General features: G+C 33.8%; 4 protein-coding genes across 4 annotated transcripts; 2 read left to right on the top strand and 2 right to left on the bottom strand.

Annotated features, from left to right (window-relative positions):
- Positions 1 to 10,744: 10,744 nt before the first annotated feature.
- On the bottom strand, positions 10,745 to 13,362 carry LOC123923308 (zinc finger protein ZAT4-like). The gene has a single exon (XM_045975994.1). The coding sequence runs from the start codon at positions 13,303 to 13,305 to the stop codon at positions 12,736 to 12,738; it is 570 nt and encodes a 189-aa protein (XP_045831950.1). The 5' UTR covers positions 13,306 to 13,362; the 3' UTR covers positions 10,745 to 12,735.
- A 3,387-nt stretch (positions 13,363 to 16,749) lies between these two features.
- Positions 16,750 to 41,601, top strand: LOC123921088 (structural maintenance of chromosomes protein 6A). The gene is made up of 28 exons (XM_045973483.1): positions 16,750 to 17,224; positions 17,659 to 17,764; positions 18,028 to 18,161; positions 20,303 to 20,358; positions 20,729 to 20,815; positions 20,885 to 21,205; positions 27,194 to 27,307; positions 27,981 to 28,115; positions 29,498 to 29,574; positions 29,665 to 29,740; positions 31,186 to 31,260; positions 31,388 to 31,492; positions 32,456 to 32,625; positions 32,747 to 32,849; positions 33,780 to 33,892; positions 34,890 to 35,094; positions 35,989 to 36,120; positions 36,794 to 36,908; positions 37,019 to 37,104; positions 37,192 to 37,287; positions 37,886 to 38,022; positions 38,210 to 38,312; positions 39,506 to 39,585; positions 39,695 to 39,773; positions 39,927 to 39,984; positions 40,418 to 40,515; positions 40,717 to 40,811; positions 41,338 to 41,601. Exons 1-28 carry the CDS (start codon positions 17,062 to 17,064, stop codon positions 41,393 to 41,395), a joined length of 3,177 nt encoding a protein of 1,058 aa, XP_045829439.1. The 5' UTR covers positions 16,750 to 17,061; the 3' UTR covers positions 41,396 to 41,601.
- Positions 24,646 to 26,162, bottom strand: LOC123921089. The gene is made up of 2 exons (XM_045973484.1): positions 25,463 to 26,162; positions 24,646 to 25,142 (listed from the first exon to the last, which is right to left on the bottom strand). The coding sequence occupies exons 1-2, from the start codon at positions 26,046 to 26,048 to the stop codon at positions 25,108 to 25,110; spliced, it is 621 nt and encodes a 206-aa protein (XP_045829440.1). The 5' UTR covers positions 26,049 to 26,162; the 3' UTR covers positions 24,646 to 25,107.
- Positions 41,602 to 44,484: 2,883 nt separating the features above from the next.
- On the top strand, positions 44,485 to 47,258 carry LOC123881759 (F-box protein At5g07670). The gene is made up of 2 exons (XM_045930494.1): positions 44,485 to 45,785; positions 46,510 to 47,258. The coding sequence occupies exons 1-2, from the start codon at positions 44,557 to 44,559 to the stop codon at positions 46,775 to 46,777; spliced, it is 1,497 nt and encodes a 498-aa protein (XP_045786450.1). The 5' UTR covers positions 44,485 to 44,556; the 3' UTR covers positions 46,778 to 47,258.
- Positions 47,259 to 54,001: the final 6,743 nt, after the last annotated feature.

Consider the following 54,001-nt stretch of genomic DNA (forward strand, 5'->3'; position numbering starts at 1 on the left):
GACTGAGCTATTTGAATTCATGTAGCAATTTCTCCGCTTTATGTATTTGAATTATTAATGGTTCTGGTGTTACCATGTAAATTCAGACGAATTACTCTTGTAATTTTAATGTATCCAAATTAAATTATGTATGTCTCTGTTGATATTCTAGACAATCGATTTGGGGTATTATAGCCGTGGCAGTCACTCGCAGAGAAGGGTGAGAGAGGCGGCGTCACAGTCGTTTGCAATAGAGGTTTCGTTTTGGCTGAGTCTGAACATAGAACATGTGAGAAATATGGAAGGTGTTGTTTCTATTGCTATTTGAAATTGAAACCTGTTTTTTTCTTCCAAAACTCCACTCGAACTGCTTCAATTTTTTAAAAATAATTTATTGGCTAAAAACTTGCCCAAATTAAGAAAAAAATCACAGACAACTAACTCGCAATACAACTACGATTTTTTTCGCTATCCCGCCACGTCCGATCCCAAAGGCATTGTAGCATGCTAAGTAGTTCTTGAATCACAGGATCATGTGATACCATGCTCCAACTCGTGATCCCACTGACTTCCGGGTGAATCATGATATGAGAAGAGTTGCAAATAAATTTATGACGGGTTATTGAAACTTCAAAGTTGTTTACTTCTACATAACACTATTATTACTATTTGTTAATCATTTCTTTCTTCTCTTTTGTACAGGTTTGTTGATTTACTTGGAATTCAAGAGTTCCTCATTCACCGGTAAGATTTTATGCATTCTAATTATGTTTTATATTGTCTGAGTAAATATACACACAAAGCTGATTTTTTATTTTTTTGTTTTTGTTTTCAGAATTACTTGTAGATCAAAATGTTGTAACTGAGGTCTCTATTTCAGTTATTGCTATTGCATATCAAAGTAAGTCCACACTATTCCAACCCTAGGGTAGAAGACTGATGAGATTGTTGTATATTTGTTTTCGATTTCTTATTGATTGCTTGGTAGTAATTGACATGTTGCTAACTTATATGTATTAATTATCGTGTTGTTGATGGCGTGATGGGGAGCCAAAATTCCGCCATACCAGCCGCCATTTGGCGCCATCATATTAGGGTATGGCGTAAAATCCCGCAATATCGGCCAATATTGGCCATGGTGGAGAGCCCAAAAACCGTCGTTGATATCTGCCATGGCTGATATTTGATAACACTGGTTAATTATAATTAAAATGGAAGTTTGTGACCATCATAAATGGATGGATAAAAGGGTGAATCAATATTGTGAAAACTGAGATTCTACCAAGATCGGGAGGGTTTGAAATATTCTGATCGTTGCATGGATAGTAAGATTCTACCATTAGGGAAAAAGTATACTTACATACGCATAATAATGATCGTAGATGAAGGAAATAACCTCTAAATCACAATATTAAATTAAGTTCATAACAATAAGTTAACAAATAACAACCACACGCAAGAAACTGAGAATCGAAGGGAATAGGGAGGAGGCGGCGTCACAGTCGTTTGCAATAGAGGTTTTGTTTTGGCCGAGTCTGAATAGAGAACATGTGAGGAATATGGAAGGTGTTGTTTCTACTTTCTATTGCTATTTGAAATTTGAAACCTGTTTTTTTTTTTTCCAAAACTCGACCCGAACTGCATCAATTTATTTTTAAAAAATAATAATTTATATGGCTAAAAACTGGCCCAAATTAAGAAACAAATCACACGCAAATAACTTGCCATACCCACTCGATCCATGCGTTTTTTCGCTATCCCGCCACGTCCGATCCGTGCGGTTTTTTTCGCTATCCTGCCACGTCCGATCCCAAAGGCTTAGTAGCATGCTAAGTAGTTTCTTGAATCGCTGGTTGAGTTTTCCAGACTACCAGTTTTCTGTTGTTCACAATTCTATGGTTTTTCTTTGTACTTACATATGTGAATTTTCTTATTTGACATCTGAACATAACAATAAGGGTACCCTAACAATAAACAGAAGCACACGAGTTCCGTTAAAAAATATAGCACACATGAATTGAGCTACGGACAATTCATCGAAGCAAATTAAACCATCTATTGATAGTAATTTCTTGATCTCGATCCATCTAACTCATTAAAAAAAATTCGACATACTTCTACAAAATACTTTATTAGTAATATATATAACCAACGTGATAGAAGAACAACTAAAACATACACAGTGATCGCAAAGAAAAACTAAAACAAGAACGTCATTTATTTTATAGCAAAAAAACACGAGTGATATACAACAAATAAAAGAGAATAGTTAGCCCTCCCTCCCCTCCAAAACCCTCCATCAAAACACCTCCATCAGTCAAATTGGTCTTTAGGTTGAGAAACTTGAGTTAATACTCATGGATATGTGCTCAAAAACCAATTATCAATGAAAGTTGGTTTAATAATATGTTTATAAGATTTAAATGGGTTTTCTTTTTCTTTCTTTTTTTTTTTTCAATTTTTTTCAATTTTTTTTCTTCTTATTGTGGGTGATTGGTATAGGAGAGAAAGTGATTTTCTATTTCTACTTTCAATAGAATTTCACGTGTTATTTTTCCTTGTTTGTTAAGGGTCTGTTTGGTAAAAATAAGCTATAAGCTAGCTGATAGCTGAAAAGCTAGCTTATAGCTGATAGTTGAAAAGCTAGCTTATTGAAATTAAAGTGTTTGGTAAAATTAGCTTTTAAAGTGGTTATTAAATATAAAAGAGGAGTGCTAGCAACACACTCCAATAATAAACACACTCTAATACACTCTCTTCTATTGGTTAAAATTTATATGTGTCCCATAAAAATTATATGGGTCCACATTTTTTTATGGGACCCATGTGAATTTCAACCAATAAAAGAGAGTGTGTTGGAGTGTGTTTGTTAAAGAGTGTGTTGCTAGCATTATTCAATATAAAATTACATAATTGATAGTGGGTAGTTTTTTTTTAGAGTGGGTAGTTATTAAATTAAAGGGTAAAAATGGAATAAAGTGTAAAAAGCTATAAGCTATAAGCTCAAACGCTACTTGAAATAGCATCTGAAAAAAAGCTATAAGCTAGTATAAAAAGCTTGTTACCAAACACTTCTAATTTTTTTAAACAAGCTTATAAGCTCATATAAGCTATAAGCTAGCTTATTTGTGTTACCAAACACACCCTAAGACTCTTGTTTGTCTGTGTTTATATTATATATATTAAGAAGTGTGCCGTAAAATTGTGAACATAAAAAGTATGAAAGGATAACCAACTAGTAAATATTTCTTTTTGCAATATGAGAGAAAAAAACGTCCTAATAAAAGACACCTTTATCGTATTGCTAATAATGCTAGATGGAATTTTGTATTCTATTTATATTTCCAGCAACAGAAGGACAGGAAGTGTGGTAAAAAGGATTATTATATATGGTATAATATCAGTTGACCTATAGTAATTGGAGCAACTATAATGTAATCTTAGGTAGCATGATAGAATCATAGCATTTGCTAAATAATTTAGAGCATGACAGACTGAATTCGTAAAAAAGTAAAACAAGTACAACACATTGAGTTCACTGAAAAAAGGTGGAACTCAAGAGAACAAAGCAAATACACAGTTCAATTTCGTATGCCATGTTCCTCTAGTGTCTATATTCATCAATTTAGGTAGTATGCTTAAGAACCAATAGGTAATGCGTGCGCAGTTCCTATGTGGCTCCGTTCATCTTTCTCAACCGCTTGGGTTTTGCTTTTTTCACTGTTTTATTGTTCGAACTAGTTTCCATCTGTACAACAAGTTGTATATGTATATGTGTTGCTCCATTATATAAAGTATGCGAGTCCATTAAGCTAAGCCATAGTGTGGGGTGTCGATGGCTGAAGGCCAAAAATTCACCATTATAAACACATTGTTGAGGCCTATGGCGCTGCCTATGGCTTTAAATTGCAGTTGCGATCTTGGATACGGCAACGGTTGTGGTTGTTGCGATTGCGGTTGCTGCAACACGCAACATGGTTGTTGCGGTGTGAAATTATTTTGAAATTTCTCAAACTATATAAAATGACACCAAATGCCACTACGCTATTTACTCATAATTAGAGAGTTTGAGTTTACTCCATAAGCACTGATTCAAATGTCGTTAAAATACACGGTTGAGAGATTGTTTAAAGTAAGATTTTTCATTAAATTTGAACGAACATGGCCGAAATCGTTTGATGTGGCTTTTCTGATGGGGTTATGATGCGGTCGTACACGCGAATGACAATCACACTGCAATTGCAGTGCGATACAGAGGCTACCGCATAGCAATACTGCCGCCGCAATTGCAGACGTGGAATGTAATTTAAAACCATGTTGCCATGGTGGGCATCCCTTCACAAATTGTTTATGGTTGTTGTCAAAAAATCTGCCACACAGTTCGATATGGCTGTGCTATGGCTTCCATTTAATAACATTGTTAATAACATCATGATTCATAAGTACAACCTATTAAAAAAATAAATCATAAGTACAAAGAAAGTTCTATTGTCCCCTTAGAGAAGCCATATTGTTATTGTTCTACGATACGCTAGTTAGTATAAAATGTTGTAAAATAATGATTATTGTAGCGCTATAACATTGTTGCATAATGAAATTTAACCAAACCGTTGTTTTTTGAAATTGATAACACTAAACAACATGAATTAACAAGGCAAAGAAGATAGAAACTACTAACAAGAACACTTAAATGATAGTCAAAACGAAGGTCTCTCTTACATAAAGATAAACCCACGATGTGAAATGTTTAAAACTTAATTTCATAAAATGATTGAAATCATCTATAGTTTATGACATTTAGAGTTGAACACAGTTAATAACTATGCAGAATCACAAATTTAGTCTTTAAATTCCGATCTCTCCAGAGTATCCACCGTGTCGGCCAATAGATCTGGATCAATTTTTCTATGTTTTGCTTTGTGCCCACCAAGAGCTTGATAAGATCTGAACATTTTTCCGCACTTATCACAATTGAACCTGGCTTGAGAGTTAACTTGAGCAAGTGAGTCACCTTTCACTGTCTCTTTGGACATCATAATCAGAGTCCTAGCAGCATTTTCTGGACTAAGACAATCCAATGGCGAAGCACGTTGATTTGGATGATGAATTGGATTGTCCATTGCTTGATTGTTTGCTTCAAACTTTGGAGGAATCGGCAATAGGACCAAATGTGATCTCATGTGGCCTCCAATGGATTTCGCACTGGGGAACCACTTGCCACAAATCCCACAAGCTTTACCGTTGTTCTTCTCCATAGTTACAGAAAACCCTATAATACAAATGCTTTCTCTCTCCTTTGTTGTGGATGACTATTTGTTAAATTCGGGATTTTATAGAGGGGTTGATTTCAATCGTTATTTATAGGGAAGGGAGAATGTACTTTTTGTGACCAACAAATTCCTCATGTTAGTAGATGTTAAATGATGGTCAATACGTTATACTTTTTAATTATAACATGTTTATAAAAAAGTCTCTTTTATACCAAAGGAATAAAATCATGAATGCGTAATAATGTAGGAAGTGTTAAAGTTTTATTTAATTAATTGAATAACAAATGTATTTAGGCCTAGATTCATTGAATATTTAATGTATTTAGTCATAGATTCATTAAATACTTAATGTATTTAGCCTATATTATGGATTAAATACACTAATTATTCAATGAATCTAGAAAGGTGAAGTATCTCTTATAAAAAGAACCGGGCGTAGCATTAAAGTATTATTCTCTATTTCTTTACTTTTTAACCATAATAATAAATCTTTCCGTTTCTTTTTTGTTCTTTTAAGAAAGGAAAATAATTATATTTGGTCAAAAAAGGTCATAATAATGATACTTTGCATTTTTTTTTTAATTTATTACAAGTAAACAATATTAAATAAATATATTAACAAATTTAAAGCTCATTGAATTTTTTTTTTATGATATTGATGAAATAAAACTTTAACACTTCCTATATTTATTACACATTTATTATTTTATTCCTTTGGTATAAGAAAGACCTTTTTTATAAACGTGCTATAATTAAAAAGTATAATGTATAGACCACCGTTTAAGATCGACTAATATGAAGAATTTGTTGGCACAAAAAGTACATTCTCCCTTCCCTATAAATAACGTTGGAAACCAATCCTTCTATAAAATCCTCAATTTAACAAATACTCATCCACCACAAAGGATTGAGAAATTATTTGTATTATAGGGTTTTCTGTAAACTATGGAGAAGAACAATGACAAAGCTTGTGGGATTTGTGGCAAGTGGTTCCCCAGTGCGAAATCCATTTGAGGCCACATGAGATCACACCTGGGTCCTATTGTCGATTTCTCTAAAGTTTGAAGCAAACAATCAAGCAATAAACAATCCAACACATCATCCAAATCAATGTGATTTGCCACTGGATTGTGTTAGTCCAGAAAAAGCTGCTAAAACTCTGATTATGATGTCCAAAGAGACAGTGAAAGATGACTCACTTGCTCAAGCTGACTCTCAAGCCATGTTCAATTGTGATAAGTGCGTGTAATAATGTTCAAATCTTATCAAACTCTTGGTGGGCACAAAGTAAAACATAAAAAAATTGATCTAGATCTATTGGCCGACACGGTGGATACTCTAGGAAGATCGGAATCTAAAGACTACATTTGTGATTCTGTACAGTTATTAACTGTGTTCAACTCTAAATGTCATAAACTATAGATGATTTCAATTATTTTATGACTTAAGTTTTAAACATTTCACATCATGGGTTTATATTTATGCAAGAGGAGAGATCTTTGTTTTGACTATCATTTAAGTGTTCTTTGTTAGTAGTTTCTATCTTCTTTGCCTTGTTAATATTTGTTTTTTAAAAATATAAAATATGATGCTTATGACCTTTTTGACCAAATAATATGACTATTTTGACTGGATATTATTTTGCTGTAATTTTGACTGGATATTATTGAAACAAAGAAAAAGTGCTTTCATAATCATAACCACTATTTCCTGTAAACACTCAATTTTTTCTTTTGACAATGGCTTATCTACTTAACTTGGTGTTAAATATGTGAAGCTAAGTTTGGTCTATTGGTAAGGGGTTTCGGTAGTATGTTAGGGGTTCTGGATTCAATCCTATAAACAAAAAAAAAATATCATTTACCATTGTGCATGTTCCGAGTGTCTTATATTTTTTGGATAAAATATGTTTTTCTTACCTATAAAAATCAGTGAATTTTATTTTTCGTCACTATAACAAAACCACATGTTTTCATTCCCACAATTTTGTTTTTTTTTGTCCCTAATCACTAAGTTTTGGTATTAGATGTCATGTCACCATGCAACATCACAAATACTTGATAATCATTGCATGAATTACATTTCAATCTTAATTCCAAATCTGAATCAAACCCTATTTAATCTTTTAGCTAAAAATCTTGATCCTTTGTTGTTAATTGTTATTGGGATACTCTCTTTGTTCATGCATTAAAGTGTTATTTTGTTTAATAAAAATACTTTAAACAATGATACGGAGAGAACAATTAGTCCCATGATGTTTCAGATGCTGCAAACAAAAGATCTTCATTTACATCGCAAATAGTTTGTTGAAGTTGCAAGCAACTTCAAGATTCTTGGAGTTCCAGCTGATGCCTTTACATTGAGAACGTTTCCTTACTCTTTAAGGAACATAACCAAAACTTGGTTGAATTCTTTGAAGCCCAACTCAGTGAACAATTGGCAAAGAGTTATCAAAGAAATTGTTGGTTAAGTGTTTTCACCATGTTTAGAAAGTGTCATCATCATGGAATACTAGTTTGCATCCAAATGGAAACTTTTTATAAAAGTCTGAACTTGGAACCATAAAAAATGCTCAGTCTTTATATGTTTCATTAGGAGAATCATTGCTGCACAAGTCTTATACTGAATACCTTAACATTGTGGAAATTATATATGCTAATAGTTACCAATACCCCACTACAATAATGATTACTGCAAAGAAGGTAGCATGAGTGTTAGATCTCAATGAAGGAGCTGCTCTAGCTGCTCAAATATCGATAGTGACCCATATGTTGATGTGTGTGTCACATGCACCCATTCGTGCAGCAAATGAAGCATTGACAGTGTTGCCTGCTACTGCAAATGCTATATCATGTGTTTAATGTGGAGAAGGGCATGTCTATGAAGAATGCCCTAGAATGTCATGATTATCGAGGCCTAACTCATCCTTACAAAACCGGCTTGTAAGGTGAGGATTGCTCCTCTTTATAAACTCTTCTCAGGATTCCTATCCATCCGATGTGGGACTAAATTCCACTGAGTGTTGGCCGCTAACAACCCCATTTCAGTTAGGGGTCAAATAAGTTTTTCGCCCCAAAACTTGCTAAATACATTATTATTCAAAGAATCTAAAAAGGTGAAATGTCTCTTATCAATAAAAGTGACTGAAGAGTAGCTTATTTGATAAGCGCTAGGCTCGTTTGAATCTAAAAAGGTGAATTGTCTCTTATAAAAGTGACTGAAGAGTAGCTTATCAATTTGGATTGACTTATTTTTAGCTTATGTAAAACAACTTATGCAAATAAATAAGCTTTTATGTACTATTCATAAACTTGTCAATGTAGCTTATGAAAAACAACTTATGAAGATACAATTTTCGTTAGTGAAAACTTTATAAATTAACATAAAAACTTATTTATTTATTAGCATAAACTATAAACTCATCCGTTATAAACAAACCTTTTATTTATTTTAAGATTAAACTCAAGTGTAGGGAGTATACTTAACAGTTAACACATTTAAAAAACATAAGGATGAGATTCTAGTTGCAAGGATTACACCCATCTGCCGCTGACGCTTTGCCACTTCGGTCGTCATATGGGATTTCAGCGTGATTTGCAGCTGCCATAGCCACCCCTGCAAATGGCGTCCCACCAGAGCAGAGCAAATTGCGCAACATAGTTATTGATTCTTCAAAGCTGTTTATTTCTACATAAATTTCTATTAATATTTATTTCTATAAATCTCATTTTGTTAATCATTTCTTTCTTCAATTTTGTACAGGATTGTTGATTTACTTGGAATTCAAGAGTTCCTCATTCATTGGTAAAATTCTCTCTCTCTCTCTCTCTCTCTCTCTCTCTCTCTCTCTCTTATTGTTTCGATTTTAGTTTTTTGGTTTCTGACCGATTCGTTTCAATTTTGTTTTAAACCTATCATACATATGCTTTACAAATATGTTTCTACATATGAAAAATTACCATTTAACTAGATATTTACTTAATTTCTATCGATTCCAGTGTTGTTTAATAGCGGCGCTATAGCGTAGTAGAATTTCACCCCTTAAGATGAATGGGGAATCCTGGGTTCACACCCCGACCCTACATATTGCAATGATGTCCCTACCAACTGAGCTTTGCTGAGGGCTCAGGGGGGCACTACAATGATTTATTCTAATAATGTTTTATGTTTTATAAGTGAATATAGATACATTTACTATATTAAGCTGAACTTATTTTGTTTTTACAATTAATTGCAGATCAAAATTTTGCAACTGAGGTCTCTATTTCATTTATTTCGATGGCATATCATAGTCATTCCAGAGTCTAGACCTTTCCAAAAGGTGAGTATTTGTTTGATTCATGTCTTCTATCTTTATTTTATCTGCTATAAGCGTGTTTAATCTATATCTATTAACTTGGTCATGCTTTGATTGTATAAAGTGACTAGTTGTATATATGCTGCATATATATTATCCTACGTGTTTAACCTTAGGGTAGAAAACTTACGGGCTTGTTATCCTACGTTTTAACCCTAGGGTAGAAGACTTATGGGATTGTTCTGGATTTCTTATTTCTTGCTTGCTTGATAATTGACATGTTGCTAACTTATGTATTAGTTTGAAATAAAATTGATTTCTGGAGCTTCATAAATGGATTGATAAAAGGGTGAATAATGATATGCGAAGAGTTAATTGCAAATGAATTTATGACGGGCTATTGAGTTTGTGGAGTCTTCTTGTGTCCAAGATTGGTATAAAAGAATAGGAAAGTACTATTTATAGACAATTTTATCCACATGCCTAATAGTGCGGCAATGTTAGAGAATAATATTAATAATCATTTTGGTCCCTGAAAGATAAAAATCACTCAAGTGGTTTGTAAAAGATGACTCCATCAGTCAAAGCGGTCTTTAGGTTAAGAAGCTTGAGTTAATAATTGTGGAGATGCGCATGTGGTGGTGCCGTAAGAATCATTTAGGATTCACAAGTGGCAAGAGTTTACTCATCTTTGCCATGTAAGGCGTTGTTTCTCCTAAAACTAAAACATCTCATACCTTCTCTCCCCATTTACTTATCTAAGTTATCTTCAATATCAAAATTCCCTTTCTATCTCATTTCCTTCTTTAATCAAAGAACGAAACTGTAACTACTAAAAGTTGAGTTAGGCATGAACAGAAATTGATAGATGACACCTCATGGAGGTGAATGTTTTTGTCATACCTCCTGCAGCTTTGATCTAGCCTTTTGTATTCTATTTTTATATTTTTTATTATATATAAAAGCAAAGCAACAGAAGCACATGCGGGTAGTAAATAGGATTATTATACATGATATGGCATCATTTAACCTATAGTAATTAGAGCAACTAGCTAACTATAATGTAACCTTAGGTAGCATTGGATAAATAAGTTAGGAGAAAACAAAATGAATTGGACATAAGTTAAAAGAAGAAATGCATTTTGATTTCACTAAAAAAGGTGGAATCAAAGAGAACAGAACAAAATATGCAGTTCCATTCTGCTCTGTCCGTATGCCATATGCTTCTAAGGCCTGCTTGCCATCCAAACCAGAATAAATAAAGTTTTCCGAAGTATGCAGTGTTGTCAAATAGCAGCAGCCATTAGGGATGGAACAAGGTATAGTTAAAATGGGGTTGTCGCTCCCCTCATACCATTTGTATAATGTATATACTCAGCCCCTATGTATAAAATAAATATTTGCCACAAAATTGAACAGAACTGTTGCAATTCCTCCTCTTTTTTATTTTTCTTTTGAATTTATATTCCCCAACCTTTTGATTTTTGTTTGAATAATCCCATCCTTTTGTTTTGAAACACGCTTCCCTACTTTTTATAAGTTGCATTATCACAATTTTTAGTTTACCCAAATTCGCTTTCATATAACCATCGGTCTGTGATTGACAACACTAGTAGTATGTTTAAGAACCAATAGCACATGCACAATATATGACTCCATTAAGCCTTCTCAACCGCTTGGGTTTTGCTTTTTTTTCCCCGTTTTATTATTCGAACTAGTTGCTATTTGTATTGTTTTGTACGCTTCCTTTTTCAGTTACCTTGGGCCCATTAGAGGGTGCCACACTTTTGCACAATCCTGGATCCCTGTTTTGTTAATTTTAGAATCATAGTGGTGTATCTAAAACTTTTGGTGATAGATTTGATACCTCTTTTGTCTGATCATGATTTCTGAGGTATTTCTCTTACATCTAGCCTTTTGGCCAGCAATGGCTTTAAAGAAACCATCAGAATAACTCACAGGAGCCATCATATTTTAAAAAAGGGATAATTAATGAAGGCTTAATTTTTCTCCTAGGAAGCCATAGCAATCTGCATAGCAGCTTGGCACTGAACCTTTCCTATGGTTCAACCCAAGATTAAACAAAACTTTTCTTCGGCGTCGATTCAAAGAAATTTGATGTTTTTGTATCAAAATAATAAGCATAAACAACACTTGTAATTATGTCGAAGCTTCTTGAAGTATATAATAACAAAGATATTTATTTACTTTTGTTGTTCACAGTTATATATGATGTGTGTTACTCCAATTATATAAAATATGAGTCGGTTAGTCTAAACCATTGTGCAGGGAATAATATTTCATTAGCACTGCTGTTGTTGGCGGAATGCCATAAAGCCGTCATGTAAACACACCATTGTGGCCTATGGCACTGCAATGATGTTGGGTATCCCTTCACATATTGCCTATCATGGTTGTCAAAAAACCACTATGTCGGTGCCATGGCTTCTAATTTAACAACACTGCTCATAAGCACAAGCCTTGTTAAAATTAGAGAGTTCTGATGTTAGTCATTAGAGAAGCTAATCGTTCTAGGCTTTGTACAATTTTATCATCTTTCAAAAACGACGTAGTTTAATCTAAAATCATACATGTGCAAACAAAAGAAAATATGATCATTTTGGCCTTTATGGAGATATGGAGAAAGAGTTAAGCTAAACCACACCAGTGTAGTTAAATACCAGCTATAGTTGCACTGTAACGCAGCTGAATCTGACCAAATAGCTATTGTTCTACGATACGCTATTTAGTAAAAAAAAATTCCAAATAGTGATTGTATCGGTGCTATAGCACCGTTGCATAACGAAATTTGAACAAACTGTTTTTTTTTTCTTTGCAATCTGCAATTGATAACACTGAACAATATGAATCAACAAACAAAAAAGATATAAACTACTAGCAAGAACACTTAAATGATAATCAAAACCTAGTTCCCTCTTACATAAATAAATAAATATAAACCCAAAATGTCTAATTATTAAAACCTCAAATGATTGAAAGCAAATATTGTTCTTAACATTCAGAACTAAACACAGTTAAAAACTGTGACAAAATCACAAATTAAGTCTGTAAATTCCCATCTCCACAATTGCTTAGTGAGACTTAAAAGATCATCATCACTGGTGACTTGAAAATTCAATACGGGTGTGGCTATCTTGTTCATTTAAGAGCTGGAAAATTGAGATCTATTCACACACCTCGAAATTCATTAGCACTGGAAAAGTGTACCCTCTTGTGTCCACCGAGTGCTTGAGCAGACTTGAACACTCTGTCGCAGTATTGGCACTGAAAAGGTTTCTGATCCATACAATCACTATTGTTGTCACTTTTGCAATATACTTTGTGCCCACCAAGAGCTTGATAAGATCGGAATACTTTTCCGCACCTCCCACACTTGGAACTGGCTCGCAAGTGAGCTTGAACAAGTGAGTCATCACTACTGCCTTCATCGTCTTTTGCCTTCATTTTGTAGTTTTCCTTTATTTTTTGTGTCTTGACTGCTTCCCTTTTATGTGCGTCTTTGTAAAACCCCCACACCACCCAAGCACCTTCAATAGTTTCATTTTCGCATATTGAAACACCTTCGGGAGTTTCAGTTTCACATATTGAACTTGTTTGATCTGGAAGAACTTTTGTATCGACCGCTGCATTATGTTTGTGGTGGCATTTGGATCGTTTGATGGCTGGGTTTGTCAGCTTGGACTCAGATTCGTTTTCTCTGTTTGTGTTTAGAGATAAGGCAGAGAAGCTGCGTTTCATTGATTGAAAATTCTGTATTTGTTCTTTTTTGGGATGACAAGTGAGTAAGGAAGCAGATTGAATTGAATGCTGGGTTAAATTGGCTGAATTTTGTAATGCTTGATTATTAATTTCAAGCTTTGGATGAACCGGCAATTTGACCATGTGAGATCTCATGTGGCCTCCAATGGCTTTCCCACTGGAGAACCACTTACCACAAATCCCACATGTTTTGCCATTGTTCTTCTCCATAGTTGCAGAAAATTGTAAAATCCAAATACTTCCTCACACCTTTGTTGTAGATGAGTGTTTGTTGAATTGAGAAATTTATAGAGGGGTAGGTAAGGTTACAAGTATTCCTTATAGGCAGAGAAGAATCCACATTGTGTGCGTGTGAGCCCAACAGGTTCTGGATAGAGGTTAAAAAAGCTTCCCTTATACAAAAGGAAGAAAGTATGAAAAGGCCATAATAAATGATAGCCGGCTAGCGTTTGCGTGAATTATTAACTGAATGAGGTTATACAAGGAAAATACTATTAAATTATATAAGATTCCAATTTTGCATTTGCTTTTTTCTTTCTTTCTGAAAGTATAGAATGAATAAAATACGTAGAGTTAAATAGCGATACTGCAATCTTTTTATTGAAGATTGGCCTTTGGCAGGTTACTAAAAAAAGCAGCAAATTGGCCATTTCATTTCAATATATTTAGTCTACTTTTTTTACTCTATTTTCTTCTGCTTAAATTGATCAGAATCTGTGTTTGTATTTGCAGGCATATGCACTAAAACATTAAGTTTAATGATAAGGAGCTTCATATATCAAGGACAAATTGAAAGATAAACAGTATTTGGTACATAGTAAAACAGAAATTTGTTGTATTTCTAAAATAGGTATAGTTTTGGCAAACTAATCTGATGAGAAACTCCTTGATCATGTGGCCTCCATTTTCATCATTCCATATTGTATGCATTGTGTCTTTGATCTAGTCTTATTAGTGAGTCATGTGTATTTGTATATTGCATGTCACTCCCATACTTTTTGTGTCCCCTTATTATGTTCAATTTCATGTGTCAACAAATATCTCAAGTTAGTATCTTGAATACCATTTTGATGTTTGTATTTTGCTTTGAATAAATTGTTTGACAACCTACGGGGCAAGGATTGAATGACTTTGGCATGGGAAAGTTGCATAATTTTCAACAAATCTGTGCCTCCACCGGTCGTCGACTGTTGTGCTACCTCCATCGGCCTCCCTCCATTGATTCAGTTCTTTCATACTGTTTTATGAGGGTGAGGATTGCAAGTTTGCTAAATTATTATTCAAAATCGGTGGCTCCAAATCAATGTCTCATAAAAAGAAAAGTGCACTGTTTCTAACTCCAAATCAATCTAAAATCAGTCTTACAATACTTGCATCAAATGCATTAAAAAATTCAAAGAATTCAATTGGCAAGACAACAAAAGAGGTAGGTAGGACGTTGGAGGTAGGACGGTGGTCGACGACAGGTGGAAGCACGATTAACACATTACTTACTAAGTTAGGTAAATTTCTTTTATGTATGTTTTTTTATGAAAGGTAAATTTCTTTTATGTATGTTTTTGATGAATAAGGTTTTATTTTTTTTTAACCTTTTTTGTGAATTTTTTTTTATACTAGGGTGAAAACTTTTAGACTTTATTTTTTAGACTTTATTTGTGAGTTGGTTTTTGGAAGAAAAGTGAGAAGATTTATTTATTTTCATAAAACTAGTTTAAAGACTCGTGCATTCGTCGGTCAAAGGAGTGTCAAAGTAAAGAAAAAATTGAATTTCTTTGGACACCGGTTTAAGCTATTCGACACGTGTCGGACACCACGATACGCTTAATCCTAGAGGTGTCCGTATTTCATAGTTCACTTCTATATTATAAAATATTAATTTAATAGAATTAAAGTTTAATTGCAGTTTTGGTCCCTTTATTTTCATCATTTTGCATATTTGGTCCTATTATTTTAAAATTCAACAATTTTGGTTCCACTATCATAATTTTTAACTATAAATTGGCGATGTAATATGTATTAAACGATGTTACATATGATATGATGATAGTAAAATATCAACGTCGGTGAAATTATAAGAAAAACTCTTCATTAAGTTAATTTAAAAAATATCTGCTGGGGGGATCAAAATTGTTCAATTTTTAAAATACTCAGACCAATTTTATAAAATGGTGAAAATAAGGGAATCAAAACTGTAATTAAGCCTAAAATTAAAGAAAACTAGTGTATTCATAGGAAAAAAAACATGTATAGCATGCAAATAAAGTTGATACACATACATATTATTTAACAATACTGGCGGGCCAGCGCGGAAGTGTATAACTTATGCAAAAAAAATATATGTCTTATGTTATGGTAAATTTGTTAATAAAAGATTTTTGCTGTTAAAAAAGAATGTGTCTTATGTTATGGTGAGTTTGTTAATAAAAGATTTTTGTTGCTACTAAAAAAATCAAGGGTAGTGTCTGTATTATGAAAGGTCCACACCAAAACTCATGTATTATCTTTATAGTATAGAAGATATATATATAATATTTATTATGTCAAAAAAAAAACAATATAACATTTATATTTTAAAAAAAAGACAATCGTAAGAATGTATCAATTTTTTAGTTAAAAGAAAAAGTTTTTTTTTTATTGTTACAAAGTGTCGCTGACTTTAAGGACAATAGTTTAAAGATCCGTGCATACGAGTCTATAGACTTTTATCGATATTCGAGTTTGTCACTATATTAATGTAAAAAATTTATTTAAAATTAAATATTTAAAAATTTGTTATATAATATTATTAAAATATAGGTGAAACTACTTTGTTAATTAGCATTTCTTGTAAACTTATTTATTCAATTTTTTATGTTTCAGTGACAAATAATGATCTCGTGTATATTTTTAATAAAAAATTAGAAATTTTATTAGAAATATTTAGGGTAATTTGGTAAGTCTATTCGATACCAATTAACTTTGTTATATTATTATTAAGAGGAGAGATCTGTTGACTCCAGGAGTAAGTCTCTATTAACTTAATCCACTTAATAACAGATTATTTTTCACATAATTTAACCGTTCAATTACGAGATTAGGACATCGCACAAAAAAGTACCCCAGGCTTTGCCAACTTTATTTGCCCCTACCCCTTGAAATTCAGCTTTATACATCCCCTAACATGGTTAATTACCTTTTTACCTTAATTACCTGCTTAAGTAGCGGACGTTATAAAAATGTGAAATTTGATAAAAAAAATACCCGACATGAAAATTCAATATTTTTACCAGTTCTCTAAGTAGCGGATGTTATAAAAATGTGAAATTTGAGAAAAAAAACACCCCCTAATATGAAAATTTCTCATTTTTATACATCCACCATTTAAGTAGCAGATTTTTGAGAAAAAAAACATCCTCCTACCATGAAATTTTTAAGATTTTAAACGTAAAATCCATTACTTAAGCAGCGGACGAGGGTATTTTGATAATTTTGTAAAGTGCGCGATGATAGGTAAACAAAAGTAAATCGCTAATCACAAACCCAAAGCCAACTTAGCCCAAGATTTGTGACGAGTTTTCCCGCCATTGACACACTTTACAAGGTTTTTTTTTTTTTTTTTTTTTCGTAGCCACACCAAAAAAAATCATTCACTCCTCTTCTCAAAATTTTGGGTTTTTTTCTTTCTCTTTTCATCATTCCAAATTTCCAATTCATCGCTATTTCATCTCTCTGTAATCGTGAAGAGAACGTTCCAGAATGAAGCGTGCGAGATGCACAGGGGATTCTAGTTCTTCTAGGGTTTCACCATCTCTTGAAGCAGGAATCATCAAAAAGCTTCGGTTAGAAAATTTCATGTGTCATTCAAATCACGAAACTGAGTTCGGAAATCACGTTAATCTCATCACTGGACAAAATGGAAGTATGTTATTTTCTTCTTCCATAGTTGCATTCAATTTACCGTTCTATTTGTTTATTTTTCCGTTTGAAATTGTGATTTTTTTTTTTTTTTTTTTTTTTGTAATTTGTTGAAATTTATGATTTTTCTGTTGCATGTGCTAATGTAATGTTGATTTATTGAGTTTTGGTAAGTTTATGAATCTAGCAATTGTAATGGGATTCTTAAGAGAGTTTTGGTAAGTGTATAGAGTGAGTTGATTAAAACGATTAGCCATAGTGGGACCCACTGAAGCAAACAACACTTGTAATAAGTTTCTACATTGGGGTTGTGTTTGATTTGTTGCGAGATGTGATCTTTTTAATTTCAATCTAGAGATTGTGTTTAGGACAAATGATTCATAGTAAAAATTGTTTTCTAAGGAATCCATGTTGTCTGTTTGGCTTTGACATTTTTAGGTGGTAAAAGTGCAATCCTTACTGCGTTGTGTGTCGCATTTGGTTGTCGAGCTAAAGGGACTCAAAGAGCATCTACTTTGAAAGATTTCATCAAAACTGGTGCTAGGTAAATGCCATTTGCTCTCTCTCTCTCTCTCTCTCTCTCTCTCTCTCTCTCTCATTGCGAAGATTATAAAAATTTCAAAGTGATTAATATTATGAGCAAACTTGGATGCCTTGTTTTCTTCAAATGTCCTATGCCAAAACTACTTATTACTGTTGTTTTAAATTGTAAGAAAGAAGAAAACACACAATTTCTGGTAGAATTGATAATCTAAACGACCAACATAATGTTTTTACATGGTTCTTTATTCTATTGTCTTTCTGTAGTAATGCTGTCATCCATGTTGAAATTCAAAATGAAGGAGAGGATGCTTTCAAGCCTGAAATATATGGTGATGTCATCATTGTAGAACGTAGGATATCGGAATCCACAAGCTCTATTACATTGAAAGATCACCAAGGTGTGTATACAACAAACTAATTTTCATGAGATATATGTCATTTGTTGGCCTATTGAAACAATGGAAAGTTACAATGGTATTTCTCTAGATTTAACATTTCATAAGTGTGATATATAAAATCCATCACCGTGTCTTCATTTGAAGCTTTTGGGATAGTTGGTTGGATCAGGACATCTTATCAGAGCCTTTATACTGAAACGGCCTAGAGTTTGATACTTGCTTCCTTTATTCTTCTATGAAAAGGTTGATTCAGCACAAAGTAGGTTGTTTGTGCATTATATACACTTCATGCCTAAATGGATCTCGTGTGAGGGAATGTGTGGGCAATTGGAAGAGCTATTCTGAAGCGTATTTTGAGCATATTTTTTGACTTAATCACTTTAGATGTGTTTGATTAAGCTCTTAAAAGTATTTTTTGACATAAAAGTAGCTATATGTTCGTATGGGTTTATTTCCTTAAAGCCTCTAAGAATAGCTTATGGAAATCAATTTAGTTGAGCTTATCTTTACTAAGATGGAGGGAATCAGTGGAGAGAAGGAGGGGAAGGTATTAGAAGACGACCTCACAAGTGAAGCAAGGCAGACTGGCTGTGAAGTGGGGTTGGGGACTGAGGAGTGAGAGTCATTCTCATCTCAGTAGGGATATTCTCACACTGAGAATATCATTTATTTTCTGTTAGTTTCCATTGTTGCAAGGCAATACTAACTCCATCCATCGTTTCTTAAATTCCAGTCACTGTAAGAGGTTTAATCCTCAATACTCAGTCATAAATTCAATCTTCGATCCCATTGTTCTTATTTCATACCTTTGAGCCTATTGCATGGCAAGGGGTAATAACCTAGTGTTAATTACTTAATTTTAGTTTGAACCTTAGAGTTATTACCATGGGGTTACAGGGTGTTTCCTTTTGTAATACATTTATTTTCAATCAATAAAGCAGTTTCTACCCTTCTTTAAATTTTGGTTCCTATCAATTTCACACAGGGTAAGGGCTTAGCACCTGAAACTTGGAACCATTTCCCTCACTTTCTTCTGAAGTAATGGTAATCGGCCCCTGCGTTGTGCTACCCTGCCTCTAACCACAAGTTTCTGGTGACCAGTGACTGGTTTCTGCTCATTTTTCGTTGACCCTGATTTCTCCCCTGTTTTCTACACTTTTTTATGTTCATCTTAGGTGAAAAATCCTGTTTTTTTGTTTTGTTTTTGGGAATCCCCCAATTGTCTTCTGTAATATACTGTCTAAAATAATTCAGAATATCAACCATCATTCAATTTGCTATTACCAAAATCTCAATTTCGGGGTCGGCTGCTGCATGCCACTATTTAAGATTGACAACTTAGGTTGGAAGTTTGCAATGATTTGTCAATTCATCCATCACTTTTTATCTTGAATTTTTTCATGAATTGCCTAATTAGGATTAGAATCTTGTATGGGATATATAGGGGTTGGTGTTCAGTATTAAGTTATTATTATGTTCTCCATTTTTTTTATCTAAACTCCCACAACTCCAACAATATAAAAATTATTTTATAATGTTGGCCATTCTGCAATCCGTAATCCCACGATTCCAGTTTTGGGGATGGCCGCCCCACTCTGCAACACGGGATGGACAGGACAACATTAACATAGCTTCGGTTACATGACAAAAGTTTGAGATTTAATTGTGTAAACAAAGATTTGAACTCTGGATCCCAAGTTGAATAAATTTAAAGGAGTTCCAAACAGATATTTGCAACTCCTTGTAATTGCAGTTTAACATGTTGAAATTAACACTGTTGGTGGATTTTCTTGTACTCATATATTCCATCTTAAGTTAATTGTTTGAATCTGTTGTGGTTTGAATTAGAGAATTTGAAATTCAAAATGGTTTATCTGTCTGATCCCTACGCAGTGTCTCTCTTCTTTTTCTCTAATAATTTTCTTTATCAATCTCTATTATTCTTTAATGATAAAAAGTCTATATTGATTGTAAAAAATAGAAGTCTTTCTTGATATTTTTTTTGACAGAGATGTCTGATATGTTCAATATATTTGGTATTTCAAAATTAAATATTACCGTAATTTAACAACACTCAAAATAAGTTCTGGCAATGATTGTCGAGGATGTTTTACACACTTACATTCTGAGTTTGATGGCAGGAAAGAAAGTTTTCAGTCGGAAAGCAGATCTTCTGGAAATCATTGAACATTTCAATGTATGCTTTCTCTCAGCTATGTCATTGTTTTTTTAATTCTGAAATTGTTGTTCTGCTTTGCTTCTTGGTAACTTCTGTAACGTAGTACTTGCATGCATGGTTTCTAACACTTCTTTATAAAGATGGATGACTTGAAGAACTAACGAGCTCTTGCCTAGTTCACGATTAATAATGTTGTTCCATAAAAAAAGTGATCAACAATTATTTTGAGAAGTTGGGAAGGTCTCTGATGTGTATATATGATTAAAATGCAAAGTTTTCTATCTCTTTGTTCACATTATAAGCAATAAATCTTTGGCAATGCCTTTTATTTCTTTTCAAGTGATTTTCTTCATTCTTGCACCTATTGTTTAGTCTTTTTATTTTGCAGATTGATGTGGAGAATCCATGTGTGATTATGAGTCAAGACAAAAGCAGAGAATTCCTGCACTCTGGGAATAACAAAGATAAATTTAAGGTGATTACTTCATGTTCATTTTTTTTGATAAAGCTTCTTCAGAAGCTCTGCTAACACTTGATTAAACAGTTCTTTTACAAGGCGACACTTCTTCAGCAAGTCAATGATCTTCTGGAAAGCATTTCCAGTGAAATAAATACTGCACTTGGAGTAGTTGAAGAATTAGAGGCCGCTATAAGACCTGTAGAGAAGGAGCTTAAGGAGCTGCAGGTTAAAATTAAAACGATGGAACACGTCGAACAAATTTCCATACAGGTTCAGCAGTTAAAAAAGAAACTTGCATGGTCATGGGTTTATGATGTGGACAAGAAACTTGAGGCACAAAATGTAACGATTGAAAAGTTGAAGAGTCGGGTTCCTACCTGCCAAGCTATGATAGATAAACAACTGGTATGTTTACTTACATTATCTTCTCAAAGTGAAGTTTTCATAAGTCTTCACAATGTGAAGTTCTCTGCGTGGTTTGAGAATATCATTCCTTACTGTGATCTTATGTTAGGACCCCAAATATCTCTTATAAACCTCCTATCTTTCATGTATACTCTAGAAAGCCTGAGATAGAGATTGAATATAGAGAGTGTAATTGAGTTTTTGTTATTATTTCCAACACAGGGAATGTCCCCTTCATAACTGCCAAGCAGTTCAAAATTCAAATAACAACAAACTCAATTACATCTCTCTCTGTCTCTCTCTCTGTCTCTCTCTCTGTCTCTCTCTCTCTCTCTCTCTCTCTCTCTCTCTCTCTCCCCCTCCATCTCTCTCTTCACGTTAGGTCTACAATGAAAGTTGTGAATTTGATCAGGTGTCTGTTTATAGTGCCCATTTTGACAACAACTCCCAGTATTGTCAACTTTAATAATTTAATTGCTTATTTTTTATGATGTATCATCTTCATTATTACCACAAGGATTGTGGATGGAGAAGTTTCACGCCCAACCTGCATTGCTTTTGGTTTATGTAGAAAAGCATATGGGTGATAAGTGATAACTGACTGTAATAATTTATTATGAAGGGAAGAGCTCCTTTTATAGGAGAGAAAATACAAATTCAGCTCCTTTATTTTAGGAGTAATATAATGACTCTTAAATAAGTATAATGACTCTTAAATAAGAAAATAAATAGTACTAAATAGGAAATATTTCAACACCCCCCCTCAAGTTGGTGCATAGATGTCAATCATGCCTAACTTGCTGATCAAGTATTCAAATGTTGTTCTTCCCAAGCTTTTGGTCAATATATCAGCAGTCTGTTGATTGGAAGGGATAAATGGCAAGCAGAGAGTACCAGAGTCTATCTTTTCTTTGATGAAATGACGGTCGATCTCGATATGTTTTGTACGATCATGTTGAACCGGATTATGAGCAATGCTTATAGCTGCCTTGTTGTCACAGTACAATTTCAATGGGAGTTCTACCTCTATCTTCAGTTCTTTTAGGACTCTGAGAATCCACATACCTTCACAAATTCCTTGGGCCATTGCTCTAAACTCAGCTTCAGCACTACTTCTTGCAACTACTCCTTGTTTTTTGCTTCTCCAAGTCACTAGATTCCCCCACACATATGTGCAATAACCTGAAGTTGATTTTCTATCAATAATGGACCCTGCCCAATCTGCATCAGTGAATATTGCCACATTTTTATCATTGGTCTTCTTGAAGAATAACCCTTTTCCAGGAGTTGCTTTTAAGTATCTCAAGATTCTATGCACTGCTTCAAGGTGTTCTTCATATGGTGCATGCATGAATTGACTCACAACACTAACAGAGAAAGCAATGTCAGGACGAGTATGAGCCAAATATATTAATTTTCCAACCAACCTCTGATATCTTCCAGTGTCAACTGGTGTGTCCCCTTTCTCCCAAAGTTTGACACTTTGGTCCATCGGTGTGTCAGCAGGCTTACAACCACTCATACCTGTCTCTTGTAGGAGATCAAGAACATATTTTCTCTGAGAAACAACAATTCCTTTCTTTGACCTTGCTACTTCCATGCCAAGGAAATACTTGAGGGGACCCAAGTCTTTGATTTCAAAATCTGCTGCTAAGTTTCTTTTTAATCTCTCCATTTCTATCTCATCATTACCTGTAAGAATAATATCATCAACATAGACTATCAAAACAGTTATCATTCCATTTTGACCTGACTTTATGAATAAAGTATGATCTGCTTGTCCTTGAGTATATTCCTGTTTCTTCACAGACTGAGTAAACTTTTCAAACCAAGCTCTCGGAGATTGTTTCAACCCGTACAAGGACTTCTTTAGTTTACACACCTGTGACCCAAAGGTTTCTTCAAAACCTGGAGGACAATCCATATATACTTCTTCTAAATCACCATTTAGAAAAGCATTTTTGACATCTAGCTGATGGAGAGGCCAGTCTAAGTTAGCAGCAAGGGATAAGAGTATTCTGATTGTGTTAAGTTTTGCAACAGGGGCAAAGGTCTCTGAGTAATCTATGCCATAGGTCTGAGTGAATCCTTTTGCAACCAATCGAGCTTTGTACCTTCCGATTGATCCATCAGAATTGTATTTTATTGTGAACACCCACTTACATCCCACAGTTCTTTTACCTGCCGGCAGAGTTGTGGCACTCCAAGTTTTATTCTTTTCAAGAGCTTTCATCTCCTCAAAAACAGCTTCCTTCCACTTTGGAATTTCTAGAGCCTCCTGTACATTCTTAGGAATTTTGACACTAGATAGATTAGAAGTAAATGCAGCAAAAGAGGGAGACAAGTTTGAATATGATACAAAGTTAGACAAGGGGTGCCTAGTACATGGTCTACCTGGCTTCCTATGGGCTATGGGAACATTAAGATCAGTATATTGTTTCCTAAGTTCTATGGGGACATCAAGATCAGTATATAAAGAATTAGGATCAAGGAGAGATTTACCTGTCTGAGTCGGTTGACTTTCACTCGGTTCAGATTCTTGGCTGAGTTGAGGAACAAGGTCTTCTACTACTTGATCATTGTTTCTTCTGACATAAAATTTGCCTTTCCAAATTGGATTTCCTTCCTCAAATCTTTTTTCTGTTTCATTATAAGGATCTTTATTTGGTGCATTTTGATTAATTTCAGAAAAAACATTTGTTTGATCTTTGTTTTGATTTGTTGCCTCGGATTCTGATCGATCCTTACTCATGGAAGGAGTAGGTTCATCTAATTTTTCCAAGGCATTTTCTTTAGGTGCAGATGTACATGGAACAGAATTATGTGATATATACACATCTTCTGAGATAATTAAGTTTTCAAACAATTCAGGAGAATCTTCATTTGTTTTCCCCCCTTGAAGATGATCATTACCAAAAAAAGGTTTGTTTTCAAAAAAAGTAACGTCCATTGTTACAAATATTTTCTTTGTATTAGGATCAAAACATTTATAACCTTTTTGAGAAGATGAATAACCAATAAAAACACATTTGATTGCACGAGGTTCAAGTTTACCAAGATGCTTGTGTTCGTGAACAAAAGCCGTGCATCCAAATATTTTAAGTGGTAAATCAGATAGAACTGAAGCAATTGGAAAATATTTCAAGAAACTTTGCAAAGGAGTTTGAAATTTCAAAACACGGGATGGCATACGGTTTATTAAATGTGCAGCTGTCAAGACAGCTTCACCCCATAAATATTTAGGGACATTGGTAGAGAATAGTAGTGCTCGTGCAACTTCAAGAAGGTGCCGGTTTTTCCTTTCTGCAATCCCATTTTGTTGGGGTGAGTTAACACATGAACTTTGATGCACAATTCCATTTTCAAGAAAAAAATTTCCAACAATTTTATTAAAAAATTCAGTACCATTGTCAATTCTAAACACTTGTATTTGGGTGTTAAACTGCGTCTGCACCAATTTACAAAAGTTTTTAATTATTTGACCTACCTCAGATTTTTCTTTCAACAAGTATACCCAACAAAGTCTAGTATGATCATCTGTGAAAGTGATAAACCATTTTTTGTTGGATAAAGTACTTGTTCGATTAGGCCCCCAAACATCACTATGAATCATTGAAAAGGGTTTTGAAGGTTTATAAGATTGAATTGGAAAAACACTTCGATGATGTTTAGCAAACTCACAAACCTCACATTGAAGTGACGAAATGTCTTGTTCAACAAAAAGTTTAGGAAACAATGAACTTAAATACTTAAAACTAGGGTGGCCTAATCTTAAATGCCACAACATAATGTCATCCTTATTATTTGAAACAAAAAAAGATTTAACAGGAGAAAAACTTATTGGTCCAAATTGATGTCTGGTTTTTTGTTCATCTTCCAAGTAGTAGAGTCCACCACTTTCCTCAGCAGTGCCAATCATCCTCCCCGAGATCAAATCCTGAAAAACACAATGAGTATCAAAGAAATGAGCTTGACAGTTTTTATTTGCGGTTAGCTTACTGACAGACAATAAGTTGCAAGACAAATTTGGGACATGTAACACATCTTGGATGGTTAGTAAGGGAGACAAAACAATAGAACCTTTTCCTGCAACGGCTGAAAGAGAACCATCTGCTATTTTAATTTTGAAATTTCCTGCACATGGTTTATATGAAGAAAATAAACTGGATTCACCGGTCATATGATCGGTGGCTCCAGAATCAACGATCCATGTACGATTAGGAATGACACTAAGATGGGCTGATTTTGGAAAGTTACCTTTCTGGGCTATGGAGCACGAAGGTGTTTGAGACTCTAGGAGTTTGTACATTTGGTCTAGTTGTTCCTTAGTGAATGGAAATGCATTTACGGAAGACTGCGGCTCTTGATCAGAAGTTGCTTGAAGTGCACGACCCTCACCCTTCTTTTTCCAATTAGGAGGCTTTCCATGAAGTTCCCAACAAGTCTCTTGTGTGTGATAGCACCAGAATTTACAGTGATCACACCAGAGTTTACCATTTTTCTTACCATATTTCTTGCTGTCTTTATTGAAGTTGTTTATGACAAGGGCAGAACCATCAGTTGCTGAGTTTGGCTTTCCCATCATCACTTTTTGTCTAGCCTCCTCCCTTCTGATTTCTGAAAAAGTTTCTCGGATGGTTGGCAGCGGATTATTTCCAAGAATTCTACCTCTTACTTCATCAAGTTCCTTGTTGAGACCAGCAAGAAAAATAAAGACACGGTCATTCTCCTGCGTCTTAATAAACTGAACACTGTCTTCAGTACACCTCCAGTTATAATCATAGCACTGATCCAACTCTTGCCAAAGGGCCATCAATTCATTATAGTAGGTAGTGACATCCATGTCATTCTGCTTTAAATTCCATAACTTTGATTTTAGATCATAAATTTGAGAGAAACTTTTAATATCAGAGTAAGACAGTTTTACAGCATCCCAAACATCTTTTGCTATAGGCAGATACATGTATGTTTTTCTCATACCTATCTCCATATTATTAATAAGCCAGGCAATAATAGAAGAGTTTTCAGATTTCCAGAACCTGTAATTAGGATGTGTTGTTGCAGGCATCGGAATATCACCTGTAAGAAAACCCAACTTGCCTTTGCCCTCTAGAATAAGTCGAACAGTTTGGGACCATTCAGGGTAGTTTGAGCCATCCAGTTTCTGAACATTAACCTGAAGAGAGTTATTTTGACCTCCACCTCCTGAGTTACTGTAACCACCATCAAATGGGTAGCCATAACCAAACCCAAAAAAGTTGTTGTTGGGATCTCCTCTGCCATAACCAATCCCACCGTTAAAATTGTTGTTTGCCATGAAACTGGGCATTTCTGGAATGACAAATCCACTTCCTCTGCCGGAATTGTTGTTGGAGCTGCCGGAATTGATGTTGGTGCCGCCGCCGCCGCCTCCACGACCTCCGGGAGGAGGTGGTGTTTGTGTAGGATCCACCATAGTTTGGATCGGTCGGGTCGGATTAAGAACGGGTCGTCAGTGTTTTTTTTTTTTTTTTTTTTTTTTTTTTCAGTATCACCCTAGCCCTAACAGAGCTCATGATACCATGTAGAAAAGCATATGGGTGATAAGTGATAACTGACTGTAATAATTTATTATGAAGGGAAGAGCTCCTTTTATAGGAGAGAAAATACAAATTCAGCTCCTTTATTTTAGGAGTAATATAATGACTCTTAAATAAGTATAATGACTCTTAAATAAGAAAATAAATAGTACTAAATAGGAAATATTTCAACAGTTTATCTAATATAGAATATTATTCTGTGTTACTATACCACAGTGCTATAGAGGTTGCTGCTTATATTGTTATTATGTGTGCTTGGCTTGAAGATGCTGTCATTCTTCATTTCTGCAATAGATCGCCTATTATATGTAGACTCTAACATATTTATCTGCCATTGCTATCTTCACTCTTTCTTTTCAGCCTATATTTTATTCTTTAAGAGTTAAATGGGACTCTTATTTCGTTGCAGCATCAGCTTGAAAAATTAAGTAAAAACTATTCTACGAAGAAAGCTGAAATTGCAAGTATGACGACATCAAAAGTTAAGGAAACGAAGGAAATATTAAGCCGCTCTATGTCATCGGTATGTTGGAGGTGGGAGGTTTTACTCCTACTCCCCTTTTGAAAAATGCTTTTTAACAATATCTAGATGACTTAGTTTATTAAAAAAAAAAAATCTAGATGAAAATTTCATATTTCAATTCTTCTTTACCAGTTTTTATTATGCTTGTTTACTCTTGTAACTTCCACCTTATACACGTCATTTTATTTAATCTATGTCAGATTTATTTTCTTTTGTAATACGACTATTTTATGTTGCAGTACAGTACTCCAAGAGAGAGAAAAGATAATCTTATGGAGAAATCTGTTTTATGTTAGAATATAAAAAAGTATCTTGAAATATCTTAATATTATGTTAGATTATTGTACTTTATCCTGTAAGATTAGTTCTAATCTTAGATTATCTCATAACTCATAAGATTAGTGTCCATATTACTTATATCTTATCATTATGTTTAAAATATTTTTAACCTTTAAATTAAATTTTATACAGACGGATGTTAAACCAAATAGGGACAACAAGTAAATACAATTTATTTATGGACTGAACTTGGAAAGTCATGATTTTATAGGGACTAAAAACATATTTAATCCTTTTTGTTATTGTGCTTTTATTTTTTATTATGGATATTAAATATTTTGGTAGCTAATGCACCCCCCCCCCCCCCCCCCCCCCCCAAAAAAAAAAAATGAAGGCAAAAAAAGAAGCATATGAACTTCAGCGAGAGTGCAAATGCAAAACTAGTAACATACAGAAGTTGGTACAACAGCTCAAACAGCTTGAACAACAAATGCAGGATATTCATGAGCAACATGTGAAAAATACCCAGGTTATACAAGTCCCTATTATAGATACATTTAGTTATGCTTCTTTTGCCTTTCTCCATGTATCTGCCACTATATTATCTTTATGGTGATTTTGCTTGGTTTTATAATTTTCTTTGTTTCTGTTCCTCTCCTTTTGTTTTGTTTTCTTCTTGTTTGAGGATTTCTTATCATCCAACCACCTGAATTGCTTGAGAAAACCCCGAACTCAATTCTATATAGATAAACTTTTCCCAATTTAAACTAAACAGATATACCTAAATCCTTAAGTGTATGGATATATGCGTGTGAGAAAAATAGGAAGGAAGAATTTTTCTGAATGTGCTTGAGTTGCTCAGCATTCATGCCATAGTAGTTAATCCCGGACCGCGGAGTGGAGCGGCCAACCCCAAAATTGGGATAGCGGCATCCCAGGGAGCGGGAGGGCCGGGATGCCGCTATTTCATTTTTTTTATAAATTACATAAATATTACTATAAACATATAATTAATGTAAAATTAAACAAACATCTCAAAATCCATAAAACATTCATAAGTAAAAAATTCTAAACACAAATCTCAAGTCTTCAACACCTTCATCATAAAGTAACTAAAAATTACCAACAAAAGTCAAGCAAAATAAATAAGCAAAAGTCAAGTCTCCAACACTTAGATTAATAAAGTAAAAAAAGAACAAAAATAGCTTGGAGAAATAAAGAGAGATTGGAACAAAAAAAAAAGAAAAAGAAACAGAGCTTGGAGAAAATAGAAACAGAGTAAACAGAAAATAGAAAGCAGAGGTTGAAGTAGAAACAGAGAAGCAAAAGCAGAGGTTGAAGAAACATAGAGAAACAAAAAAAATCAGAACAAAGCAGATGAAGATCGAAGAGATGAGAAGCTTGAATGCGTGAGAAGCTTTGGATCGTGAGAGTGAGAAAAGGCGCATAGAACGATACGTGAGAGAAAGGATGAAGTTGCGGCTAGGGTTAAAGGGTTAGTAACAATTTTAAAGGTAAAAAACCAATTTTGGTTCAATGAAAAACCATGCCGTATATTACTATTTTTTGTTCACATAGTATTGAAAAAACTGTGATGGATGGCTTATAATACAATATAGTAATATATTTGTTAAGAGTCCCACATTGGATGAGAGATGGCCTGAAGATATGTTTAAAGTGGGGGCAATCCTCATCTTAAATGCCGGTTTCGTATGGTTGAGTTAGGCCCAACACAAGATTCTTAGAATAATATATATACCATTTTCAACTTAAACAACCCATTTGTTATACCGTTTCACTTGCTTTCTTTCTTTTCACAGCCATGACATAAAATGTCTAATATATGATGACAGCTCCATTATTTTTTTTAAGGTAAAAGATTTTATGCTTATTATTTTCACAACAATGCAGGCTGAAGAATCTGACATGGAGGAAAAACTCAAGGGGCTTCGAGATGAGGTTCACGATGCTAAGGCCGAATTGGATAGGTTTTGATTCTATTTATGTGGCTTTTCATATCAGTGTTTAACTTGAATTTGAAGAAGTCCCACTTCCTAACGTTACTTTTTTTGTTCTAGATTGAGAGAAGAAGAGACTACATTAATGAACAACAAAATTAGGCTAAAGGACGAAACCAAAATGATTGATGATAAGGTGCGATAACACTTCTGTTGTGTCATTGGTTTTTGTTGATTATTTCTCCATTTATTAGCGTCAATATAGTTTCTTTTATTTTCTACTTTTCCATTCTTGAGAGATTCTCACCTGTATATATATTTGCACAATCTCATTGTGAAATACAAGTTGATCATTCTAAACTATTCAACTTGGTATCCAGGGCAAGGTTTGAAATCCTACCTTTTTTATCGTTGGGTTCAGCTGCCGTCAAGGCCAACCCTAGTTTATTTTTCAGTTTGGTTATTGGGTGTCCAAGAGACACCTCTGTTTCTTCTACTGCCATCATCCCTGTTTATATATTTTTATTAATTGGATTAATCGAATAATTTATTTTTCATTTATTGCATAACAAATTAATGTCATTTAAGTGTTTTAATTAATTAAAACATGATTGTGAATAATAAATAAGATAAAACTAATAGTAATTGCTAATTCTCTTGCCACTCGGATGCAACCATGTAGATTAAAATGTCCACCTGGCAAGACCCAGTCAGCATTCCGTCATCCTCCTCCCAGCATATTTTTAACAGCAAGGATTATTCACAAACATCTAAAATATAGAGGACTAAAGCTCATTAAATTTTAATAGGGTCCAACTCAGAAGGACCCAATTTTATAGGGAGCAACAACATATTTAACCCAAAATTATTGCATTCGACCCCTTACATTGATAAGCATAAAATGACACCATATCCTGCGTAAACTATAAAGCCTTGTGTCTTTTGTCTTCTTATACCTCACAAGTCTTGAATTGTGCAAGGAATTGCTCTAAACTCTGAACAAATCCACATATGCACCAATAGTATTAAAGTCTACAACAATACAACATAAATAAATACCAGTGCAGCAACCTAAAAGTAAGCTGTTTCCTGTTTCAGAATCTGAGAATATATGCGTGGTCTCCAAAACGGCCACAAATATTTCAAATTATGTTTTTGAAAAATATGTATTTTTCTTTTAAAATGACAAATGGTAGTTGTTAGTTTGTTTGTCAGGGTGTTGAACCCACGGCTTCCTTATCACTTTCAACCCCTATGTCAGTGTCAGTCCCCCAAACATCCAAACCACCTTACCACTCCCAAAAATTATTAAATGTTTTGGAGAAGTATCTTACTATCTAGGGTTTTAATAATGTACACCATTATACTTTGAGGCTCATTCAAAAACTTTAGTTGGCACTTTTGTATTTTGTGTGAAGTTGAGGAAATTCACCTATGCAACATAACCAGTGTTAATTTAATGTGCTGCATTATTGCTTGACTTTAAATTTTTTAACTTTGTGAATAATAGTCTGATGATGCACAAGATACTTTTGATATAAAGTTTTTTTTTTGCATAGTTTAATTACAATATCCTTTTGAAAGCTCTTCTAGTCTTTATAGTTTGTTTATTACTTAATATAATTTATTTGCTTTTACTAGATCCGAGATCATGAAAAGAAGTATAATGAAATCATGCTTAATATTCGTAATATTAAACAACAACAAAGCAACAAGGTATGCAAATCTTGCAGTTTTGGTTTCTATGTTTGTTTATTTTGCTTTGTTCCATGACAAATTATGACAATGCCTTGCACACTGGTTGTGAGTCTTTCATGACACTGCCAATCTTTTTTGGAAGCAGATCATGGCTTTTGGAGGAAATAAAGTGATTAATCTGTTACGTGTAATTGAAAGATGTCATCAAAGGTTTAAGATGCCTCCCATTGGTCCAATTGGTGCTCATCTGGTAATATAGTTTAGGATGCCTTCATGTAATATTTAACACATTATTTTCTGTGTATCTTTCTTTCACTCATTTTTTATTATACGCACGACTATTTTTAGGGGGTTTATTTGTTAGATGATAATGGGTGCGTTTGTTTTTTATTTTTTAAAGGAAAAATATATTCTTTTCTTAAAAAAATCTATTTTATCATTTTAATAGTGTTTGTCATAATTTTTTAGAAAATCATTTTTAACCCCAAAATGAAAAGCTAATCCTAAGATTAAGCTTTTCTAGAATCTTTTTTTTTTTAAAACCAAGGAACTTAAGTTTACGGACTTCACATTTTAAAAAAAGTGATTTTTATGATAGTAAATAGACGGAAAGTAGCTTTAGATTTTTTCAGAAATCTCTAAAAAAGAATCTCTAGATTTTCTCAAAACAAATTAATTTTTTTTAAAGCTTAAACAAATGCACCCAATATATAGCCTCTATGTTGAAGATTGTTTTTGTTTATCTCTTTTCCTAGGCTGTGTTTGCTAAACTGTATGGGCCGCTTCTTCTTTTACACTTTCCATCCCTAATTTATTCATTTGTCTATTGTCATTTCCAAGTTCAATTTCTAACTTTCATTGGGTGGGTTGGGTAGCTCAACGGATTTGAGCTAAGGGTTAAAGGAGTGGGAGGTCTGTAGGGTTCAAACCTTGACAAAGAAGAAAAAATTTAATCTGACAACTAATTATTAACTTTGGCCGTTTCAAAAAAAAAAAAAATTCTAACTTTCATTAGTTGATTAATCTTTCTAAGATGGTTAGTCAATTACATTCCATACTAAGTTAAAGTCACTTCTTAGTAGTATTTGGTAGGGCTTTTTATGATTTAATTTAATAGAAGTTGCTAAATTTAATAAATGGGTGATTGGTGTTAATTACTTAATTTCCTTGTGAAATGTTATCATTATTGGGACTGCTTTTTATGGTTTAACAGAAGTTGCTTAATGGTAATAAATGGGCGGTGGCTGTTGAACATGCCATTGGGAGAATGCTCAATTCTTTTATAGTGACTGATCACAAGGATTTTCGTCTTTTGAAACAATGTGCGAATGAAGTAAACTATGGTCATCTTCAAATTATTATTTATGATTTTTCAACCCCAAGGTATATTATTTGGCCCATATTTGTCTGCCTGTCAGTGTCACCATGCTCTTTTGTGTAATTTCTTGGTTCTTTTTCATATCTTGTGTCTAATTGTGATCAAATTGTTTTATTCTCTGCTTAGGTTGATGATACCACACCACATGCTTCCTAATACAAACCATCCGTCAGTGTTTTCCATCTTACAATGCGAGAATCACACTGTGATGAATGTCTTAGTCGATCTGGTGATTCTTAAAAATTATTGCTTACACTGCATTTAATATCCTTTTTCAAAGAAGTTTTTCTTTTATTTTTTGCTTTATTGAAAAGATATGAGCTTTGAGATGATTTTTCTTTTCTTTTTTTAATTGTTCTTTAATATTGGGGCTGGTAGGATATCTTCTTTTAATTAACTAGTAATTCTCTTTTAATTAACTCTTGTATCATAACATGAAGTTATTTAATTATATTTTCTAGCTCTTCATCAATCACCGTTAATATCCATTTGTTCTTACTTCTTGCATTGCTCTATAGCTGTTGCCTTATGGATGTATTTTTGGTTTGGTATTTTATGGTAGTGTTGAATTCGCCCTACGTCCTTGGATCAGTGTCTATTGACTAGCTTTATGAAATTTGGGAGAAGTAAAAGAAGCCAATTATTTGTGGCAATTTTTTTTTTTTTTTCTTTGTTGTGTATGTGAATGGGATGTAATTCTCACTTTAAGGATTTTTTTTTTGGATGATAAGCTCCTATGAGATCATATGGTGGTTCTTTGAGGATGTTTCTTTGGATGAAAAGATCCTTTTCGCCTGTACTTTATGTGAACCGCCCATCGCATTTATACCATAGGTTTGTTTTCGGGAAATCTTTAGAGTTTGGGTAGCTTTGTTTTGTTGAATATATTCTTTTTTTTTGGGTTTCCTTTTATTTGTCCTATTTTTATTTTGCAAGAACGATCTCTTGTCGTCCTAAATTGTCGTGGTTGCCATTTCTTTCTCTTGATGATTTCCTTATATTAAAATCCTCATTTACTTTTGCGTTTTCTATTTTAATATTGTGATTTTATTTATCTCCCTGCTGTAGAAGAAACATAATTTGGCAAAACATTAAAATAGCAATACTTCCAAGTTTCTAGTGTTTTATTAGTATTTCTAATATGTTTCTTGCTTTCTAGGGAAATGTTGAGAGACAAGTGCTTGTTAACGACTATAATACTGGGAAGGTTGTTGCCTTTGAAGAAAGGATCCAAAATCTGAAGGAGGTCTTCACTGTGGAAGGTTGTAAAATGTAAGTAAATGCTGGTTGACTTTGCCTTCCATGTGTCCTACATTATTGCTCCTGGCTGCCATTCATGCCAAGGAACTTTAGTAGTAAACCATTTTCAGTTGGCCTTGTACGGGTTACCTGCAAAGCATCCATTGGTTCTTGATTAGATTTGGGTTACCGCGCTACACACACAAACACACTAGAATTAGGCGTGTTTTTGTGTCCGACATGCACCCGTGTCCAACACTCTTATTACAGGTGTCTGACAACTTGGACAAGTGACCGAAAGAACCCTTTTTTCTTTGCTTCGACACACCTCGACACTACTCAAACACAACTCAGGCACATCTAAAAATATAATGAACACCTGTTCTAATTTTTTCCTAAAAAGGTAGAATAAATAAGCTTTTAAAATTTATGTATTGTTATTTTAATTAAGCATTTGAAACATTCTCGTTTATGAATATCATTTATCATCAGTGTTGTCGATGGCGAAAGCCAAAATATATCCTCCATTATAAACATGCTATTTCAGCCTATGGCACTGCCATGACGGGCATCCTTTCTCACATACACATCTTCATTTTTTGCTTTACTCAATAATGGGGGTTAAAGAGTTGTATTTTTACTCTTTGGTGTGTAATAAAAACACAAATTCTCTCACATGCATCTTGTTTTCCTCTTTCTGACAATTAGGTGCAACCTTGTGAAAAGAGCTTAACATTTTGAGCTAAATACCGGTGTAACGTGTATAATTCCGAATAGAAAAACATAATTTAAAAGACTATTATTTTTCTCTGAATTTTCTATTCACTTGTCCAATTTCTATCATGTTGAAATGCAATACCTGTTTGTAAGCATATGTAACATCCTACTTCCTGCTGTTTTGTTGATTCACTGCAAAAGTTTTGTATGGGCTAGAGCCTCAAACATTGGAAATTTCTAGGTATTATATATACAGTTAAGCATTTTCCATCCATAAATTGGAATTGTGTTTTCTAATCTAAGTTATCTCTAGGTTTTCGCGAGGTCCAGTACAGACAACTCTTCCTCCAAATAAGAGTCAACGATATGGTCGTCTGAGTAGTTCTGTTGAAGATGCCATTGAGAAATTTAGTAATGATGCCTCCGATGAACAAAAAGCTGCAAATGACTATAAATGGAATAAAAAAGATGCAGAGCTCAAGCTTGAGGATCTAGACAAGAAGATGAATTCTATAAAGGTGAAACATTGTTTAGATTATAGACCATTGTTATGTGATTTGCGGTTTTCAAAATTATCTTTCTAAACAATTTGTGTGCACAATTACCAGGCTGAAATATAACTTTCCTATATAGCTAATATTTAGATTTTGTTTTCATGAAAAGAAGTGGCGAATCGACTATCACAACAATAACAAATAAAGCCTTTTGGCTCTATCTTGTTCTAGCACGACTATGTATCATCCTCACACCTTTACTCACTGGGAACTTGAATAACTATACCCTTTCCATTATTCATATTAGTCAACTTAAATATAGTCTCTGCATTTCATATTAATCAAAGAACACTTGCTTTCTCCCAAAGATGATTTGCATTAGGGTCCATGGGGGTGTCAGCTGGCCTATAACCACTCATTCATGCTTCTTTAAATAGATATCCAGAATGTATTTTTGTTGTGAGATTACAGTTCCTTTCTTTGATCGAGCCACCTTCATACCAAGAAAGTATCTCAAGGCTAGGATCCTTGATTTCAAAGTCTACAGCTAGTTTCTCTTTTACCCTCCTAAATCCTTGTTTTCTTCATTAAATTTGTAAAAAAACTTGTGGAGCTCTTGAGTGCCTGCAAATCCATAAATAGGAAAGCCTTCATGATTGCCTTGAATAAACATTGTGTTAATGTCTGCATAAAAGCAAAAACCATGATTACCACAAGCTTAAAAAGAACATATATTGGGATACCTTAAAATTTAACTTATTGAATTCCTTGGTATTAAAGACATTTTAAAGGGGACAAGATAAAAATATGTTTCATGCTTGAAGAAAAGAATCTTTTACTTTAATTTCTTGCATTTTCATATATCCAATATTCGTTGATGTGTATTTGTTCCAATATTTTTTTCTTCTTTTCTTTTAGAGGCTTTGTTTTAATGCTGGAAAAAGTTTTAATTCGAAGAAGCTTGCTTTGGAGGAGGCAACAAATCAACAAGCTGCTGAGCGTAACTTGACACCTTTGTCCTCAGTTGATGAGATTGTTGAAGAAATTTCAGTATGTTTTCTATCATCTATTCTCTTACAACACATTACTTGGTATAAGCAGTTTTGTAAACAATTGAAGGCTCAATGTGCCATAATTCACTCTAAAAGTATTCTGCTTGTTTGTTTTGGGGCGCACGATGGGGGCTTGGTATTGTGGAATTCAACTTCGTAGGCGTATACCCATTTCTCTACACTTCTGGTGGAAGGGGATAAGAAAAATAAAATAAAAATAGAGGAGCATAGAGGAAAGGAAACCATACAACCTCACATCAAAACGTTTTTTATTTGTGATATAACCAATTTTGTTATATTGAATTTAAACTAGTAATTGGATCAATCAATTTGGACAAATGAATTGTATAGTAGATTCATGCAACTGCTTTTGAATTTCGCTCAAATTGGAACCATGTGAAAATCTTAGTGAATTTATATAATACTAAGGGTATTAAAAGGATTAACTATATTGAACATCACAGTTATAAAGCTGGTAAATGGAGTGAAATTAAAATCAAATAAATAGATACACTACTAGAATTCCAGTTTTGTCTAAAGCAAGCATCTTGCTTCCCTGAGATTTGTTCTTGCCTAATACCTTTTGAAACATGGTTGACTGGTCCCTACTGCATAATGTGATAATTTATTAACACAGAGTTTAATCAATTTTTTATTAAATTAAATGCTAGGAAATAAACAAAAAAATAAAAGCAGAGGAGGTGTTGCTAGAAGGCTTTGAGCAGAGGAGGCATGAAGCAGTGGGAAAAGCAAGTGATCTTGAAGTAAAATTTGACGAATTGTGTGGTATGGTGCATTGCTAGTTAATTCTTTGAGTGTGTTAATATGCAGTTATGTTGATTCAACTGTAGAAATGTTGTATGGTGCATAATCATTTGTGTACCCTAAAAATGTAGAATCAGTGAATACTGAAATTGCTTCCCTTGAGAAAGCTGAGAGTGAACTTATGGATATTGAAAGAGAAATCGATGCAGCAAAAAAGGTATCTTTTCTTTATTCTCGTGCAATGCTAACACATGATAATTTCTATTATTTCTTAAATAATAAATTTATCTTTAAAAAACTACAGGCGAAGGATCATTATGATAATGTCATGAAAACCAGGGTCCTACATGATATTAAGGAGGCAGAGGAACACTATCTGGAGCTTACAAAAAGGCGTGAGGTGCAATTTGAATTATATTAGTCATAGTCATCTAATTTTGTAGATTAAATCATGGATCATCATTGCCACTTTTACGATTTAAGGCAAAGGTAATATATGGTCTGTTGAGAGCAACTAATCAAAACCAGACCGAGCATTGAACCGGTGCGGTTCAAGGCTCAAGGGTCTGATTGAGGGTATACCAGTAATAATTATTTTAATTTTTTCATATAACGTTAAAAGGAAAAATAATATAATATTCATAACTTCACACCATTAAGAATTAAATCCCACTTAAAAATGTCATAAGTCAACATAACATACAAAATCACACATTAAACCAAATCAAATGTCATAAATATAAAATAATTGCAAATACTACTATACAAGTACTCCCTTAATAGTGTTAATGTTCAAATAGAATATTCTAGTATCCTGGCAAGTAACATATCTTCTCCTGCTGGATACTCTATCCTGTCACACAAAGAGCATAACACCAAAGGACCTTATTGTTCTTTTAAAACCTGTGTATAAGGGTCGATAATTCTTATGCATTATATATCATTGAAGATATAGTAGTAACTATAGTTATTGAGACCAACCTTGGTTGAAACTGCAGGTAAATGCTGAGAAGGCTTCTGTAATTTGCTGTCAGAATGAACTTGCTACGATAGGAGGTTGTGATGGGCAAACCCCAGAGCAAATCAGTGGCCAACTAGAAGATCTAAATCGTACACTTAAGCGTGAGAGCCAAAGGCATGACACTAGACTATTGATTCACATTATTATAGGATTACATGCTAGCAGCAGCTCTCTCTCTCTCTCTCTCTCTATCTATCTATCTATCTCTATCTCCCTCTCTCTCTCTCTCTCTCTCACACACACACACACAGTCTATTCACACATTGAATAATGCTTCATTATTTTTTGTTTCTCTCTGTAGATACTCCGAATCTATTGATGATATGAGGATGCTATATAAAAAAAAAGAACGAAAGATTATAAGAAGGCAGCAAGTTTACAAAGCCCTTCGACAGAAATTGAGTGTATGTATTGTTTGGTTATGTTATCTTACCATTGATACATTTTTTATGGATATTGTTCGATAGTAAAATTGTTTATGTGCTTGCTCCCAAAAGTTTATGTTTTTGTGATGGTTTGTTACATGGGTTTATGCATAATGTACACTTAACCTGAAGCCGAAGGACTCCTGCTTGAAGCTCTGTATTAGATGTATAATCATTAATGTGCTTTTATGTGTTCATATAAAAGTTGACTTTTTCCACGTAGTTTGTTCTGGAAAATTAAATTAATTCTATATTATTTTGCAACCAAATATTTTTCATTTAGAGTGAAAGGTAATACAAATTGTTGGAAATTCCGCCTTTACTATTGTTATCCTAGAATATGCCCTATTTGAAGTCGGATATCACTGATTTGAGTCTTCATCACTGATTTTTGGAAGTTTGGAATGCTTCTATTCTCTACGTGGAATTGAGGAATAATTGTGAGTATTATTTCAAAAGTATTTAGAGTACAATCATGAAACATTACAAATAGACTACGCTATTCCTAATGAGCCTAATTAACAGGCCGAATACAATCTATACAAATAATTACATAATATAATATATATCCCTCCCTTCCAAGCTGGTGAATAAATATTTATCATTCTCAAATCTCGACTTGCAAGTTGATTGAATGTTTCGGTTGGTAAACCCTTTGTTCATACATCTGCCTGCTGATGCCCAGAAGGAATGTAGGGTGTATTTATCAACCCACTTTCCCGCCTACATTCCTTTTGGGCATGAAAGGGCTTACCAATAGAAAACTTTAGCTAACTTGCAAGTTGGGTTGGGAGTGTTGTATGTATAATTTGAAATTGTGTAATTATTTGCATAGATTGTATTTGGCCTGTTAATTAGTCCCCCATTAGGTATAACATAGTTCATTTAAACAGGTTAGTGATTGTACTCTAATTACTTTTGAAATAATATTGAGAAAGTGATTCCTCAAGTCTACACTTAATAAGCTTTAACTTCAGGGGGAATGTTAGAATGAAAGTCATATATTTATATATATTATTTATGATCAGAATCATAGATTAAGATTTCAATTAGCAATTCATATAAATTTGCATTTATTGTATACAATATTTTAAATAGAGGTGAATGTGAGATCTGATTTATACACAGTAACAAATTCATCATTTTTGAGGTGATTTTATTGTTTATTGAAGGCTTGCCAAAGTGCTTTAGAGTTTCGGATGAGAAAGTTTCAGACTAACGCAACTAATCTCAAGCATCAGCTTTCTTGGAAGTATGAATCCTTTCATATGTATCTTTTTTGTTGCTATGTTTTCCATTGTCAAGAGGATTTTGTTTTCTTTTTCTTAACCTGGACTTCTTTAAATTATCCTCATGATCAGATTTAATGGCCATTTGAAAAAGAAGGGGATCAGTGGAGTTATCAAAGTTGATTATGAGCAGAAGACCTTATCGATTGAGGTAAATTCCTGTCCCTTGTCTTGGATACTTTTTATTTTTATTTTCAATCTTTTTATGGTAATTAGATACAAATTGGCGAAATGTTTCTTGCGTTTCATTTCAGGTGTGTGACCTAAAATGTTTACTTGTTTTAATTTTTTTCTTTGTTTACAGGTACAGATGCCCCAAGATGCATCAAACAGAGCCGTTCGAGACACAAGGGGGCTTTCAGGTTCGTTTGTTGCATAATGTTTGATGTGGTGTTATTATTATAGAATACAATATTATACTTTCTGTCAGAGGATAAACTATTAGTTCTTTTGTCTCCTTTAGTTTCAAAGCAGCGGAACATTAGAAAACGATAACTGTATTATTTGTTCTTATGTAACTTTTGGGTTCGAGGGAAAACCAGAAAGCACGGTTAAGACATGGGATATGGGTGCATTACAATATAGGGCTATAATAGAACACAAAATCCATATAAAATTAATTTCAGAAAAAATAAAAATCCAAATAGCTAGCATGAGTCATTATAGATATAACAAAATGCTATCCAGACAACAACAGTATCTACAATCTTATATCTTTAGAGCCTATGTGAATTATAGGGTAACGTAACATCTGTCTATATATGTGGATTTATTTATTTATTTTCTGTTAAATAGGTGGAGAGCGATCTTTTTCAACTTTGTGCTTTGCATTAGCCCTTCATGAAATGACAGAGTCCCCATTTAGAGCAATGGATGAATTTGATGTCTTTATGGTATGACTGTTTACTGCTAATAATTCACCATTATAATTTTTCCTGTGTACTCTAAATAGATCATTATGTGTTTTGTTTGCACACTTCTTAATTTTATCTCTAGATATCAATTAGTTGTTTGAAATTAAGCATCTACTATACAAAGTTCTAAAATCTTTATTGACAAGCTTTTCCTACTATGGAACTGGTTTTGATATGCAGGACGCAGTAAGCAGAAAAATTAGCATGGACACTCTGATAGATTTTGCCGAGGCACAAGGATCCCAGTGGATATTGATCACCCCACATGATACTAGGTATTGGTTTCAAGAGTAGACATGATTCTTTGTTGTGTTGATTGCTAGAATATTGGGATTCTTGTTAAGTGTTGCTTGTACTCGTTGTACTATACTAGTAGCTGACCACCCAAAAGCGCTTAGATGAGATGACACATGTCTCTTCTAGCTTAACCAAGGTTCTGGGTTCGATCTTTAGTTTGGGCATGCAGCAACATTAAAACTCTTAGTTTGCCACCCATTTGGGTCCCACAAGGCTCGAGCGATTAATCTCTGCAGTTGCCCGCAGAGGATAAACGGCTTACACCAAAAAATACTAGTAGTTGACCTAAAATATTACTTTGAGTAGGTAGGTGTTAAGAACTAGAGAAAAATAATGGGAGATAGAAAGTTTAACGTTAACTACTGTTTAAGCTTAACCCCTGCAATTTCAATTACTACTACTTGATTTAGTTTCTGTTTGGATAAATTTATTTTTATAAAAGAAGAAATATTAAAAGAATAGTTTAAAAGAATCTTGACTGTATTTTTGTGTTTGCATGTGCAGCTTGGTGAAGGCAGGGAATAGGGTAAAGAAGATGCAAATGGCAGCTCCCCGTACTTGATCACCTGTGATTATCGATATATTTATGGCAACTTGAAGTCCATTTGTGGAAATCTTTTTTGGTTCTTCATCTGCTAATTATTTGTAGTTGTTGTATTTCATGATGTTTTATATCTAATTGTATTTTATGTTTGTTTTGTGCGAGAGAGCTTGTTGAAGCAATATACAGAATTTTTAATTAATGTAATTAGTTAAAGTTATTTCCAAGTTATGCCTTTTGCCTATTTAAGCACTTTTTCTCTTTGATTGGTGAAAATATCTCAATTTTGGTCTCAAGTTTGCATATCTTGCGATTTTGATTTTGACGTCCATAATGGTATTTTCTTGTTTTTAGTTTAATCCAGTCATAGAATTTTAAAATTAAGAAATGTCGTCTTATTGATATATATTTTTTTTATATAAGTCTTTTAAGTTTTGAGCAAATATGTTGGTTTTTATACATAAAATTAAAATAGGATGTTAGAAATTAAAACGTGAGACTAGTGTTGTAAAAGAATTTATATTCCAAAAGATGAAATTTTATTTATTTTTAATTGATCAATTTGAATTGAATGCTTGTTTTAAAATAGGAGTTTTAAGTACAAAGTTTGTTACAAACACTAAGAAAATCGTATTTCCTTTGTACTATATTGTGGTATCTAAGGTTGTGTTAGTTTAACAACTCTGACCATTTGAGGGAAACACTTGTAATTCTTGCTCATGTTTTAGGTAATGAACATGAAAATACATAAGTTGATAAGAATCATGTAGAAGAGATTAAGATCACATACTTGATTGAACCAATTGCCTGAGATGGTCAGAAGCCTGCAAGAGCATAGTCATGGTAATGGTAATAAAGAGGAGCATGAGACTAATGAAGACTATTGGGAGGAACGAAATCATGACGTTGTTCATGAGGAAGAATTAGTTCTAGAAACACAAACATTTGTAGGAGATCTTTTTTCGTCCTCTAGGTTTTCTAGCGCGCGGAAATTACAAAAACATATTCCTTCTGCTACTTGCGAATTGAGCTCACTGCTTAAGTAGAGAATTGAGTTAGCTACTTAGTTAGTTGACACTCTCATATACATAAAAATTTTAAAATTTTATACCGTTATTTATTAGTTCAAATTTTAAATTAAATATTTTTTATCAAACTTTATTTACCAATAAATAAAAGTCGGAACTTTTTCCTAATTTTTGGACTAACGGTGGTCCAAAATTCTAAGGCTCTGTTTGGCAAAAATAGCTTATGGCTGATGGCTGATAGCTTCTAGCTTCTAGCTGATTGAAGTGTTTGGTAAAATTTGCGGTTCAACTGACTGATAAATGTAAAATGACATAAAATGACATCTTTAATTCAATAATTTTTTTTATAAAATTAATGCTATTTAAGATACTTAGAATTTAACAATAACTTATGTATTTAGCCAAAAAAAATGTTCTTTCACACCTAAAAAAACCTAGCCGCCGCATAATAACACATCTTTGCCTTCTCTTCTTGTTTATCTTCTAAAAAGGGGTGATTTAGGGTCAATTTTGATCCAAAATCACCCTTCTTGATCGTTTTATATTTGCTTTTATTTAAATAAGTGAAATTTCACACAAATTAGAGTTTTTCTGTTTTATTTTGTGATTTCTTTGCCTCAGTGCGTCCTGTCTTCATGCGGTGTTTGTTTGATCTCCGTCTTCGTGCGGTGCTTGTTTGCTTTCCTGTTTTTTGCGGCGTTCGTTTGGTTCAGATTAACAGATCAACTTTGATCAACTACCGATTCAATCAATTACAAGGTCATCAACGATGAAGATCCGAAGACATGAGTATTTCAGTTACTTTTATTTTGTCACATTATTTATAGGCCTAAGCATGCCGTTTTATGCTATTAACTTGGATGCTGTGAGTTTGTTCGCAGATTCCTCCTTTACGTTTTTAGCGACATTGAATTTGTGCTTGTATCTGATGTATCTATCAATTTGAATGAATGAATATTTTATTTTATTAAAAAAAAAATACTTAAGAATTTAATATTTTAAGTTTATTTTTTTTTACAATATTTTAAGTTTATTAATTCAATAAATATATCCTTCAAATATTATTGTTAAACTAATTTTTATATGTTGATTTTTTTAAAAAAAAATTATTTTCCTTTCAATTGATATACTTTATGGAAAAATAACAACAAGAAAATAACAACATAATATATTCACAATATAGTATAATGGTTAATTATAGTAAGGTACGTTGTTTTAAAAAAATAATTACAGTAAGGTAGGTACCTATGAATTGATAAAAATAATAATATGCTTTAGCTTTCATATTTAAAATAGATAATAAGGCAACGGTAAAACATACTATATACATGTGATTTTAAAAGAAGCAACGTTAAAACATGTATTTACTTATTTTATTTTAAATTGCCAATGGCAATAAATTATAAAGGGTAAATATGAATTTTAGTTAAAATAATAAGGGTAAAAGAAGAAGAAAAAATGAAAAGCTAGAAGCTATAAGTTCAGAAGCTACTTGAAATAGTTTCTGAAAAAGAAACTATAAGTCAGTAAAATAAGCTAAAAGCTCTAACTGAAAAGATTGTTACCAAACATGTCGTTTAACTTATAAGTCATAAGACAAAAGCTAGTTTTTTTGACTTGCCAAACAGACCTAAGTTCTCTAATTTTTTTGTCAAAAAATTAAAATTCCCTCATTAAGTCAAACCTTTGGTTACTTCATTTGTGTGGTTAGTAAAAGCCAACAACCTACGACCAATTCAAACTACTTATATATCCGTTAAGTAAGCCTACAACACTGCATCAACACATGTCATCATCAATGGTTCCTTTATTATCAAACACAAAATAAATAAATAAATAAAATAAAAAGTGTCCCTCCATTTTTATTTAATTATTTTTGGATCCGTTTTGAAAGGTGGAAATCTATACCGTTAAGAACCAATCACTAGAAAACAAAAAGCAACACAAAATGATTGGAAAATATTCAAAACCACAAACATTTCCGTTGGTGTTTGTTTTTTTTCCCTAAAAACACTTCAATTCAATTTTCCATTTCCACTAAATAATTAAATAAAATAACAAATATAAATAAACAAACATAAACATAAACATAAAAAACAACATAGAACAAAGAACACAACACAACGCTGCTGCAACATTACAACCATTAAAACGATGTCGTTTTCATCTGAGAAGAAGAATCATCATTCTCAGAACCCTAACCCTAATCCAACTTCACCATTGAAGAAAAGAGGAACAAGATGGTCAGATTTATGGCTGAAACACACCACAAAATCAAAGCCATTAAATCAAATGGTTGTTGCTGCTGCAATGCAACAACTTCAATCTCTTTCATCACCTCGAAAATCAAACAACAATAATGTCAACACATTAATCCCTAATTTCTCAATCATTGATCAAACCCTTTTGTTATCTGATGAACTTCTTCTAAAGATTCTCTCTAAGCTTCCTGATTCACAGAGAAATTCAAATTCATTAGTTTGTAAAAGATGGTTGAATCTTCAAGGTAGATTGGTTCGTTCGATTCGGATTCTTGATTGGAATTTTGTTTTATCTGGTAGGTTAATTCATAGATTCCCAAATCTTAATCATGTTGATTTGATTCCTGGGTGTTTGATTTTAACACAAAGTTCGAATATTTTTTTGAGTAGTAATGTTTTGAATATGCATATTGATTCTGGGTCTTCGCCGAATTGGTTTTTTTGTGAGGAGAATATGCTTCCTGTTGAGGTTATTGATAATGGATTAAGTGCTTTGGCTAATGCTTGTCCTAATTTGAGAAGGGTTCAAGTGATTGGTGCTAGTGAAATGGGTTTGCTTAGTGTGGCTGAAGAGTGTCCTACATTGCAGGAATTGGAATTACAAAAGTGTAGTGATAATGTGTTGCGCGGGATTGCGGCGTGTGGGAATTTGCAGATTTTGAAATTGGTTGGTAATGTTGATGGTTTTTATGGTTCGGTTGTTTCTGATATCGGTTTGACTATTTTAGCTCAAGGTTGTAAGAGGCTTGTGAAGCTTGAGCTTTGTGGTTGTGAAGGTAGTTTTGATGGGATTAAGGCTATTGGTAAGTGTTGTCAGATGTTGGAGGAGTTGACTTTGTCTGATCATAGGATGGATGATGGATGGTTGGCTGGAGTTTCGTATTGTGAGAATTTGAAGACATTGAGGTTAACGTCTTGTAAGAAGATTGATTTGAATCCGGGACTCGAAGAGTATTTGGGTTCTTGTCCTGCACTTGAAAGGTTGCATTTACAAAAGTGTCAGTTGCGGGATAAGAAGAGCGTTTCCGCTTTGTTTTCTGTTTGCAGGGCTGCTAGGGAGATTATTATTCAGGATTGCTGGGGATTGGATAATGGCCTGTTCGGCTTTGCAACTGTTTGCAGGTAATGTTCACTTTTGCAATTACTGTTGATTGCTAAATGCTAACTATGGAACCTTACTCTAGAACATGCTGTCTAATTTTCTTGTTTGATTGACAAATGACAACCCATTGATTCAAATTCTGATGTGTGTAACAATGAGATTAGGCGCAAGTTTTTACTGTGCTCCATCTAAAAGGGTGGATTTGACCAGTATCCGAGTTTGATCCCTGATGAGCGAACAATTTGTGGCCATGATTTACTTAACTCCCGGCCTAAAACAGATTAGTCTAGGGGCTCCTGCTCCTTTCCACGGGATTATTGGAGTGGTTCTAATATGTGTGATTTTTGTGAATCTTCCTTTTCCTCGTCCTAATGTTGCAACAAGTTGATAGTGAACTTAACTGAATTCACGCGTGGCTTTCAAAATCAATGTTGTTTAATAGCAGCCTATGCATAGCGGAATTTGAACAAATCCTTATCATTCCGTGATAATGCTATGTAGTGCAAAATGTTGTCAATTAACGGCTTTAGTGGCACATAGCATTGTTGTACAGTCGAATTTGAACAGACAGCTATGTACCGCTATCTGCAATTGACAACGTTGTTAAAAATGAAAATTTCTTTATCTTTTTTGGGTCTTGTTTGAAGGTGGTTATGCTAATTTTAGTTGAAAAGAAGATATAGAAGTGACTTTAATCAGAAATTATTTGCAAGTTATGTATTGATGATTGCTGTTTTATTTCAGGCGCGTAAAATTGCTTTACGTAGAAGGATGCTCATTGCTAACAACAGAAGGTTTGGAATCTGTAATACATTCGTGGAAGGAGCTTCAAAGCCTTAGAGTAGTCTCATGTAAGCATATAAAGGATAGTGAAATCTCTCCTTCACTTGCAACCTTATTTACCACTCTCAAAGAATTGAAATGGAGGCCAGATACCAAATCACTTCTTCCATCAAGTCTTAGAGGAATAAGTATGGGAAAGAAAGGTGGTAAATTTTTTAAAAGGACATGACTCTTAAATTTGCCATGTAGCAGTCAGTGTTGTCAACCGTTGATCACGTAAAATAGCGGTTTGTTCAAATTCTGCTATGTTACAACATTATAGTGCCGCAATAGCTTTAGCATATTGCAGAACAATAGCGGTTTGTTCATATTCTGTTAAGCTATAGTTGCTATTTGACAACATTGTTAGTAGTTTTCTTATAAAACTTAGGCATTTTCTTAAAAACAGATTATTTTCACTGACATGGTGAAAATTGTAGCATTAGCAATGTGTAATAATCACTTTTTTACATTTAGCTTAGATGTTGACAGTGGAAGATTGTTCTTTCTTTTTCTTCCTTTTGTCAGACTAAGGAAGATGTAATTATGTAAAAGTTTAGTGAAGTAATTGCTGGAGTAAGCCTAAAAGTCAATCTATTTTGATAGAATTTTCTTTTGTATCATGACTTTGATTTATATATTTAATATATATAACAAGGCATTTCTTTATTATGTTGGTTTCAAACTAATAAAGTCCCTAGAATAGCTAGTTTGTTTAATGGAACATTAAGTGTGACTTAATTGCGAGACCTCATTAGACACAAGGATACTATTCTTAAAGTATCCGTAGTCAAGTTTTACTGTGATGTGGGATAACAGTAAAACATAGAGACTATTATGTGAGTAGACTGATGTCCTCATCTCACGAGTCATGGATATGAGATATCAAGTTTTCACATAGATATAAATATTAGGAGTAATATTTATATTGGATTGATCCGCCATGAGAATACTACATAGTAAAAGTTATGAAAAATGTCATAAGATATTCTCATAGTAATAGTGGTGTATTCCACCCTTTGACCTGAAACCACTATGTACCCTAGATGTAGGAGTCGAGTGCTTTATCACCATTCAAACATTGTCTATAACAGGATGACCATAAAATTGGTTGATGGGTACTCCACGAATCATGCTAAGGGACATGAGTGACTTAGATGAAATTTGTCCCTCCTACATAACAGGAGAAATGTTTATGGGCCCAATATTGAACTAGACAAGGATGACATGTTATGTCTTGTGTTCAATATAGACATGAGGACAAAAGGGTAATTATACACACAATCATTATCACAGAAATGTTTCGTCTTATCACATGACATTTTCGTCACTTGGGTAGCAGTGATGTGATGCTAGATACCGTTCACTGTTTATAATGTTAAATATGTGATTTAATATTATTGCTAACGTCACGAGAACCTATAGGGTCATACACAAAGGACAAATAGATGAGAGAAATAAATAAGTAAGACTTATTTATAAAATAATAAGTAGGACTTATTAGTAATTAAATAATTAAGTATGACTTATTATTTAATTTATGAAAATAGAGAAATGCGTTCCACCGTAAGGTACGATGTATTTAAGTGCTTGGCTTGATGACCACACAAGTGGTTCTATAAATAGAACCCTTGTGGTGAAGTTTTGAAAGCTTAACCTAATTCACAAAGTTAGAAACTTAGCCGCCGCTCTCTAAACCCTATTCTCTCTGAATCTCCGTTGGAATTGGCTAGCACCGATCATCGAAGAAGTTCTGTTCGTGTGAACTGAGTAGAGACATCGCTATTTTGCTTTGTTCGTGATCAGAAACTATTTCTGCTTCAAAGGATTTGCCCTTCAAGAGGTAAACACATGAATCCTTAAAGTGTTTAAGTTTGTGTTTGAGTTGTGATTAATGGTTTAATCAAGATCCGTTCATCGGGATTGTTCCGCTAAGAGGAATAATTTTTGAAAAACTCCTCTTAAATCTCTACAACCATGTTATTGTTGAATGTGAGTCCATCGCTCTTTATCGTAGTTGTTGGATGCAGCTATTTGTTTGTTTGGTGCGGCTATTTGTAAGAAATTTAACTCATTTTATTCAAACTAATCAAATATATGGTCACTAACATATAACTTAGACGTCCGTGCTAATGTATGGCAATTGTTTTTTTTTTTTGAAGGAATGTATGGCAATTGTTGGATGCGGCTATTTGTAATAAATTTAATTCATTTCATTCAATACGAATCAAATATATGGTCATTAAAGAAAATTGATCGAGCTTCATGTGTTTTAGTTGCTGGTATATGAATTTATGCCTGAAAAATAACTTATTGGAAATCCTTGTAACTTCCCCGGTCAATAAGGAAGAAAGTTGTGCTAGGGACTACAAACGGGCTTGCTAAATGTGTTTTTAGATAGTATTTTGCTAGTAATATTCTTTGATAAGAAAAGAAAATACACTTATAATTATAATTGTTTTAAGCTACTACCTATTTTTAATATTCTATCTATAAAACTTACTATTTACGGTCTTAAAGAGTGCCCCGAGATACTCGTTAGCATTTCCCATTAAAATAAACTAAGCATAATAAAAGACTCTATGAACCCTTCCCCGTGTCACAATCAGAGCGAAGCTTTACCAACTAACTCGAACATCAAGAACACACATCCTGATAATTTGAGCCCCCAAAGACCCAACCCATACACAAAAGAGAGAGTTAGATATTATAATTACAAAATACCTAAGCACGAGGACATACCAAGTACTTGGTGAAATTAAAGGCATTAAAGAATACACTTAAGTTGAGCTACTATATGATAATAGTAACTATCTTTCTATTCATCTTTTCCAATCAGTATTAGAAGTATCCTTCGATCTAGTGGTTTCACCCTCAATAGGATCATACAAGTCGTTGGTGTATAACAAGTCTTCCATCTGAGTTTTCCAAAGAGTGTAATTGGAAGAGTTGAGCTTAATCATATTCAGCTATGATTTTTTCTCCATTTAAAATTGCACAAAACAAATCAACAAAGCTCTAGATACCACTTTGTTGGGGAAAACTAGACTCAAGAGTCTCTCTCTTTTTTTTTTTTGGGTTGATAAACGAAATGACAAAGCCATTAAAAACTCACACGACACTAGCAATTTCTACATTTCTGCCAATTGAGCTAGGATTTGTGGACGACTCAAGAGTCTCTTTAAAATGCGGAATTAATCTTCCCAACAACATATGCAATTAAATGACAACCATAAAAATCCAATACCAGAGCAGAATAATACTAACAGCAAAGTAAATACCAGACACTAGAATTTTAACGTCGAAAATCCTCTCATGTGAGAGAATGAAAAATCACATGACCAAGCCACATAAATCTTCCACTATAAATAAATAATGGGTACACAAATAGTCTTCTCGTAAATACTAGGAACAACAACAATAATCATCACCTAAGTTGAAATCAACCAATGTACTCATATTGTTGCTCAAACCAAACAACACATTATCACTTGAATACAAATCTCCTCACTCAAAGCAGGTTGCTGTCGCGCACTTTGTTTCTCTCACAAGTAGGGATGTCAATTTCATCTGTAAATGGGGATCCCCGCGGGGATTGCTCCGTTTGGGATCCGAAGATGGGGAATTTTTTCCTGTGGGGATAGAGGAGAAAGTTCACCCGAGAGAGGTTTGGGGATGGAGACGTTATTTTATCCTCCGACCCGCGGAGACTCCGTCCCGAAATAATTTACTAAAATAATATTTATAAATGTATATTTAAGTACTTTATAAATTATTTTTAATTAGATTTTCACACAATATGTGTATACATTTGTTTATATATGATGTTATTGAAGAATATAATGCATAGTTTAGGAGGTGCTTATGCAAGTTTTAGGGATTTTGAATAAGTGTTTTAGCAGTAGCTTATGCAGCAAGTAAAAGCTGTGGCTTAGCTAGTGACAGTTGGCTTTGCAAAGTAACTGTCAAGTAGTTAGTTTTAATTTTCTGTTATGTGCAGTTAGTTAGTTAAGAGTTTGATTTCATCCTAGGATTACTAGTGTGTTGTGTAATCACTTGTATATAACAATAATGGCCCAGTAGTGGATGAATATACTTTTTTACCTTTTTCCCTAACTCACTCAATTCTCTTCTTCACTCCAAAAATTCATCTCTCTCAAAATTGTTCCAACAAATTGGTATCAGAGCCTGGTTCGATCCAAAATTCATATTGAATCCTTCATCAAGAATCAATGGCGAATCAAACCACTACATCTTCCCAATTCCCAGCGAATCTCCCAGTTTTCAAAGGTGAAAACTACGATCGATGGTGTGCACAGATGAGAGTGATTCTCAGATTTCAAGATTGTCTTGAAATAGTCACTGATGGTGTGGGAGAACTAGCTGAAGATGCTGATGATGAAGCAAGAACTTTGCATAAAGAAACCAAGAGAAAAGATGCAAAGAGTTTGTTCATAATTCATCAATGTGTAGATCCTAATGTCTTTGAAAGGATCATAGAGGAGGAAACATCAAAAGGTGCATGGGATAAATTGAAGGATTACTATGGAGGAGATGAGAAATTGAAAGGCATCAAATTGCAAGCTCTGAGGAGGCAATATGAGACGATGCAGATGGAAGAAAAAGAATCCATTGGTGAGTACATGTCAAGATTGTTAAGCCTTACTAATCTGATGAAGTCTTGTGGTGAAGCCTTGGAAGTGAAATCCAAGATTCAGAAAGTTCTCAGAACTTTGACAGAGAAATTTGACCACATTGTGGTGGCCATTGAAGAATCTAAAGATCTGTCAACAATGAAGATTGAAGAACTTCAAGCTTCCCTAGAAGCACATGAGTTGAGGGTTAAGCAAAGGAGTTCAAGTAAGGCTGTAGAACAAGCACTGCAAGCAAAGGTTCAGAACAAGAATCACAAAGGGAAAGACAAATGCAAGAAGAAGAAAGATGATTCAGAAAGTTCAAGCAAGAACTCAAAGAATCAAGCTGGTGAATCTTCCAAAGGTAACCAGAACAAGAAGAACTTTAAGAAAAAGGTTGATAAGAAAGATGTGCAATGCTATAACTGTCAGAAACATGGCCATTATGCTAGAGAATGTCACTCTAAGAAAGTTGATAGAGATGACAAAGATGAAGCTCAATTTGCCAATGGTGGTGGTAGTGAATCTGATGATTCATTGCTAATGGCAATCACAAATTCTGATGCAGACAAGTCAAACTTGTGGTACCTTGATACTGGATGCAGCAATCACATGACTGGCAACAAGAAATGGTTCTTAAAGCTTGATGATTCAGTGAGGAGAAGCATTAAGTTTGCAGACAACAGTCAAATTGAATCTGCAGGTATGGGTACAGTCAGTGTGATGAGAAAGGATGGTCATGAATCTGTCATCAATGAGGTATTGTATGTCCCCTCTATGACAAGTAATTTGATCAGTCTTGGACAACTACTTGAGAAAGGTTATGAGATGAGTATGGCCAATAGAGAGTTGAAAATTTATGATGCTAAGAGTAGATTAATTTTGAAAGCACCACTGTCTAATGACAGAACTTTCAAAGCTGAAATCAATGTAATTGATCATCATTGTCTTTCATTAATTACAAACTCTGAAGAAAATTGGAAATGGCATCATAGATATGGCCATCTGAATTTCAAGAGTTTGAGCATGCTACAGTCAAAGGACATGGTACATGGGCTGCCTCAGATCAAAGCACCAAGTGAAGTGTGTGGAGAATGTTGTGCAGCTAAGCAGGCCAGAAATTCATTCAAGAGTGATCTGCATATGAAGTCAGCTCAAAAGTTAGAAATGGTGTATTCAGATGTGTGTGGACCATTTGAAGAGAAATCCATTGGAGGTAATAACTATTTTCTGACTTTCATAGATGACTATACCAGACATGTGTGGCTCTATCTTATTGAGAAGAAGAGTGATGTATTCACCAAGTTCAAGAAATTTAAAACACTAGTGGAGAAGCATAGTGGCTGTAGTGTTAAGAAATTGAGAACAGATGGAGGTGGTGAATACACTTCACATGAATTTGCAAAATTCTGTGAGGATGAAGGTATAGTGCATGAGATCACTGCTCCCTATACTCCTCAACACAATGGTGTTGCTGAAAGGAAGAATAGAAGCATTATGAACATGGCCAGAAGCATGCTTAAAGCTAAGAACATGCCTCATAAATTTTGGGGTGAAGCTACATCAACTGCAGTTTACATAATCAATAGAAGTCCCACTAAGAAACTGCAAGAGAAGACTCCTCATGAAGCATGGACAGGTCTTAAACCAAGTGTCAACCATCTCAGAATATTTGGTTCACTTAGTTTCAGACATGTGCCTGAGCAGAATAGAAGAAAACTTGATGATAGAAGTCAGCAAATGATTCTATTAGGATATCATCCTACAGGTGCTTACAAACTTTACTCTCCAAAAGAGAATAAAGTTGTGATAAGTAGAGACATCAAGTTTGATGAATCAAAGGGCTGGGATTGGATTGAAGGTAGCAGTTCAATGCCCAACACAGAGCTTGTGCTTGAAGAGATAGATGAAACAGGTGATGTTCAAGACATTTTAACAAATGATGAGCCTAATCAACAGTTGAGAAGATCAACCAGAGAGAGGGTTCAGTCAACAAGGTTAAATAACTTTGAGATATTTCCTGATCAAGCTATAACAGCAGATGGTGATTTGTTCAATGAAGCAATGATTGCAGAATTGGAACCAGTCACATTAGATCAAGCTCTGAATGATTCAAAATGGAGAGCAGCAATGCAAGAGGAGTTGAAATCAATTGAGAAGAATAAGACATGGGAGTTGATGCACAATGCAGTCAACAAGAGACCAATTGATGTAAAGTGGGTCTTTAAGTTGAAGATGAAGCCAAATGGTGAAATTGCTAAGTATAAAGCAAGACTAGTGGCAAAAGGCTTCCTGCAGAAACATGGACTTGACTACAATGAGGTATTTGCACCTGTGGCAAGGTTAGAGACTATTAGACTAGTTGTTGCAGTAGCTTCTTATAGAGGTTGGACAATGCATCAATTAGATGTCAAATCTGCTTTTTTGAATGGACCACTTGATGAAGAGGTTTATGTAAAGCAGCCACCAGGTTTTGAAATCAAGGGTCAAGAGCACAAAGTATTCAGACTAAGAAAGGCTCTCTATGGCTTGAAACAAGCTCCCAGAGCTTGGAACAAGAGGATTGACAGCTTCTTAATCAAGTTGAAATTCACCAAATGTACATCAGAAAATGGAGTTTATGTGAAGGGTACAAGCAATGAAGACTTGATTATACTGTGTCTATATGTTGATGACTTGTTGATCACTGGATCAAACAAGAATGTGCTGGAGAAATTCAAAGTTGACATTATGAAGGAGTTTGAAATGTCAGACTTAGGTGAATTGTCTTATTTCTTAGG

Source organism: Trifolium pratense, linkage group LG4 (genome assembly GCF_020283565.1).
Source record: "Trifolium pratense cultivar HEN17-A07 linkage group LG4, ARS_RC_1.1, whole genome shotgun sequence".
In the NCBI taxonomy this organism is placed as follows: domain Eukaryota; kingdom Viridiplantae; phylum Streptophyta; class Magnoliopsida; order Fabales; family Fabaceae; genus Trifolium; species Trifolium pratense.

What these genes read in the sequence shown, in the direction of transcription:
- LOC123923308 (XM_045975994.1), bottom strand. Translation starts at nt 13,305, where the DNA reads ATGAAACGCAGCTTCTCTGCCTTATCTCTAAACACAAACAGAGAAAAC.
- LOC123921088 (XM_045973483.1), top strand. Translation starts at nt 17,062, where the DNA reads ATGAAGCGTGCGAGATGCACAGGGGATTCTAGTTCTTCTAGGGTTTCA. An exon ending in CATCACTGGACAAAATGGAA is followed by an intron (nt 17,225 to 17,658) that starts GTATGTTATTTT and finishes TGACATTTTTAG; the next exon opens with GTGGTAAAAGTGCAATCCTT. An exon ending in GCTAAGGCCGAATTGGATAG is followed by an intron (nt 29,575 to 29,664) that starts GTTTTGATTCTA and finishes TTTTTGTTCTAG; the next exon opens with ATTGAGAGAAGAAGAGACTA.
- LOC123921089 (XM_045973484.1), bottom strand. Translation starts at nt 26,048, where the DNA reads ATGGATGTCACTACCTACTATAATGAATTGATGGCCCTTTGGCAAGAG. An exon ending in GTGCTCCATAGCCCAGAAAG is followed by an intron (nt 25,143 to 25,462) that starts GTAACTTTCCAA and finishes TGTGTTTTTCAG; the next exon opens with GATTTGATCTCGGGGAGGAT.
- LOC123881759 (XM_045930494.1), top strand. Translation starts at nt 44,557, where the DNA reads ATGTCGTTTTCATCTGAGAAGAAGAATCATCATTCTCAGAACCCTAAC. An exon ending in GGCTTTGCAACTGTTTGCAG is followed by an intron (nt 45,786 to 46,509) that starts GTAATGTTCACT and finishes GTTTTATTTCAG; the next exon opens with GCGCGTAAAATTGCTTTACG.